The sequence below is a fragment of the Adiantum capillus-veneris genome, chromosome 29 (genome assembly GCF_014529385.1).
Source record: "Adiantum capillus-veneris isolate H3 chromosome 29, ASM1452938v2, whole genome shotgun sequence".
Classification (NCBI taxonomy): domain Eukaryota; kingdom Viridiplantae; phylum Streptophyta; class Polypodiopsida; order Polypodiales; family Pteridaceae; genus Adiantum; species Adiantum capillus-veneris.
In genome coordinates this window covers 2,902,688-2,974,776 of record NC_140959.1, presented here as the reverse complement: position 1 = coordinate 2,974,776, position 72,089 = coordinate 2,902,688, and the positions used below count along the sequence as shown (strand labels likewise).

The window sequence follows — 72,089 nt, the reverse complement described above, 5'->3', positions numbered from 1 at the left end:
ACAGCCGCGGGCCCCCGGTGCCTCCCCAGACAATTTTATGAAAAATTGGTTTTAGGCTAAAACGGGTCATGCGAGTCGGATTTTGATTCCATAAATTGCTATACTGAGCTCTAACTAAGGCGTACTGGACTAAGTACCTGCCATATTTAGCAGTCCCACCGAGGTCCGAAATTGCATTTTTTCAAATTCAGGGTACGGGTGCAGTTTTTCGAGACGGTCAAAACTAGACGGGTCGGGCGACCAAAAACTTTCTATTTCTGGAATTTTTTTACAAAAATTATTTTAATTCACATTTCGAAGCTTTAAAACATTCTGAACATCATGGCACTGACAGAATTTGGAAAACTCCTAAAAATAGTAACTTTTTCCATTATGTTCATTTCATGGTACAATGGTGCTCTTTTGATCGGGGTCAGAGACCTTACACCTTGGTTCACGATCCTCCTCCACCTCTTCTTTGTTATCTGTCTCCTCAGTCACAACATCTTTTCCTTTTAGGGAACGTAGGTTCTTACCCTGGAAAAATTAATTTCACGTGTTGCAGTTAAATCCTCACATGACTTGAAAATAGTTTAACTATGGTTTTGTACGCTTTTACCTCTTCTTGCTGTCTTTTAACTCTACCGGTCTCTGCCTCCTTGAACTGCTCCCGCTCATTGGGGGGAAATGTGTCCTTCGCAAAGTCAATGAAAAGAGGACACTCAACATAAACTTTTTTGGGCCACAATGCTGCACGTTGTTCTTCCGTATACATGCATGCAATGTGCTTCACATTGAGCCACTCTTTTGTAACTGGAACTTTATCTGTCCAATCCATGATCCGCACCCATCTGGTATATGTTTGCCAAATTATACTTATTGTCATCCACTCAAATTTTTTAAGATTTAGAAATCAAGTAGGACAAGATTACATACCTGTAAAATGCCCGTTTGGCGGCCATGTTAGTACCCTCCTTCTGTTTCTTCTTATTAGCTTTGAGTCCACCTTTCAATCTCTCGCACTCCACTTCATACAATGTGCCATTGTACCTTGATTGCCACTCCCTTATAGTTGTCACTAGGGTGTCGTTTTCAGGGAGGCGGCACGATTTCTTCAGCAACGCATACTGTCTTGTAGATACCTGTGGGGGATCCAATAGACCAAGATGAAGAAACAAGAGAAGAACAACAAGGACCATCCACCTCCACTGTGGATAAGAGGCCTTTACCACTCACGGAGAAACCTCATCAAGAAAAGCTAGATGATGCTCAAAGACACCTATCTCCCATAAGAAGAAAAAAGCAGCAATGGGCAGATAAAAGAATCCTATGGGATTGAGGATGTCCTCCACGAGATATGTATGTATGTATGTATGTACTTCATGAGAAAGTAAGTGTAACGATTCTAAAGTCATGAGATAAAAAGTTCATCATCGAGATTACCACAAGCATGTAAATATAGTCTAAACCAAAGGTTATTGTCAGTGAAGATCAGATCATCACCGAGATGACCATGAGCAAGTAACTGTAATAATTCTAAAGTCGTGAGATAAAAAGTTCATCATCGAGATTACCACAAGCATGTAAAATAATTATTCAAATAATATGATGACTCGTAATAACAATAATTTTCCAAATATGAGATCTTGAACATTGGATCTTGCATACACTGACATAACAAGAAAGTTAGAAGCATTATTCAAGTAATTATTCAAACACTAGATCTTGGATCTCAAACTTTAGATTTTTGCATACTGAAGACTAGATCCAATGTAAACTTGCATGATGAAGACCAACAAATATGATTAGTGACGATCACAATCTTTTAGAGAAAATTGATTTGTACGAGTGACCGAACATTAAGTATTTGTACCACTGACGGAGTAAGAATGTCAACAAATAAAATAGGTATTATTCTTCAAAATATACATGTAGAATAGGAACATAGGCCACTAAAATTAGAATACCACTCTCATACATAAACAGATGCTCTGTCTCAAGTGATTCTATGTCTATCATTGCTGGAAGCTAGCACAAACCATTTCCTAAACTATATGTAAAAGTAGTTATCACACAAGAAAGATTAGGATACATGTGATGCAAGAAAGAAAAATAATACTTAGCTTAAAAAATCAGCAAAATAAAATTGCATACTCCTGATTGTGTTGCTATACATAATCTTTTATATTAAACCTTTCAACTAATTTGACAAAGCACTCATGATTCCATAAGAAAATATCCACAAGTCTTGTGGCTACAAGAAGTGATGAAAAGAGAAAGAGTGCAAAATACATGACTTCTTTGGAAGGTGCCTATGGCTTTGGTATTATTGAGCATGTGAAAAGTCTCCTAAAGCTAGTCATCTGGGAGATAGCATTGTTACACCCCGCTCTTCTACTCTTAACTTATAGGTGAAGCTCTTACCGCGGGTGTGGGGTATCCTAAGACTCTTATTGAATCTAGAATCATGGCTGAAAATCAAGAGATTGATTTGAATGCTTGGCAAAAGCTATATTTACTATAAGATGAAGCAAGTATGAAGGCATGAGAGCAATCCGCTACTTTGGTCATAAGCTACACAAAGCGCAAAGCAATCCGCATTTGTGAGTAGCCGTGCAAGCTCAACTACGCAGCAACAACTTGGTTCCTTCCTCTCAAGAAGAGAGAACTCGTTCTCTAGAGAACCAGGAATCACTAGCTAAAGGTGGAATAAATTCTACCTACAAAGAGCTAAGGTCTCCAATGCAATGAGTTGGGAGAACAAGTGCTGATCCTAGCAATGGTTATGAAGATCCCAAAGATGGGAGTGGTGCGGACCATTGTAGGCGCTCCGACCAAGAGATGCCACCAAGAGGATGCGTCCACAATGCTCTCCTATTCGCTCAACAATTCGAGGTCGTGCTAGCTCTCGCTACATCACTTCCTCTTCTAGAGATGGGAGTAGTGAAAGAAGGAATCTAAGACAACAAAGAAGGAGATCCCCTTCTCCTCCTTCTTCTTCACCAAATTCTTCTAGCTACTATGCGAGTGCACAAGAAGCTAGCTCCTCTCCACCATCCCGAAAGGGAAGAGGGCATAGACATACGCATCCAGCGTGGAAAAGGTCTCGCCATCTCCAAAAGTTCAAGGAAGGAGGAAAAAGCATTACTTTCCTTTCCTTTGATGGGACATATGGTGATACAAATGAAGTACTACACTTTGTTCAACAATTTGATGCAGCTTTTGGAGGAGAGCACTTCATGGAAGGCTCTAAGCTCCGCCATGTGGCAATGCATTTGCAAAAGTCAGCTAGGAATTGGTGGGCTACTCTAAGAGCTCAACACCTAGCGCCAAGGACTTGGAAGGAATGCCGAGTTGCCATCATGAATCAATTTCTCCCAGAAGGCACTAAAGATGAAGTCTTAACCGCATGGAGAAGATTCAACCATCCATAAGTGCATTGACAAGTTTTGGGATTTACATCTCAAAGCCACGTTCTTTAGTAAGATGCAATTCTCCAAACAAAAGCAACAATATTGCGTTGGATTTTCAGATGATTTGAGAGCATATGATAATGCTCAAAGCCCTAAAATGATCTCCGCTGTGATACATCACTCTATTGTAGCTGTTAAGATCTTTCCTACAGCTACTACAAAGATGGTGGTGAGATCCAACGAGTGTAGAGAAAGGCCACCGAATGGGGAGAGACCTCCCAACAATAATCGGGCCAAAGGGGAAAAGAAGAAAGATAAAGGCCTTTACAAAGGCAAGCAACGTATTTCTCCCGAAGAGATGGAGTGGTACCGCAAAGAAAACCGATGCTACAAGTGTGGAGAACAAGGTCATGCATATAGAGCTTGTCCTTCACGGACAACTAAGAATGACAACCCATAAGCATCTTTGGTTACGACAAAAGATAAGAAAAAGGAAGAAGATGAATCACACCAATGCTATGCATGGGGCAAAGTGCGTGATCAAGTAAATGAGCTAATGGAAAAAGAGATGGTGCGTCCAAGCTTATCTCCATTTTGCTCACCCGTGTTATTAGTCCAAAAGAAGGACGGTTCATACCGCATGTGTGTGGACTATCGTGCACTAAACACAATTAAGAATCGTTTTCCGGTTCCAAGGATAGAAGATTTGTTTGATAAGCTTCAAGGATCTTCCTACTTTAGTAGGATAGATCTCAAGAGCGGTTATCATCAAATACGTATTGTACCGGAAGATATTCACAAGACCGCATTCCGCACTACCTTCGGTCTTTACTAGTTTATTGTGATGCCTTTTGGACTCACAAATGCACCGGCCACATTCAATCGAATGATGGACCGCGTCTTTCATAGGGGTCGTACTTACACGGGAGTATTCTTTGATGATATCATAATCTACTTCAAAAGCTTAGAAGAACACAAGTCTCATCTTAAGGCAGTTTTTCAAGAACTACGAGACAATAAGCTTTATATCAATGCTAAAAAGAGGGTTCTTTTTAGAAGAGATTCACTATTTAGGCCATATATCTCCAAAGAGGGTATCCGCATGGATCCTGATAAGTTGAAGATAATAGAAGAATGGCCTTAACCAAGGAATCGTCATGAACTCAGAAGCTTCATTGGAATGTGCTCTTACTATAGGAGATTCATTGAAAAGTTCTCCATTATAACAAGACCACTTCATGATTTGACTAAGAAAAAGATCAAATTCCAATGGACGGCTAAAGAAAATAAAGCTTTCTTAGCGCTTAAAGAAAAGAAGGACATGCCATAGCATATGAAAGTCGCCATTTAAATGAGCAAGAAAGAGTGCTAGGAATCTATGAAAAGGAATTACTTGTGGTAGTTCATGCCTTAGATTCATGGAAGCACTATTTGATTGGTAATCCTTTTATCACAAGGAAAAACCATCAAAGCATCAAGTACTTCATGACACAAACAAAGCTTTCGGATAACAGTTCAAGAAATGGAAAGGACAAATCCATTCTTAAGGGATATTTCATTGCACTGGTGGCACTCTTTAAGCCGTAGTAACCTGTTACTATTATTACCTCGCCCTTCTGTAGTCTAAGCGGAACCTCGTCAAATCGATCTATTGGCATATCTTATCCACCTCCTTTTAAGGGATCCACCGGGGTGGGTATTCATAAAGCACATCGTAGTTTGGAGTTGGCAACATCCTTGTAGGGGGGGGGGGGGGGGGGGGGGGGTAGTTCTTAGTAATTGCTTAGCGGGCTTCTACTTAATCTTTTGACGATCCCGTTCTCTCCTAAATTGCCCTTTAGTTATATAGATCACGCGCCCGCGAGGCGTTCCATCGTAAGAAGCAGAGACAGCCACCCCAGGTGTGCCTCGCACTTGACTGTCGTACAATAGGTATACCAGAAAAAGCACAAGTAGGATAAGCAATAATAAGGCCCCTATTTGCAAAAGAGCCGTCTGATCAAGGCAATCAAATTGCCCCACGCGGATGAGTGCCCAAGTGCTTTTGGTCCTAGGATGCACTGGTCGGGGTGCTTGTAGTATTTAATGGGCTAGTAACTTGTGTGTATTGGAAAATAGCATGAACATAGTGAGCATTTCATTAGAATATCTTCCTAATGAGAATAACAAGAGTGCTTAGGTGGAGAGAGCAACAAAAATTATAACACCTAGTTAGATAGCATGAAAAATACTTCAAAAGAGAGAGAAATTAAGCAATTGACAACCGTTGAGGACCAGATTTGCATTGAGCCGGTCCCCCCTCCAAAAGGCTTTGTATTATGGTTTCTCCCATCAAGAGAGACATTTTACAATCCAATTCTTTGTGTTCCTTCAATACTAGCTAGTGCAATGAAGATGGAAACTTCATGCACTAAGCAAAACACTTATCAAACACAACATCAATCCCCTCACGGTCTCAGACCCAAGACCTCACACACCTTCAAAGATGGTGAGAGCTAGCGGGGTATGAGAGTAGATTGAGAGGAAGAAGGAGTATTCTTACGAGAAAGATGTACATCTCCTCATATAATCACTCATATTAGCATAGCTTAGCTTAGTAATTAGCATGGTAGAGGAGATTAGCATGCATTGAATCTTGGATCTTGGTTGGATTTGCATCACAAAGCCAAGAGTTGTTGGTGTAGGCCTCCCTTCTCACAAGCTTGGAGTAGGTGGTAAGCTTTCCGTTAAAGCTTGAGAAGGAGATTGAGTCTTCTTTGCTTCACACATGAGATTGTGTGAGTGTGTGTGTGAAAATGCCTTGCAAAAATCAGCCCCCTCTCTCTCTTGGTCGACCCCTCTTGCTATTTGCTCATACTCACACCTCATTGGACCTCCCTAGCCCTAGCCAATGGAAATTAAGCAGCATACGTGATAGTCTTCTGACATGTGTCCCCCTTTTTCCTTTTGTGAGAGCTTTAGGTAATTACATAATTCAACTAACTCTCCTTTGCCTCTGGCCAATAGGAATCAAGCAATCCATTGGGTTGTTGAATGCTCATTGGACCTCTTGGAAGACTGTCCAATAGTCTTCTAGAGAGATTAATTCTTATTGGTTCTTTTATTAAGTGTTTTTAAATTAATTAAACTAGATTTACTCTAGCCTAATTCTCATTGGTCCACCTCCAAGGCCATCCAATAGGAATTGAGTACACCTTGTAGGCATCTGTGCTAGGGAGCTGGCATGTGTCCCTCATTCCCTTTGTATAAAGGGATCTTGTGTGTGTATGTGTGAGTTTCTCTCTCATCTCCTACTTCTAGAGCTTGCCCCCTCCTATGTAGGGATGGTTGAAGACTTTTGCGACACACACAAAGCATCCAATTTCCCTAGGCTTTTGACCTTTGGACAGAACCTTCGAATTTTGGAACCTTAGCATTTTGGAAGTCTTAATGGGCTGAACCTTAGGGTCTTTTAAGCCCATTGGTGCACATTGCTCTTTTGCAGATGGCCCGCCTTTTGGATCCCTATTTTCTCCCTTTGGATCCCTATTGTGGCCAGTCTGCTAGCTTAAAGAATATTCTAGCTTTTTCTCCCATGGCACTTCCCCATATTAAATGAACAATTTAACACGAGAAAATCATTTAGGAGAATTAGATACTGATTATTATGACATTACCTCTCTCTTGAAATCATAGTCGTCCTCTACTATGGGGTAGAGAAGATAAAGCATATTCATTAGTCCTTTCTCCTAGCGAGTAGAGGATCCCTATGTTACCTACGACATTGTTTCTGAATGGATGACTAGTCCATTTGGCGCTTGAGAGCCTAAGCTGTCGCAAGCATGTCTGCACATTAGTCCTATCAATCTTCCATAGTAGAGTGACAAGCTCTACTTGGTGTTCGGGAGACGTCGTCTCCCCAAACTTGATCTAGGCATGCATACCACTTCACATTTGTGCACAATAAAGAAAAAGAGAGTTTTATAAGACAAAAACTTTGTTCATTTTTAACATTTGTACATTTGCTAACTCTAGGGAAGCATTGTAAGCATTGACAAGGTTTAGGTTATCCTTTAATTGTATTCCTTGCATTCATCTAGCATCTTCAAAAGGATAATTCTTAAACTTAATAAGATATCGTCGGATACTCTTAACGCCTCTTAGTACCTTGTCTTCATGTCGAAGAATGGACTCGGGCTGCTGGACTCGGGCTGCAGCACCTCTTCTTGGTCCTCGATCTTCGATGGGTCTTCAATAGTTGGTTCTTGAGGTGGCTCTCCTTTGTAAGGATTTAGTAGGCTCACATGGAAAGCATTGTGTATGAGCTAATGGTTGGGCAACTTGAATTGATAGGGACTTAGCATAGTACTTTTGGTGTCCTGTAGGATTCTTGCCCGTCATGTGCCTTAATCGAGCCTTGGGAAATTTGAGTAAGATCCAATCATTTTCTTTAAAGGCTTGGGCTCTTTTGTGCTTGTCAGCAGCAGCAGCAGCCTTTTGCCTTTGCTATGAGATAGAGATAACATCCTTAATATTTTAGAAAGATTCTTGTAGGTCTTGGCTATACTCATCTCCAGCGAAGATCTTCCCGTGCACCTTAAGTAGCAAGGGACTTTTTTAATTTTCCCTCAATTACATCAATAGGTGCTTTTCCCGTGGAAGTATGTGCAGTGTTATTGTAGGCATACTCCATTGAGGGTAAGTACTTCTCCCATTGGGATCTTTGATCTACTTCCGTTACATAGGCTTTTAGTAGATTGAGAATTGTTAGGTTGGCTATTTCACTTTGGCCATCCGTTTGCGGGTGATAGGCCAAAGAGAAGGTAGCCTTGTCCCTAAATTCTCAAAGAGACCCTTCCAAAAATTACTGGTCATTCTAGGATCTCTATCCAACACTATGGACATTGGCAAGCCATGGTACCTGAAAATTTTTGAAATGAAGAGGGTTGCCATTTGATTGGCTTTGATAGTCTTTTTGACAAGTATAAAATGATCTTGTTTACTGAACCTGTCTACTATCGTCCATATTCCTGTATTCCCATGGATAGACTTAGGAAATCCAAAGATAAAATCCATGGATATGCTCTCCCATGGTGAATTAGGGATTGGCAAAGGTTGAAGCAATCCAGGTTGCCCCTCTATCAAACTTCGTCTTTTGGCATACCACACATTTAGAAACATACTCTTGTATGTTTGCTTTCATGGTAGGCCAATAGAAATATGTTTCAATCCCCTTTAGGGTAGACTGAATCCCTCTATGCCCTGCATAAGGAGAAGCATGAGATTCATACATTACTTTCTCATGTAGTAAGCTAGTAACACATAGTCTATTTCCATAGAGAAGATAACCATCTTGTAAAGTAAATGGCTCCTCTTTCTTCCCTAGTGCAAGGACTGAAATCACATCTCTAAAATCGGGATCAATAGCATACTCATCTATCATAGAAGATAGATCATTGTGAGCTGCTATGAAAACCGCATTCACTCTCGATTGCCTTGAGAGTGCATCAACTACTTGCCAGCAATGTGAGCAATATGAAAATGAAATTGTGAAAGAAAGTTTGCCCACCCCCACCTCATTTGTTTGTTGGAGAGCTTGGTCTGCGTCATGAAGTACTTAAGACTTTGGTGATCCGTTCGCAGAATGAAAGGAGTCCCCAATAAATAGTGCTTCCATGAGTCTAAGGCATGTAGAACTGCGAGGAGTTCCTTTTCATATATGCCTAGAGCTTGCTCAACAGGGTCGAGCCTTCGACTTTCATAGCCTATGGGGTGCCCTTCTTGAAGCAAAACAGCTCCAAGGCAATCACCACAAGCATCACATTGGACCTCAAATGGCTTTGAGAGATCCGGTAGTGTGAGCACATGTTGAGAGATAAGTTTTTCAAAAGCATTGTTCTCCTTGGCTGACCATGTGTACCTAACGTTTTTCTTTGTTAGGTCATGTAATGGTCCTGCTATTAGTGAGAACTTTTCTATGAAGTGTCTATAGCATGCGCACATACCTACAAAGCTTCTTAATTCATGAAGATTCCTTGGTTTAGGCCATCCTTTTATTACCTCTAACTTTGATGGATCCATTTGGATGCCATCTTGAGAGATAATGTGAACTAAGTACTGAATATCTTATAAGAAAAATTTACTTTTCTTTCGATTAACATAAAGTTTATTCTCTCTTAGAACTTGAAATATTACCTGGAGGTGTTGCTTGTGTTCGTCTAATAAATTAGAGTAGATGATGATATCATCAAAGAACACTCCGGTAAAGGTTCGGTGAGGCCTAAATAGCTTCTCCATCAAGCGGTTGAATGTGGCTGGTGCATTGGTCAAGCCAAAAGGCATGACAATGTATTCGTAAAGACCAAACGTAGTGTGAAATGCGGTCTTTACAATGTCTTGATCAACTATCCTTATTTGATGATAGACACTTTTTAGGTCAATCCTACTGAAGTAGGTGGATCCTTGTAGCTTATCAAATAGGTCTTCTACCCATGGAACGGGAAACCTATTCTTGATAGTGATCCTATTTAGTGCTCTAGAGTTGACACACATACAATATGTGCCGTCTTTCTTTTGCACTAGTAGCACAGGAGCTCATGCACTTGCCGCATAATCTCCTCTTGTTGATCTTGAGAAACTTTATAAGGAGGTTTGTTAGGCAGTGAACTTTTCAGAAGAAGTTCAATTGCATGGTCATCACTGCCTCGTTTAGGAGGTATCTCACAAGGGATGTCGTCAATAAAGACATCTTGGAACCCCTTGAGAAAATTGGATAACTCTAATTCCTTTTGATTGTGTATATTTTTTTTTGCTAAAACATTAGGTCCATTTTGAGAATCTTTAACAAAAATCATGTACACGAAAATAGGGCTCTTTATTGACTTGTTGGAAGCTTGTGTATGTACAATGGGTATAGTGTTACCCATTTCCTTAGCATCTATATACATATCTTTTTTCCTAAACTTAAAGGAGATTCTCATTTCAGGGAATTTAACATTGGCAGCCATGCGATCAAACCATGGTGCCCCTAGGATTACATCCTCATGCTTGAGGGGAGAGATAAAGAATTACTCTTTGTCCACATAGCTTTGGACATGGAGCCTCAATTTCCCGATTAAGGGAGTAACTGAAGCTTCTTGCCCCTTGAAAGCACCATCTGCGGGTAGGACATCTCCCATCTCGTAGGCTTGTATGCCTAGCTTGGTGGCCAACTCTATAGATATGAAATTGTGAGTAGAACCAGGGTCAAAGAGAATAAAAGCATCATGTTCTCTTACCTTTCCCCAAGCATGGCATAAAGGAGATCCTTTGTGGTGAATTTCCTCCTCTTGGATTTTGACCAAGGTAGCTCTAGGAGGTTCATGGCGGGTGTTCTTTTGGGGACAAGCGCGGTATGCATGCCCTTGCTCACCGCACTTGAAACATCGGTTATCCTTCCAATACATTAGGAAAATTTTGAACTCATTTTTGGGCCTTTTAAGAGTGCCACATCGTCAAATTTGTACAAAAGAAAGCAACCCGGTAGACCCCTCTAAATATTGCTTAGAACCCCATGATATGACCTATCATTGGAAAGTTCTTGAAAAATGGATTCTAAAGAGCCAAGGTCCGAAAAGTTTGGATGACTTCTATGAAAGTTATGCCATTTTTTTTCAATTAGTCAAGTTTTGTTACCGTTACGGTAATCTAAAATCACCTTTTTCTAGATCTACATGAAGGCAATGTCCGATACATGCATGCTATATATCAATAGATACAGTTACCTGGTTCAGTCCGCGATAATCTATGCATAGCCTTAAGGTTCCATCCTTATTCTTCTGAAAAAGAACTGTTGCACCCCAAGGAGAAGTATTGGGTCGAATGAATCCTTGCTCAATGAGTTGCCTAAGTTGTTCCTTGAGTTCGATGGCCTCTGGAAATGACATTTTATAAGGTCTTTTTGAGATAGGTTCACATCCAGGGATAGTCTCAATCTCATGATCTACCTCTCTATGTGGCGCAAGATTCGTAAGGTCTTCTGGGAATACATAATCATACTCCCTCAACCAGTTTGGTCGAAGTGAGGTATTTGATTGGTCCACCTTGTTGAGTTTTACCGCATAAATTTGCTGCCCCTTTCTCAGTCCCTTCAAGAGTCTGTTGGCCTTAACTAGAGTAGCCCCAGGCCTTCCATTTTCCCCCTGGATTAAGGCTTCATTACCCAAGTTATCTGTAAAGGTAAAGTTCCCCTGTGCACAATGGATGTGGGCCTTATTTTGCTTTAACCAGTCCATCCCTAGTATCCCATCAAAGAATCCTAAGGGTAGGGTTCGAAATTGGGCAAAGGTTGGGTGTCCCCCTAAATCAAAGTCGATTTTTCCTGCAGAGTGCTGAGATACTACTTCCTTGCCATTTGCTAACTCTACAACTAGCTTGCTTGTTGGATACTTATCTAGCTTTAGCTTCCTCATGCATCTGGGTGAAAGAAATGAAAGAGTACTACCACAATCTATAAGGAAGTTAACTTGTTCACCTCTCAGAGACCCTAGCGTATGAATGACCGCGTATTTCTCGCAACCATTGGGGTTGTCAATTGTAGCATGCAAGGTTGCTCTCTCCACTGCTTCATCACCCACAATTGGTTGTACCACTGCGGCATTAACTCTGGCGGTAGCTCCACGCCCTCTGTTCATCCTTCCACGTCCTCCTCTTCCATTAGGTTGGCCACACCCATGGGCATTCAAGGGTATGGCATTGGCGCTGGTTGCCTGAGTGTTCTTGGGGCACTTGGATCTGTAATGTCCAAACTCACCGCAACCATAGCATCGAGCATCTGGGAACTCCATGGTTGTGGTGGTAGCCACAATAGGGCGCTGGTCGTATGCTTGGTTGGCTGGTTTGTTATTCCAAACATTTGTCCTTGCCTTCTTTGCCCAATGATTCCTCCTAGTCTGATTAACTTTTTTCACTTCAAGAGCTAAAGGTTTGGTCCTCAGCAAGGCATCATGTAGTGTTGTCGGCCTGAGAGCTTCCAACCGAGTATTCAAAGGGTCGATTAGCCCTTGGCAAAACCTCGCTACCTGTTGTTCCAAGGTCATCTTTGGAGCATATCTCCGAAGAGTGACAAACTTTGCATAATACTCTTCGACATATGAAGTCAGCTGCCGAAGTGAAAAGAACTCGTTCATCTTCAAGGTTTTATAGGCGGGTGGTAAATAACGTCCCATTATTGCAGCTTTGATGTCTTCCTAGGATTGGGAAGATCCCTTAATATCCAAGTCCCTGCAATGTTGCTTCCACCATATCTTGGCATCGCCAGACAAGAGGAACATCGCAAGCATGGTCTGATTCACGGGTTAGGTTCCCGTAGCTTCAAAGTAGTCATCCATTGCTTCCATCCACACTTTCGCATCTCTCTCCACATTTGCCCCCTTGCCCTTAAAGATTGGAGGTTGGGCTTGTTTGAGGAGGAGCTTCTTCTCTTGCGCTGCCGAGTAGAGAGCAGCAGGCAGTGCCTACATGGGTTATATGAGATTCTTGATACCATTACTTGGATTTCAAAATAGACACGAGACTTTAAATAAAATTCAAGATCCCACTTTATCAAGAGACAGAGATTCAGAGACAAAAAAGCACTTTATTGATGAAAATTTATTACAGTCGACACCCCTTAAGGTTTAGGGTACTTCGTGATCACTTTATTACATGGATTTTTGGATTCTTTGGATTGTGTATAAGATACGCCTAGCAGATTGTGTTCACATGATACTCTAATTTATTCGTGAAGTAGTTTCTATACTCATCCTTGAGAGGATAGTAAACTATGGTGCCAAGTCGGGATTCTTCTTTTGGTACTCCAAAAGTCCTAACTCTTTGCTGGGATTACATTGGTGACCTTCTCCAAAAGCCACTCGTTGAGGGTTTGATTGGTGTCGCTAGAGACTGTCTGGTCCAATCGTGTAGGCAACAAGTAGAATATCTCCACCATCCTCAACTCTTCTCCCCAACGTATCTTCTTCAAATCGGTAACCAGGCATCCTAGCTTCTGAGCATTGATGTAGTAAACCCCTCGTGCAAGTGTCCAATCAAGCCCTATCCTCTATCAATGCGAGTGGAGTGTGGCGTATGAGCCTTGATCAGTATCTCCATGACATCTCGCCTGAATTGGTAAACTAGGGATCGTCGAGCTTGTTCGTAAATAAGCTCAAACACTTGGAACTTCCGATATTCTAGCACGGGGTCTTCCTGCAACAACAATGCAAGGAGTTCGGAATAGCTACCTATATACTTTTAGTTCCTTTTTAAATATTCAAACAATACGACTTTATTTCTCAGCCTAACCTTGGCTCTGATACCAGGTGTGAGATCCCCACCCCGCCGTCTCAAACGGCGGATCTGATGGTAAACCTGGTGGCCACTATATCTATAGCGAAAGCAAACAAAGTGGTTCAGGGTTCAACTAGCGGACGATCTCTCATCACAAAGTGAGTCGAGTTCGAGCCTACTAACAATGAGATCTAGCTCCACCTCGCAAGGGAAGCGTACTTAACCTATCTAACAATCCTAAGACCCACCTTCCAAGAGGAGAGAAATCCCGAGTGCCTTTTTCCCCATGTTTCTGAGGCACGTACACTTGAGACTTCGCCGCTCTAGGGGCAATGAGTATTACTAGTGTCGATTTAAACACTATGGGGACGGAGAGTTCCCGACCAATCGGAACCATCCTTCTCATAGGCATTGGCAACCTGAGCCAAGCCCCCACTTTCCACCCCCACACTCACACTTCCTTGTGTGTCCTAATTACTACCACAATGGTTGTTCAACATCAAAATTCCTTGATTAGATTCTGATTCAGAAGGTTCGTTAAGACAGCCCTTCAACCAGTTTTGCAAAGCGCCACCAAGACAAAAATTCTAGTAAAAATTCTACTCAAACTTATTCATTAAAATTCCAATGTTTTGGAGGTACAACATCCCCCCTCCAACGAGAGTTTACTCCCGTTGTCGCCTAGCTGCCTATACAACTAGGTATGTCCACCGCATAGAAAGCACGACATGGACATTCCCACCGCATATAAAGCAAAACGTGGGTTCCCACCGCATAGAAAGCAAGTCGTGGGTAAGGGCCCTAAGCTAGTAACTCTAGCTACTGCAAAATCGTCGCGAGCCGTCCCCTGTGATCAGTAGGGGGATCAGAACTAATTCAACATTGGAAATAGAATAAATATGTCGAGCTAAATTTTCCCTAGCAGACATTCTTTCCTATTGCAAACAATATATCTGTCAACCATTTCCTTCCTACTTTAGACTTTAATATACAATGAAGTCAAGTGCCGAGGTTTCCGTCGGATTTCTCCAACATGTTTGGGGATATGTTCTCTCCTAGCTAAACGTGTGCAATGTTAAATTAAACATCTTGAATAAAATTGTGACCTACCTCTTCCATTTCTTCGTCAATGGCCCGTGAGATGGCCGGTGCTTGTTCGTCCATGGGAGCTTTTCCTTTTCCATTCACATTACTCGTTCCCGCCTCGCGGTCGTGGGCACCACCGAAGCGAGTTCTCTTAACCGGGGCCATTTTATACTCACTTCTTTAAATGATAAACTTGAAGAAAAGAGCTAAGGTCCGAGAGCATCATCACAATCCAAATGATAGATTAGAATCATTGAACAATCCCCCTTATACGAGAGGGTTAGATTTTCCTTCGAGACATAGTAATTTTATGGATAATACTTTACTTGTCCTATGGGAACCGGCTCTAAAGTTAATTACTTGGCTTAGATGATTAAGAATTTCATAATTTTACTGATTAAATTACTAGAAAGATGAATTAAACAGGCTCAATCACCTTCCTAATGCAATTAGAAGATGCAGAACTACCGCATGCATAGGTGAGAGAAAATTCTCTTCTTAGTGGCTTAATGATGGATTAATTTTCCCTTAATCACATCTTAATGTATGAGAAAATTGAATCTAACTTAGCTACACCAATATTGTGTGGTAAAAGAATGAATTTGAGCAAATCTACATCATTACCGGCTTGACAATTAATTACTATGCTTTCTAGAGAGAAAATTCTGTTCTAATCATGTATTAATCATTGATTAAGAGTGATGAATGGCTGCATAATTAGCTATTGGATGATGATTATGTAATGGAATATAGATATGGAGAATTAGAGAGCAGCTATTGGGAATTATAGCTAGGATTAAGCATAGTAGATGAGGAATTGAGAGAATGATGAAGAGGATTAAGAAGAACATAAATTAAATCATGATTACTGTGATTAGGGGCTAAAATCCTCTCGATTTTTTTATCCAAATGAGTTCCCAAGACGAGAATCCCGTAGTGCTTCCCTCCTTTGCTTCTCCTCCAAAAATTGTGTGTGCCGGCAGCACCTTCCCAAGGTGTGTGTGTACTGAGTGGGTGTGTGAGTATGTGTGTGTGTGTGAGCACACTCTTAAATAGGCTCCTCCAAGCTGAAAATCGACCAGGCTTTCTATTTGCATCTGAGTGAGCACTCACATCATGCATGGCAAGTCTAGTTACACCCCTAGCAAGTGTCCAGTTAGCTAGTCTAACTAACTCTCACACTCTCTCTCAAGCTTGGCAACTCTCCCACAACTCCCATAAGACAAGAGGGCGCCTTCTAGCTGCTAAAGCTGGCTCTGAGTGGCTTGGAACCTGTTCCTACACAGCCTCGAGCCTCGGTGCCTCTCCGCACAACTTTAGGAAAAATTGGTTTTAGGCTAAACGGGCTAGACGAGTCTGAATTTAATGCCGTAAATTGCTATACTTAGCACTAATTAAGGCATACTGATGCGAGTACCTGCCATATTTAGCAGCCCTCGGGGTCCGAAAATGCATTTTTTTCAAATTCGGAATACGAGTGCAGTTTTTCGAGATGGTCAAAACTGGACGGATCGGGTGACCAAAAACTTACTACTTTTGAATTTTTTTTTACAAAAATTATTTTAATTCACATTTCAAAGCTTTAAAACATTCTAAACATCATGGCACTGACAGAATTTAAAAAACTGCTAAAAATAATAAGTTTTTCCATTATGTTCATTCCATGGTACAAGGGTGCTCTTTTTGGTCGGGGTCAGAGACCTTACACCCTCTCTCTCTCTTGGTCAACCCCTCTTGCTATTTGCTCATCCTCACACCTCATTGGACCTCCCCAGGCCTAGCCAATGGAAGTTAAGCAGCATAAGTGATAGTCTTCTAACATATGTCCCCCTTTCCCCTTTTGTGAGAGCTTTTAGGTAATTACTTAATTCAACTAAACTCTCATTGGACCCCTTTGCCTCCTGGCCAATAGGAATCAGGCAAGCCATTGGGCTGCTGAATGCTCATTGGACCCCTTGGGAGACTGTCCAATAGTCTTCTAGAGAGCTTAATTCTTATTGATTCTTTTATTAAGTGTTTTTAAATTAATTAAACTAGATTTACTCTAAGCTAATTCTCATTCGTCCACATCCAAGGCCATCCAATAGGAATTGAGTACACCTTGTAGGCATCTGGCATAGGGAGCTGACATGTGTCCCTCATTCCCTTTGTGTAAAGGGAGCTTGTGTGTGTGTGTGAGAGAGAGAGTTTCTCTCTCATCTCCTACCTCAAGGACTCACCCCCTCCTATGAAGGGACGGTTGAAGACTTTTGGGACACACACAAAGCATCCAATTTCCCTAGGCTTTTGACCTTTGGACAGAACCTTTGAATTTTGGAACCTTAGCATTTTGGAAGTCTTAATGGGTTGAACCTTAGGGTCTTTTAAACCCATTGGTGCACATTGCTCTTTTGTAGATGGCCCCCCTTTTGGATACCTATTTTCCCTCCTTTGGATCCCTAGTTCGGCCAGTCTTCTAGCTTAACCAATATTCTAGCTTTTTCTCCCTTGGCACTTCCCCATATTAAATTATCAGTTTAACATGAGAAAATCATTAGGAGAATTGGATGTTGATTATTATGACAGCGCGCTTCCGTTCCACCATCGTTCAAACCATCCGGAAACGGAACTACATCGTGTTTCTAAGTTCTTTCAGGAATGGGGAGAGGGTGTAAAGGCCAAGTTTCTTACATGTGTATGATTTCACCTTTTGAAAAATTAAACGTTTTGACATAAATTCCTTAACATCCTATTTTAAATAAGGTCAAAAGAAATTACAACAAACGTCCTTGTATGGTGACAACAATCCCTCGATGACCTCCATATTGTGGTTTATGTAATTCGTTGAGAATGTTGGGGCAAAAAGTCTAAGTCATACATTTGAAATAAAGAAAATTATCACGAATGGTGTAGTCAGCTATATCATGTGAGTTATGATCATTTAGGTGAAACCATGCATCCTTAAAGTCTTCATCATCTGTGTAAGTGTCAAGCTTCAGAGCAAATGAAATACCTTCAATCACAGACATGTCATGAAATTGGGGTCTTCTACTCAAAGCATCAGTAACTACACTCTCTTTTACGAGGGTCTTATTGGAGAATAGGCTGGAAGTTTTCAATAAAAGTCAACCACTTAATGTGATAATTAAAAATCAAAGGCTATGAAAGCAAATACCTAATACTTTGTTGATTAGTCTTGAAAACAAACTTAAAACCCATAAGATAATGTTTCCAAACTTGGACAGCATGAACCACAGAAGAAATTTTTTTATTATATACGCTAAACTTCTACTCACTTAAACCTATGACTTTCAAACTCCAAAGGATGATTATCCTACATTAAAAAAACTTTTAAACCTTTTCCACTAGCATCAGTAATAACAACAATAAATAATGGTCTCTTAAATTCAATAAATTGTAACACTAGTGCATATGTCAAAGAATATTCAAGTGCTTGAAAAGTGCATTCTTGCAAATTAGTCCAAACAATATGGTATGGCCTTCTTCAAAAGTAACGTGAGAGAGTGAACTTTGTAAGAAAAATGAAGAAAAAACTTGTCGTAGTAGCTGCACAATCCCAAAAATGACTTCAATTTATGAAAATTGTTAGATATAGGCCAAGACGTAATAGCTTCTATCTTCTTAGGATTTCTTCCAAGGGAACAATATGGCCTAGGTATTCAATTTGACTATTAAAGAAAGTGCTCTTCTTAGGATTGAGATAAAGCCGATTCTTTCAAAGTAAATTGAAAATTGTATCCAAGTGTGAGTAGTGTTCTTCTTTTGAAGTACAATGGTATATTCAGTATGCATGTGGTGTGTTAGTGGCTAGATTGGTCCAACAAAGTCGATATCCCACTTAGCAAATACTCGAACTGCCATGATTGGTCGTAATGGCATGTTATCACTTGTGATTGGTGGCTTTGTCCTTTGACATTCATCACACCTCTTCACATACTCGTTTACATTGTTAAAAACTGTTGGCCACCAAAGTCTTGACCATAAGATGAGTTTGGCTTTGGTATCTCAAGAGAAGTGTCCACCTCCAACTCCCGCATGTGCATTTGTCAGAACGTTAAGGTAGTCTGATTCCCATACACGGGTTCTTAAGTTGCCATCCTTTCCTCTTTTGTAAAGTTGGCCTTGGATTAGCTGATAGCTTGAAGCTTCAACCTCAACGGCTTTCTTTCTGTGAGCTGGAAGTTTCTTATCTAAGTGACCATGTGTCAAATAGCTCTCGATGTAAGAGCTCCATTTCGGTGTTGGGGAGATGTGGAATAGTGTAGCGTATGCAATTGGTGTGCTCAGAGAGAAAACTCTACATTTACGTACATACTCTTCCGCATCTTCTCGTAAGGTTGGCCACCAATAGCCATCTAGCAGTACTCTTCGAACTATCTCCTTGCTTGAAACGTGAAATCCTCCTACACGAATGTGCATATATTCCAATATATCTTTGTACTGATCCAGGTTAGGACATATACGTAGTACTCCTTCAGAACCTAGCTTGTATAAGCGTCCCAAGAACATCACATATTGTGCACATTGTGCTAAATCCTCAATACCCTCCGTGGTCAATCCCCCTTGACTTGTAAAGCTAGTTGTAAGCACTCCTATTATTTTCTCAGCCCATCTAGGTGTTGTTTCAATTTGAAAAAGAGTTGCATCAGGAATATCATCGTCTACACCACTAGGAGCTTCTTCACAAGTGATTCTAGAAAGATGGTCAGCTCTCTGATGGGTGCATCCTTTCTTCATTGCAACCTCAAAATCAAACTCAAGTAGAATAACAAACCATCTAATGATCCGTCCTGTTGCGTATGGCTTGTTAACAAGGTATACTAAAGCCTGATGATCTACGAAGAAGATAAATTTATTGGCCAAAAGGTAATGCCTAAACTTCTTAACCGCATAGATCATTGCTAAACCTTCTCGCGCTGTGGTAATGTAATTCTTTTCAGCACTATTCATCCGGCGAATAGCATAAGACACAGGAAAGTCCATATTCCATCTCTCCCTCACCAGGTTGTGCAAGAAAAACCTATTGCAAAAGAAAATGCATCAATATGTATATGGAAAATTGTGTTCCAATCTGGTGCTCTAAGAATAGGTGCTGACACCAATGCTTGCTTAAGCTTTTCAAACGCATTCTCATAGTCATCTGTCTACTCAAATACAATAAGTAGAGCATACATGGGTCTGGCTATCTCAACGTACATGTAGATAAATCTACAATAGTAGCCGCAATGGCCCATAAATATTTGAACTCCTTTGGCATTGTATGGTCTTGGCAATTCAACAATGACTGCAATCTTTTCTGCATCAGTGGATATGCCGTTCTGAGACACTATGTGGCCCAATATCTTGCCTTGCCTAACCATAAATTTTCATTTATCATGGTTAAGGCAAATGCGATATACTTGATCCTCTACCATCAATATGAGCTTGTGAAAGTAATCTTGGAGAGAAACTGACTGATGAAGAAGTTGATGAAATGATTCGTGAAGCGGATGTTGATGGTGATGGGCAGGTGAATTATGGCGAGTTTGTACAGATGATGTAACAGACTTGGACACTCCAAGTCAAGAATCTACCACGACAGCACCAAATAACCACTTCAAAACAGTTTACAGTTCACAATTTATTCGACATTGGCCCGGCGGAGTTCCGTGCCTAGAGATATTGGCCCCAAAGACTGGCGCCCCTTTTGGTATTTCTTTTTATATTAATCTGTGTTCAAAGTACAAGAGTGCTGGCAGGCACTCACACTTAGACTCTGCGTCCAGATGCTCTGAGTTGTGAGAGGCTTGCTCACATATTTAAAGTTAAAAAGCTGAAAATCAAAAGCCCATAAATAAAGCAAAGGCTCTTTCTCTCTTGTTTAATCCAATAAAGCAAAGAGGCTTTCTATATTAAACAAAAGTGCTCTCTCTCTCTCTCTCTCTCTCTCTCTCTCTCTCTCTCTCTCTCTCTCTCTCTCGCTCTCTGCTTTTCCCAGTGTAGAATAAAGCAAAAAGCCTAGCTGCTTTTTTCGTGAAACACGAGGATCTATACAGCTCGGCCACGTGTCAGCACACCACGTCAGCAAATCAGGGTTAGGGTTAGGGCAGAATTAGGGTTTTTGATTTTAGGGTTAGAATTTTAGCAGAATTAGCGTTTTAGGTAGAATTAGGGGTTTTGATTTTAGGATTAGGGTTTTAGCAGAATTAGGGTTTTGGGCAAAATTAGGGTTTTTGATATTCCAGCAGAGAGGGCAACCACGTCATCACTTTGTGACATACCTTCCACTTGAAAGCATTGTAATCAGCCTCGATTCGCCTGCCAAACAGATAGAGGCCATAAACTGTCTTAGAATACACTGACTGTTAGTACCTACGTACTAGGAGCACACATCTAGCACATGTACCAATAACAGTAACATCACATGACATTCAACATTCATTCGGATCTTAGACCATGATTTGTCGGCAATGTAGCTAGCAATCGCATCTAGATGCGGTCGGGACCTCATAGATGCCCGATTGACTAACCCATATTGCAACCATGTCTACTTGAGATCATTTAGATCGAAATGCTGCAGTCATTTCGTCTATCAGTTCCTGCACTTAAAAACAAGTCAAGAACAAATCAGTTTCATATTCAGGAATTCCATTTCATAAAGTCATCCAGCAGAATACTGTCAGCTCTCAGTATCCCTGAAGCTCAAAGAGACATCAGTGACTCTAGTATTCGAAAAATCGAGAGGTCTTCCTCCTCCATTCGCTTCGCGTCCATTGCAAAGTAGGTCTTAAATTTAACCAAGAACCGTCAATTCGTTTTACCTTTCTTTCTTTCTGTGCCAACTTCTGTTCTAAAACGAGCATTTTCTCGTTTTCGTCCAATTCGAGTTGTTCATCATCAGACACATCGCCTTCAAAAGGCTTCAAGAGGCTCACATGAAATGCATTGTGAATCCTCCAAGTGTTAGGCAGTTTCAGTCGGAAGGAGACATCATTGATCTTTTTGGAGATTTGGAAAGGTCCGTAGTATCGCATACTAAGCTTTGGAAAAAGCCTCTCCTTTCCCTTTTTCTTTCTCAGGCGTGCCTTCTCAAAACGTAAGAGCACCCAATCATTCTCCTTCAATTTCAAATCGCGACGATGGCGTTTTGCTGCCTTTTTTCTGTCTTTCCTGAGATTTCTGCAAAGCCTTCCAGGTGAAGTCCCTCGTGAACTGGTCGGTTTTAAAGAAAAATCTTATCTTTCGCGTTAAGGAAGACTAAAACCTTCGTAGCAAATTCAAAAATCTCAAATGGCATTTTCCCCATCAAAGAGTCAAACGTGTTTCACTCAATTAGCAATCTCTGATTGCCCGTCAGTCTGCGTGGAACGATGACGAGAACTGCAACCGCTTGCCTATGTTCTCCCAAATAGCCGTACAAAACCAACTCGTGAACCTGGGGTCCCTGTGGGAGACAATTGTCTGAGGCATGCCATTGTAATCTAAAGACCTGGGCAATAAACAATCATGCCCACTCTGTGTTCTCGGGAGATGAAATCCTTTGCAATACTTTCCTAGGGGCGGGTGGGTATGGGCAAAGGCTGTAACAATCCCCGTGCTTTATGCCTGTCAAACTTGACCTTATGGCATACCAAGCAACTTCACACAAACTCCTCCACATCCTTCTTGAGTCTCGGCCAAAAGAAGTATCTCTCTACCCCTTTCAAGGTGGTAACAATGCTACAGTGACCCGTAAAAGGCGGACAATGGCATTCGGTTAGAACCTTTTTCCTCAATGGTTGTGTAACTTACAACATGGTTTTCTTCATCAAGTAGCCATCCCGAATGGAATAGTCCGCTACTATCTCCCCTTTCTGTATTCAATTGGATACATCTGCAAAATCTGTTCGTGGAGTATTGACCGACCATATCCGCAAAGTTCCTATGATGTATCGCAGGAATAGCCAGAACCAACGGCTTTCGGGACAAAGTATTTCCCACCAATTTCTTTTGTCCCTGCACATGGACAATCCGGAAGTAAACCGTGACAAGATGTTTGCCCACCGCATCTGCTTTTTTTTCCATAGCTGCTTCCATGACAAGAAGTAGCGTAAACTCCCATCATCTATGGAAACTATAAAATCGGCTTCGAGTAGGTAATGTCGCCACTGAATAAGAGCATGGATAGCCGTCAAAAGCTCTTTCCCACAAATCTGAGTTGTGAATTCCGGCCTTGAGAACAATCCGCTCTCGTAGGCAATGACATTGGCCTTCTTGCATTAAGACCGCATCCAGACTACGACCACAAGTATCACGATATACTTCAAACAACTTCTGCAAGTCCGGCAAAGAAAAAACTGGTTCTGTAGTCAATTTCTCTTTCAAAGTCTGAAAGGAGTCACCTCTGTGGGTCCTCACGAGAAAGGGACTCCTTTATGTGTCAAGATATGCAAAGGGGAAGCAACCTCTGCAAACTTTCTAACGAACCGCCTATAGTACGAATACAGTCCCAAGAAGCTTCTAACTTCATGGACATTCTTCAAATCGGACCAATCACAGATAGTCTCTATCTTGGCCAGATCCATTTTCACTCTTGTTGCTGACACAATGTGTCTCAAAAAGTGTATCTCTGGTAGGAAAGTGTTCTTTTTCACTCTCTTTGTCTTTCTCTACCTCCTTCTCAGAATCGTTCTTTTTCTCCTTTCAGATCTAGAGCATGCAGTTTCCTTGAATGGTTCTTGCTGTATTCTTTCTTGTTCGATCGCTTTTTCCTGTGTGACTTGAGTTTGCTTCGTTTGTTGAGTATCGTCCTTAACCAATGAGCTTGTGGCTACTTCTCTCATCTCCTCATCCATGTTTAACCCTTGATCTCTTTGTGGTTCTCTTGGTGGATCGGGTAATGCTGCATCATGCACATTTTCTTCCTGTCCCTCTTCTTGAATTGGTATTTCCTCTTGGTGTTGTTGCTCTTGTGTCTCTTCTTCATTCCTTTGCCTCCTTTCTGTGGCCGTGGGCTAGGTGTCTCCTGCTCCCACTGTTTTCTTTTGTTAAGTCTGACTTCGATACGATGTTGTTGTCTTTGTGCGATCATCCTTCTTTCCTCTAATTCCTTCATCCTCTCTTGTCTCAATCTCTCTACCGCAGGGTCTTCTCTTGGCCTGGGAGCTGCAAGAGGCCTTAGAGTACTTGTTCCTGCCTCTCCTTTGTTTAGATCTCTTCTCATCTTCCCTTGCTCTATCCCATCTGTCCCATTGTTCAGATTGAGTTGGATGCTCCTTGAAAGGATCTTCCTCCCCTTCTGATTCGGTCTTTTTTGAGTCTTCAGATTGTTATGACTTCGATGAGGTAGTTTCTTCCTGCCGGGTATGTTCTGGTTCTTGGGCTGCAATCCTTGTTGTCCTTCTTGTGCTTATGCCAGTAACTCTTGGAGCCCTTATCATTCTTGTTGTTGGGAGCTGACTTTTTGCAGTCCATTCCTCCATAGAACCAGCCGGTGGTAGCTCATCTATCATTCCCACTGCAAAGTAAGCCAACCTTGTTAATGCTAATCGGCAATTCATATGCATGGTGTTGGGTGCTTTCTTCCTCTTTGCAAAAGCCTTTAACTCTGTCAATATAAGCTCTATGAGATTTAGTGACCACATCTTTCTGTTTTTGGTATGTGGGCTACCCTCCTCTGTGGTCTATTATACCTTGTGCTAAGTGAATCTGTGTGATCTCAAATGGCTCCATCTCTTCAAGCTGTTGCTTGTTGCTTTTGTACCTGGTCTTTCGTTGTTGGGGTTGAGATGCCATTTCTGGACATCACTGTGCACATGAGCAAAGCTTTAAACATGAATTTTGGTTATTTTGTTTTGGTCATGCTGTCCAAACCTTAGCATCAGCAGTCACACAACTTGACTGGAAGTGTCGCCATTTGAACAACATGAAGTATTGTTTTTTAGGCATTGTTGGTATCTGTGCCTGGACATCAGTCTTATAGCTTGGCTAGATTTTTTGTTGCACAATAATAAACGTGCCTTTGTGGTTGAGGCTCAACCAATTTGTGTCGTTGGTTCCAAATGTTTGCAACTTAGCATGTACTGCATATCATGGCAGGCAATATTATGGATGAGAATAGATTGAAGCAAAGATCCATTTCCTTGAGACTGTTGTTGAGGGATATCAGCTCAAGGCATATCCCCTCTACCTCTGTTACATCGTGATCCAAGGTTTCCTGAGACATACTAAGCAAAGTAGGAACAAAGAATGAGGTTGCTTATATGGGTTTTCTCACAACTCTATTAACCTAGTGCAAAACTCAAAGTAGGTTTGTTGAGGTGGTGGGGAGCTGACTACTTTGAAGTGCACAAATTGCAAAGAGCATTGTTTGGTATAGAAACTCAACCTGATCTACAACTGGTTGTTGCAAGCCTCTAGTGGAAAAAACTGCCAAACACAAGTAAGAAAGGTAGATGGCAACAATAGATAGTACAAAATTGCTCACTTTTGACATTATTTATAGAGCATTGAGCATATAAGGTGGAGCCTACCTAGACATTGCACCTGTTACGTTGCAAGCGGCGCCTAATACGACTCTTGGCTTGGACTTGGTTGGAGCACACAAGGGCCAATGAGTTTATAGAAAATGTTTCCCACTAGAGCAAAGCTTTAAACATGAATTTTGGTTATTTTGTTTGGACGCTAAGTTCTGAGTTTGACGCATATAAGGTGTGGACACAAAATTGATGCGGCTTGACCCATTGGGTTTGTAAACACCTAGGCTAACTATATGCAAGAGCTGATGGGAATGTGTGACGAACAGCAAGAGATCACGATATCTTACCTGATGCAATATAGTGGTATGTTTTATCATCATTGTTGAGAGTGTGTAGGATGCATTGAGAAGGACAAGAATGGTTCTGAACTTCAAGATGACCTTGCTTTAGCCATTTTCAGTGATGTAGACTCTAAAATGAGTAGATTTGACTTCTGATGAGCATTTGATGGTTTGACTTGACCCTAGACCTACTCATAGCTTAGTACAAGTGATATGGAACACAATGGTGCCATCTGCATGTGTCCTTCAGTAGACCAGTAAGAGATCACGATCTCTTACCTAATTCACAGTGATATGTTTTGAAGATATGATGATGTTGTGCACATTGATATGACCCTAGTGAGTGTGTTTTCATGCAAAGTTTGGTTAGCTGTACTCCAATAAGATCTGTGCAATGTTTTTTGATGTCTTTTGCGGTCTTGAAGTATTTTTTTTTGTGTTTTGATGCACTTATGCTAAATTTCAGAGCATCTTAGTTGTTCCCCACCGCTGCTCTAATGATCTTTGATTGTCATATGGTTATCTGCTTGGCCTGAATAGGCTGATAAGCATTAGATGCTTTGACCAAATCCGCTCTTGGGACTACCAATGTTCCCAATACTCTATGAGGAGTATTTTGAGTGGTCCCTAAGCAAACATTGATCCTTTATGCCACTTTAAGGTCCTTTTGGTGTGTTCTTATTATTCTGGCTTGAATAGGCCTTCTTTGCTTCTAGTCTGGAAATTTTTCCACCTTTGCCTGCACTTGTTGGTTAGTGGTTAGTCCCCACACCCTATTAGTACCTACCCAGTTAGTACCTGAGCACCTCTTTGAAGCTCAATAATGCAGTAAAAGATCATGTTAATGTCCTTGCCGCTACTTCCATCATTAACTTGGACTTTTGGGGCATCCTTTGTAATCTTTTAGGGATGTGATTAGATAGTGTTCTCTGAAGCCAACCATGCAAACAGTGCACTGTTTCAAGAAGGATGGTAAGAGATTGCGATCTCTTACATGCTTCACAGTCATGTATTCTGATTTGACAAGTTTGTTGTATATGTTCTTGTCACCCTTTTGTGGATGTTTTGGGCCCAAGTGGAGCTCACTTGGCAGGATTATGACCATTTAGTCACTTTTTCACTCCAACATTAGCCATTTACTGTTTGACAAGTTTTTCAAGGTCCATTTGACGCCATACTTCATCCATGAGACGGTAAGGATGTATACAACCCAGCCATGATGTCAAATATGTGCATCATGAAGGATGGTAAGAGATCACGATCTCTTACCTGATTCACAGTGGCATGTTTTGACTTCACCATCATGTTATACATGCTCTATAGATGTGTTTAGATATGTTGGGCATCAAAATTGGACTATTTTGATTACGTTATGCATCTTTTTAGTTTAGGGTTTCCATTTCCCGACATTGCCCCCTATGAGTGATATGCAATTTTTTTCATGCAAACACATATATAAACATGTTCTAGCATATGTCTAGAAATTACCTGTAAGATGGTATAGAGTCTGGATGTGCGTGTCGCACATACAGAATCTCAGAAGTAAATTTCATTCCTATATATTTCACTAGGGCTTGAAAGAAGTGACAAATTCACTTGTTTAATCTAGAGAGATAGTGTATCTTTCAAAGTTAGATCCAATAAGATCTTAAGTGCTTATTAAGTACAATTTAATTACAATCCTAACTTTGAAGATTTGGATCTTGATAGTTCAATAAGCAAAAATTTGCTCACATCATAGTTCTTTCCTTCCTAACACTTTTTACTTAGCCGAGATGGCCCCGAAACCAACTCGTACTGGGACGCAAGCTGGAGCAATCCAGATCTCCGTTGTGAGGGTCGAAGAACCCTCGGTGACAATGGTGGAAGAACCTCTCTAGGTTGGCTTTCTCTTAAGAATAAAAAAAATCATTTTTAAGTTATCATTGCACACCTGACCAGGTTGGCTTTCCCCTTTAAAAATTTTTCTTTGAAATGGTAGACGAAAATAAATGATGTGTTCCATTGATTCATTGTTGGGGAATTAAAGTAAAAGAACCCATTTTTTTTAATTGTAATAACAATGTGGTAGTAATTAGTTAAGTTATGGGAGTGTGGGGTCGAAAGTAGGGGATTTGGTTGTCCTTGTTATGACACTACTTCCATAGTGCCGGGTGGACCCAATAAGTCAGGTGCTTTCCAACATTAGAGTCTAGAACTTCTTTAGGTCTTCTCTAATAGTTTAAGTCCTTCATTGTAATGGAAAGTATGGCGACTATGCCCATTAAATATTGGGAAAAAAGTTTCATACCATGAACCAAGGGTAGTGTATCTCCACTTTACCACCTCATCTTGGAGTGCAATTAAGAGCGTCGATGGGAATCAGTTTGGCTAACTAGAGGACTATGCTTCCATACGCGAGATAGAGCTAGGTTAGGCACCTTTGGTTTGTATCCCATGGATTTGGTACAATTCTGAATGTCATCCATTGGAAATTCCTTGTAAACCTAGCCAATTATCAAAAGGGTTGTCCTCCAGCACACGTTTGTGCGATCGGGTAAGGACGCCCACCTCACAAGTAAATGCACCTTGTTTTTTGAACCTCATGCAAAAAGAGAAATACTAGAGCCATAATAGTAGATAGAGTATATGCATTGTTTTTTGGACCCGACAAAAAGATAGATTTAGTCATAGCTTGATAGTGACATTTTTGCCTTGATTTTAGTGAATTTCGGCTAAATTATTGAAAAATTGATGTTTTGAACTTAGAAATAGACCCAAAAACTACAAGATAGAGAAGACAACAATGTCATATTTTTGTACACATAGCAATATGTTATTTATTAATTCCTTAATAAAGAGATTAGTAATGGGCCCAAAAATTAGCATTTTTGGCCCTAATGCATACTCACACTACTAAAAGCACACAAAGAATGTGCTTCCCATACATGACAAAAAACCAAACCTCTTGCACTAACTCTTTCTTGGCTCCATATTTGGATAAGTAGCAACCACTTATTGATTTTATCTAGAGAGGGGATAACCCAAAATTTCATGAGGCCTTCATTGCACTGGATCCCCTATGCGATACTGAATGCAATGTAGATAGGCTTCTTGCACTGTGTAAGTGTAAACTCAAAACCTAAGCTTCTTGCATGGTTTTGTCTACCGTGTGTGCTCTTCCGAAAGAGCATTCTTGTTAAGTCTTGATTATGGATACCCTCTCTCTCTCTCTCTCTCTATATATATATATATATATATATATATGTATATATATATATATATATATATATATATATATATATATATATATATATATATATATATATATATATATATATATATATATATATATATATATATATAGTTGGCATCATGGGCCAAAATGCCCATGCATCGGTGCAAGGGCATTTTGGTCCATGGTGCCAACTATAGAGATACTCTCTCTATGATTTGGCACCATGGACCAAAATTCCCATGCGTCGGCATGCACCAGTGCATGGGCCCGTGGTGCCAACAATACACACACACACACACACACACACACACACACACACATATATATATATATATATATATATATATATATATATATATATATATATATATATATATATATATATATGTATATATGTATGTACATACATATATAAATATATATATATACACACACACACATATATATACACATACATACATACATACATACATATATATATATATATATATATATATATATATATATATATATATATATATATATTTATATATATACTAGAGAGGGGATAACCCAAAATTTCATGAGGCCTTCATTGCTCACATCCTTGGCAAGCACAATTCGGTGGCAAATGCTCTCTCAAGACGACCAAGAGCAAATGCTGTTTCAGTAGCATACCACAATGATCTATCTAGCATGGCAGATGCGTATGCTATGGATCCAGATTTTGCTAACGTCATGTCCGCTTTGAGTATGGGGAAGATACAAGATCCATATGAGGTCAAAGATGGATTTCTTCTCTATGGCTCTAAGCTATGTGTTACCAAAGAATTGAGAGAAAAGATTATGCTAGAATCCCGTGCTCCTCCTTATGCGGGACATCGGGGCATACAAGCCACTATAAATGCTATTGAGACATACTTTTACTGGCCATCAATAAAATAAGACATAAAAGCTTATCTTTCCCAATGTATGATGTGCCAAAAGGTAAAGTATGATAAAGGTAAACAAGCGGGGTTATTGCAACCATTACCCATCCCAAATGCACCTTGGGAAAGTATCTCCATGGGTTTCATTTTTGGTTTACCAAAATCATTCCACAGAAATACGAGCATATGGACGATAGTTGACAAGTTTAGTAAACAAGCACATTTCATACTTGTCAAGAAGACTATCAAACCTCATCATATGGCTAACCTCTTTGTTTCTCAAATCTTCAAGTACCATGGCTTGCCAAAGTCTATAGACTCAGATAGATATCCTCACATGATGAGTCTCTTCTGGAAAGGACTATTTGAGAATATGGGCAGAAGGTTGAACTTCTCCTCTGCCTATTATCCTCAAACGGATGGGCAAAGTGATATTGTCAACTCCACCATACTAGATGTACTGAAGAGTTATGCTACTAATATAGGTCAACGAAATCAATGGGAATGGTACCATTCTCGGATACGATAGCTAGTATTCATTGCTCGTATTTCATTGTCAGAGTTGAAATTCTTGGATTTATGAAAGACGAACTATTGCGAAAGCATTTGCCAAGGATGTTTTCATTAATCAAGAACGAAAGTTGGGGGCTCAAAGACGATCAGGTACCGTCGTAGTCTCAACCATAAACGATGTCGACTATTGGTAGATGTTACTTCGATGACTCCGCCATCACCTTATGAGAAATCAAAGTTTTTGGGTTCCGGGGGAAGTGTGGTGGCAAGGCTGAACCTTAAGAAAATTGACAGAAGAGAACCAGCCGGAGTGGAGCCTGCGGCTTAATTTGACTCAACATGGGGAAACTTACCAGGTCTAGACATAGTAAGGATTGACAGATTGAGAGCTCTTTCTTGATTCTATGGGTGGTGGTGCATGGCCGTTCTTAATTGGTGGAGTGATTTCTCTAGTTAATTCTGTTAACGAACGAGACCTCAGCCTGCTAACTAGTTACACGAAGGATCCTCTTCGTGGCCAACTTCTTAGAGGGACTATGGTTGTCTAGGCCATGGAAGTTTGAGGCAATTACATGTTTGTAATTCCCTTAGATGTTCTGGGCCGCACGCACGCTACACTAATGAATTCAACGAGTTTACCACCTGGGCCGATAGGCCCGAGTAATCTTTTGAAATTTCATCGTGATGGGGATAGATCATTGCAATTATTGGTCTTCAACGAGGAATTCCTAGTAAGCGCGAGTCATGCGCTCGCGTTCACTACGTCCTTGCCCTTTGTACACACCGCCCATCGCTCCTACCGATTGAATGGTCCGGTGGAGTTTTCGGATCGCGGCGACGCTGGCGGTTCGCCGCTGGTGATGTTGTGAGAAGTTCACTAAGCCTTATCATTTAGAGGAAGGAGAAGTCGTAGCAAGGTTTTCAAACCTGCGGAAGGATCATTGACACACATCCACCGAACACCACGAATTGTGGACGTACCGCGAGGGGCCACGCCCGAAGCCGCGGTCGCCCATGCCTCGCCCCAGTTGCTTGAGCCGAGAGATAGTGGGCGAGATGCCGGCGGTGCCGGGGCGCCTGTCAGTCGTGCGACGAGGTGCGGGAAGAGGGGCGCCTCCCCCCCACCCTCTGTCGTGAGTGCGTCCCCCCTCCTCCGTGCCGCAAGGCACGGGGCCGCTTGATAAACCTTCCCCTCCCCCTGGGGGGGGGTGCGCGAGGCGCACACATAACAACCACGTCGAACTGAGATGCCTCCCTCCGGGAGGATTAAAATACATAGCAACGACTCTCAGCAACGACTATCTTGGCTCTTGCAACGATGAAGAACGCAACAAAATGTGATACGTAGTGTGATTTGCAAAATTCCATGAATCATCGAGTCTTTGAATGCAACTTGCACCCGCGGCTTGTCCAAGGGCATGTCTGCCTGAGCGTTCGCACGACCCCCATGCCAAGGCCCCCTCCTCCTCCCGTGCCGCAGAGCGAGGGGCTCGCACAGCGGAGGTGGCCGTCCAAGTGCACGTCCCTCTCCCCGCCTCCCACTCGTGTGCGGCATCAACGGGGCAATCGTGCCGCCGCGGTCGACTGAAATGCATCAATGGCACCGTGCGACGACCAGCCGCAAGGGTGATCAACGGTCCCCTCCCCGCTCTCGAGTGGGGAACGGCTTCTGCGCTCCGTGGTTTCGGCATGTCGAGAAAGGGCATTGCAAGAGGGAGGGGAGCGGGACACATGCCCCTCCCTGATCGAAATCGAACGCACGGACCTGAGATCAGGCAAGGCCACCCATGCTAATTCTAAGCATATCACTGAGTGGAGGAAAAGAAACTAACGAGAATTTCCCTAGTAGCGGTGAGCGAACCAGAAAGAGCCCAACTTGAAAATTGTGCGGCCTCTTCGTACGAATTGTAGTCTGGAGAGGCGTTCCCTCTGCGACTAACCGGGCCCACATCCCTTGGAAAGGGGCGTCAGAGAGGGTGAGAGACCCTTCGAGCTTGGACCCTGTCCCTCCAAGAGGTGTCGTCGACGAGTCTGGATGTTTGGGAATGCAACCCTAAGTAGGTGGTAGATTACATCCAAGGCTGAAAACGGGCAAGAGATCGATAGCGAATAAGTACCACAAGGGAAAGATGAAAAGGAATTTGAAAAGAGAGTTAAAAAGTGCTTGAAATTGCTAGGAGGGAGCACCTCGGTTGGATGTGGAACGACGTGAGCTGGTCCGCCGCTCGACGCGGGGCACTGGTTAGCGTGGGCTCGCGCGGCGGGACAAGAGCGGGTTGTAGTTGGCCCACCGATGCCATCGTGCCAGTCGAGGAACAAAGCGTGCGCTACTCAATGGCATGCATTTTTGCACCTGTGTGCTCGAGACGTTGGTGCTCTTGGCTTTCCATCCGACCCGTCTTGAAACACGGACCAAGGAGTCTAACATGTACGCGAGACGGTGGGTGGCAAACCCACAGAGGTGCAAGTAACCTGACAGGTGCGATCCCCCTCGCGGGGTGCACCATCAACCGACCGTGATCTTCTGTGAAAGGTTTGAGTGGGATCGTACCTGCTGGGACCCAAAAGATGGTGAACTATGCCTGAGTAGGGATACTGACATGAAAGAGGCTCGTAGCGATACTGACATGCAAATCGTTCGTCAGACTTGGGTATAGGGGTGAAAGACTAATCGAACCATCTAGTAGTTGGTTCCCTCCAAAGTTTCCCTTAGGATAGCTAGAGCTCGTCGTAGTTTTATCAGGTAAAGCGAATGATTAGAGGCATCGGGTGTGAAACACCCTTGACCAAACTTTAAATAGGGAAGCAACCAAGGTAGCTCTGCTCAACCCCGGTGAGGAATGGGAGCTCCAAGTAGGCCATTTTTTATAAGCAGCAGTGGCGATGCGGGATGAACCGAAAGTTGGGTTACGGTGCCGAATTGCACGCTAACCTAGATCGCACAAAGCGTGTTGATTGATTAAGATAGCAGGACGGTGGTCATGGAAGTCAAAATTCGCTAAGGAGTGTGTAACAACTCACCTGCCAAATCAACTAGCCCCGAAAATGGATGGTGCTAAAGCGCGCGACCTATACCCGGCCATCCGGGCAAGTGCGAGGCCCCAATGAGTAGGAGGGGTGTGGGGGTCGTGGCGCAGCTCTGGGCGTGAGCCCGAGTGAAATGGCCCCCAGTGCAGATCTTGGTGGTAGTAGCAAATATTCAAATGAGACCTTTGAAGACCGAAGTGGAGAAAGGTTCTATGTGAACGGCAATTGGACATGGGTTAGTCGATCCTAAGAGATCAGGCAATCCTGTGTCAAGGGCGCAATGTGCACCGTGCATCGAAAGGGAATCCGGTTAATATTCCCAAACCGGGACGTGGCGGTGGACGGCAACGTGACCGAATTTGGAGATGCTGGCGGGCCCCCGAGAAGAGTTCTCTTTTCTTTTTAACAGCCCACCCACCCTAAAACCGGATCACCCGGAGATAGGGTCCAACGGTTGGTAAAGCACTGCACATCTCGAAGTGTCCGGTGCGCCCCCGATGGCCCGTGAAAATCTGGAGGAGCGAATGCCGATCACGCCCGGTCGTACTCATAAACGCACCATGTCTCCAAGGTGAACAACCTCTAGTCGATAGAACAATGTAGGTAAGGGAAGTTGGCAGAACGGATCCGTAACTTTGGGAAAAGGATTGGCTCTGAGGGCTGGGTCTAGGGGTCTATGGTCTAACACCGGAGGTTGTCGAGGGTCTGCTCGAGCTGCCCCAACAGCGAGGGCGGGTCTCCGCGTGCCCACCGGGCGATGGCCATAGAACGTCGCTCCTTGCTAGTATTAACAAAATTCTGTAATTAGGCCATACTCCCCTTTTCCCCTGATAGGACGCTCCCCAACTGGAGTAGGGGTATGTGTATGGTAATAGATCATAAGTGTGCACTGCCAGTATATATTAAATAGTAACATGAGTCAAGAGGAGGCTATAACTATTAGGGTGAGGGCCCCACTGGTTTATCAAAAAGTTGATAAGAGAAGAGAAGGATGAGGAAGCTGACCGATTGGAAGATCGAGACACCTATGAGAAACTGAGCAACAATGAGAATTAGGGGGTTATAAGGTATGGAAAAGCTCAGTTTACCCCCACCAAACATGATTCGTTTCATGATATGCCCTGAGTGGTCAGGCGCGTCGGAATAATAGTCGTCGTCACTAGAAACTTTAACGAACTCGACCTCCCGGACAAGGATATGATAGCAAGGCATGCGGGAAGAAGGAAGCTCCACATACCCTGAACAACGAGCTGGCGGGTCCTTTCTCAAGTGGTAGACGCCTGGGCATTATCTTCACCCAAAGCCCACTTATAGGACGCGACAATTGGAATGGAGGCCCATTTAAAAATTATGATAAGGCCCTTCGGGACAGCTTGTGTGGCCCACCATTCAACGGGTGCAACATCCAGGCGACCCACAACCCGGCTCCACACCTTGTTACCCATGTCAATGATGAGCTTGTGGCACTCTATATCATTAAGGGAGGCAAGCCCACCTTTCTTATTCTTACTGACCTCGTTTAGGACAACAAGCATTTGATGAACAATGTTGATAGCGGCCTGGTCCATACTATACTTAAAGACACCAAGTAACCCAAAGAGCTGGACCATTGACTGAAAGAAAGAAACCATATGAGAGATCCCTCCATTAATAGATTGAACAAGACGACCAAGATACGATTGGGGACGATGAACCCACGTGATAGTTGGTGGCGCTTGGCGTGGGATGTTCTAGATGAGGTACGGATAGAAGAGAAAGACAACAGCGAGTAAAGAAGGTGGCATCTCGTCTGGTACTTTTAAGCCCATACAAAAGTTAAATATAAGGTTGTTAAAGGGGGGGGGGGGGGGGGGGGGGGGGGGGGGGTTTATAGTGTCGATAGTGCCGATAGCCTTAAGCATTTCAAGAGCCCTTTAGGGGGGTGAGTGAGGCTTTGCGTTCTAACAGATTTTGAGCCCTAGAAAGCGCAACTGGTTTGTCTGAGCAAAGCGTCCAGCAAATGGAGGGCAAAAAGACAGCTGGAACGTCGAGTAAGGTAGACCAACATGTCGTTCTCTAGGCTTATGGGGATTCCCAAGCGAGATTCTACCAAGTTAAAAACAAATGCATGAGAAGAACGACTTCATGGGAGGCAAGTAACCTGTTGTGGTATAGGCTGCGTGGTTTCCCTTGTAGAGACTCCTCTTCTGGCCTTCCGTAGTACGACTTTGTTTGGGAGGGAAGATAGACCAGGCTCCTTGAACCCACCATATTGTGAAAAAGGGCGAGTTCTTGTAGTATTGGGTGCCCCAATACCCTCCTCTGAAATCCAGTGAGGTTAGTGGACGGGGACATCTGGTGTGACTCCTTAATGCTCAATGAGATGGCACCCGTCTGACTAGTCAAGCTGGCCCCATTTAGGCCAGAGTAGAGGATTCATTTTAGGAGGGGCTTGGGGCACTCGTCTCCCCACTTGTCCATGACAAAGGACTAGAAGGACCCGGATTAGTACGCCTCCCACGTATTAGGTGCCTTAGTCTACCCCATGAGGCCCGCATAGATGCTAGTGTGGCACGTCACCATGTCGTTTTCCTCCAAGGTAAGCTCACTGGGGAGAACTAACTGGTCAATTACCCGCCGAATGACCCTCTTAATGTTGCATCTTAGGTTGGCTAGGGTGGATGCACCAAAGCCATTCTTTGGCACGAGTGGCAAGTAACTGGGAAGCTCTGCATATGAGGTGGCAAAGAGGTGTTGCACGAGGCATTTACGATTGAAATAGGGGCTATTTTCTGGGCTAAATAAGCGGATTAGTAGGTAACATGTGCTGGTTATAGCCTTGCTCTCCTGATTGAGAAGATTAACGAGCTCTTCGTATCAAGAGGGGGTGGCATCCAACCTCGATAACCAAGAGCCCAATCGGCCCGATAGAGGATAAGGCAGGCCATTCAAGGTAGGCAACCCGTAACCTGTTTGCACGGGGGCCTTCTCCGCCTATAAATAGATCCCCCCCACCTGTTCCTTTAGACCCTCCCTTACCTTGATGCGAGACACTGCCCACTGAACCATCTGGTCCTCCGTCCATATCTCCATTTTGCAATAGGCTTCCCTAAGCTCCGGATACTGTCTTAAGAATTACAGGGTCCTCTCCACTTCGGGGGGGGTTTAGTTGAGGTAGAGGCTTGCCCTCATTCACTCCCCCGGCGGGTCCTTCTTCCAGGATCGGCCCCCTACGTTGGATAGAAGGCATCCTCCTCTTTCGGGCTCATCCTCCTTTCCCTCTACATATTCCCCGCTTGATAAAATATTAACACTATCGACATCGTCCATGCCTTCAACGTGGTTGATTTTCTCGTAGTCTCCTTGTTTCCATCCTTCCTTGTCCTCCTTAAACCCAAGCCAAGGATCAGTCTTCATCAGGTACCGCATTGAACTCGTTATTTTGTTCTTCCTTATGGGTTCCCCATAACCGAGCCATAGCCCTTGCACTACTCTCCCTGTAGATCTCCTCCTAATAACAACGTCACGGTATCCTTGCAACCGTACAATTTCGTCTAACACATCCCCAAATTGGTTAAATGGGATCGTTTCTATCCCATTCGCATCTACATAGAGGATATAATCCTCGTAGAGAGACCCGAGAATTGGCACCTTCTTTGCTCCTAGTGGAATTTCGGCCCCTAGGTCATACATCACTTTTTTTGTCACCCACTCTATCAGCCCTGAGCAATCCACCCCGCCTCCAATTAACTTGTTAAGGGCTTCTACACTATGACCTATCCGGGTCTTGTCGGGCGGCATTCCCAAGGCCCAGTTAACTAGCCCGCTGGCACCCCCCTTGAGCGTTTTAATAAGAAAGGGATTGCGGCGTGTCACCGTTTTGGGTGTTTGTATAAAGAGGAAGCGTCTCCTCCCCCCGCTAGATCGGTCCACGTCGGCACCACACCCGTCAACCTCTCTCCTCCAATCCCCCCTCCCATGCCTCATCACACAGTATCTTGTCTCTTGTGCGATCTCCTCTCTCTCTCTCTCTCTCTCTCTCTCTCTCTTCCAATTGGCCGTAAATAAAGAGTGGGTGCTAGGCTTAACCGACATAGCGGGCCTCTCTTTAGCCTCCACTGTTACCCTCTCGTTGGAGAGCAACCTTTTTAATATGCTGGCGGCCGCATTACTCGATTGTCGAGTAACATCTGGAAAGAGCAGCAAGTTCTTTCCTTCTACAAGTGTCAGCTGAAATCGATTGGCTATCTGCCTCACGTCCAAGCTCTCGAACCTCTCCCGTAGGATGTACTCCAAGAACTCCATTAGGGTCGACTTCCCCATGGCCCCGGGCCCCCACAAAAAGAGACTAAATTGCTCTCGGGTATCTAATGTAAAGACTAGCTTGAAAGCAGACTTAAATAGATTGCTCTCGGGTATCTAATGTAAAGACTAGCTTGAAAGAAGACTTAAATAGATGAGATGGTATCCAAGTGCTTGTCATAGTGGGGAGCATGGTCTACAAGCTTGTGAAGATGGTTTGTCTTTTGGATGTGTGAGATGAGAGTTATGTTTTCATAAGCTGGAGCACTTTTGAAGGTCTGTAGGAGGTTCAAATTTTTTCTAAGTGCTTGAAGCAGGAAGGAAATGGTCACTTTTGATTGCATTGGACGAAGGGATTATAAGTGCAATAATGATGCACAGAGGATATAGAATGAGGTTGGGTATATAGGCTATAAGCCTATCAAAATGGTTTCTCATTTGGAGATGCAGGCGTGAAATGGTAACAGGATCAAAGTGGGCAATTGGCGAAGTGCCACTTGAATGTTTTTTGAAGTTGGAATATTGAGTTGTGCTCACTTTTGACATGAATTTTGGAGTATCAATTAATGGGATCATGTAGAAGCAATGTTCATGGAGACTAGCTGAAAGTGTGCTAATGATGACCATAGGGCTTTGTTGCCCATCAGTATCCCCCATAACAAGTAGTAGAGAGAGGGAAATGACCCCTGGGCAATGTTTTTTTAAAAGGGAAAATTAAGTTTTTCTATTGTTTAGAGTTGGAGCTCTCTAACGGATGACATGTGGCAGTTGGGCCTCGCAAAAAAGTCCCATATGGGATAGTAAGCTTCAAGGAGTGAGTGGTATAAATTTATAAGTGTGGCCGTTCATAGGTATCTCTCGATAGAGAGAGAGCTCTTGAGCTTTCATGAGTTTGGCTATGGATATGGCGATGGCTGTTGCTATGTGCGATGATGACGATGTTGAAGGTGACACCCCTTATGTCGAATGACAGAGAGGAGATCGTGCCACTGACATGCTGCAGGTGGACGGCAACAGCCATCGATCAACAGGAGCTGGAAGAGATGAAGAGCTTGGAGGTGGCAATGGAGAGGTGCAGAGAACTCGTAGAAGAAGAAGGAAGGGGGGTCGGTGATTTCGCTGACTCCTCCTACCAGTTGAAGATGGTTCACATGCAAGAGGAATGCCCAAGTTAGGGGTCCCCTTTGTGGCTTAAGAGAGTGCTAAGAGGGGGTTCCCACCCCCCCCTATTTAGTCAAAGGAGAGAAGAAGCAAAGGGCTTGTAGGCCTTGTTCTCGCAAAGCATACAAACACTTAGGCCCAACGAGCAAGAAAAAATATACCGTCTCATCTAGAGAGGTGCCCACACAAAAAAAACATATGTATATAAGTATGAGTTGTGTGTGTGTGTGTGTGTGTGTGTGTGTGTGTGTGTGTGTGTGTGTGTGTGTGTGTGTGTGTGTGTGTGTGTGTGTGTGTGTGTGTGTGTGTGAGAGAGAGAGAGAGAGAGAGAGAGAGAGAGAGAGAGAGATAAGAAAGAGAGGGATTAAAAATAGGAAAATAATATAATAATAAATATACAAATAGGAAAAGAGGGGAAAAGGAGAGGAGAAAAGGTGTGGATGAGAAGAAAAGGAGGAAGAAAACACATGCAAGGGGACACTTGTCAGATCTTGGCTATTTCCCACCATTTTCATGCAACCTACCCGCCTCCCCATCTATTAAAAAGCCTTGTACATCATTTTCAAGTAGCTAAACCTTGCCAATGGACAAAAGGTTACGTTTGAGTGACTAGTGCCTTGCCAACTAACAAAAGGCCATGGTTGGAGTCTTGCCAATGGATAAAAGACTCTTTTAATGAAGATGTGAATTGTTGTGTCATTTTGATATCTGAGGCGGTTGAGGCCATGTTCGTTGGTGTTTGGGATATTGATGGTGTTGTGCGAGGCTTGTGAGCATGTGTGTGTACCTCTCTCATTATCTTTCTTCTTAATTCAATTTGCTTATAGCTATTTAGCCTATTTACGAAGGGTACTAATCCCATATACACATATACATCAATTGATTAACTCTTGTAGTTGTTGATGTGCCCGGTTCTTGGGTTTTCCGTCGTGTGTGTGTGTATTGTGGGGTGGATATAGGTATTTGAATGAGTTTTGTGTGGATTTGTGAGGTGTTTTGAGGAATTGTGTCCATCTCACATATAGTTGGTGGTGCCCCATGAGCATTGTGTATGTGTTGATTCCAAGGTGGGAGTGGTCATATAGAGGGAGATTCATTGATTGTTCCCATTCTTACAGCGTTACAAAAACTTTGAATTCAAAGTAATGTCTTTTGGGTTGACAAATGCACCTCCTACTTTTAATCGATTGATGCAAGACATCTTCAGACCATTTATTGACAATTTTGTTTTAATCTTCTTTGATGATATTTTAGTTTATTCCAAGATTGAAGAGGAACATGAAGAACATGTGAGAAAGATACTTCAGATCTTGCATGAACACTAGCTTTATGTGAAGAGAAGCAAATGCACTTTCTGCACCAAGAAAATTGAGTATTTGGGCTTTATCATTTCAAAAGAGGGTATCTCTATGGACTCTACTAAAGTCAAGGACATCGTAGGATGGCCTCAACCAACGTCAATCAGTGAAACCAAAGGATTTTTAAAAATTACTAGATGGTAGAGAACCTTTATAAGGGATAATGTGCTTATAGCGGCACCTCTCTTAAATTTATTGAAAAAGGACAATAGGATAAACTATGAGCCTCTTCATCAGAAGAACTTCAAGGAGCTAAAGAGATATGTTACATCAACACCCTGTCTCAAACTCCTAGATTCCTCCAAACCTTTTGACGTGACTACTGATGTAAGCGGAATTGTAATAGGTGGAGTATTAGCAAAAGAGGGCAGACATGTGGCTTTCACTTCACGGAATCTTGATGGGAATTATCCAACTCATGACCTTGAGTTGCTAGTTATCATTTATGCTCTAAATTTGTGGAGGCATTATCTTTTGGATGTGAGTTTCAGCTTATCACAGATCATAAGAGCTTAAAATGGATCTTTAGACAACAGACACTCAATATGCGGCAACAAAGATGGGTCAAGATATTGCAAGAATACGACTTTAGCATTTTATATCGACCAGGGAAAGAAAATATGGTAGTTGATACCTAGTCGAAAGGCATTTCTTAGTGCTATTTCAACACTAGATAACCCTATCATCTATAAAATCAAAGAGGTTTATGTAAATGATCCTTTGTAACTATATCACCTTAACTGGATTCTATGCGGTAAAGATATTTCAAACCCAAACTTCCCTTGTGAAGATGCATGCATTTACTTCAAGGGTAGATTGCATATTCCAAAGGATTCCACTCTGAAGAGAGCAATTCTATTTGAGGGTCATGATAGGCCCAACTTTAGGACACCCATGTTAGTAGATCACCATGACAGACATTCTTAAGTATAGATTTTCAGCACTAACATACCAAATCAATGCTAAGGAGCGACCCGATTAGTGCACGAAGGCATCATAGGCTTGTCGAGCACTATAGAGTCTAAGAAAGACACAATGAAAGTATCACCTAACCAATCAGACAAGGAATAAAGCTAATATGCACAAACACATTACTCTTTCCTACTTGCATACACATGACAAATCAATGAGCAAACATCATCTAAATGGCATGAAACTCATCAAGCATACTCACATAGCATACAAGAACATAACCAAATACTCAAACCTGATGCGTACAAAAATCATAATCTCTTACTCACCAAGGTAGAAAAATAGTGTTTTGGAGTTACAATCGCACTAGCTATATATGGAGACACTTTTTGAAGTATATTTGCAAGAAAACGGAACACAATTAAGACCCTAAATCACTTGATTAAGCTTGCTAAATAAGAAGATAAAGAGAGCTTTAATCTATAGAAATTAGACATTAAACATAGATAAGCATTGAATGAACACTTACACTTCATCAAAGATGCAATGGCAAGCAAGGTTTATGCTCAAATAGCTCTATAACTCCTTCACCAAGTGGAATGTATAGCTTTCACACAACGTGTTGCTCCCCTTCTTCACTTACAAAAGGATATCTCTCCAAAAGAGGGTTTTTTGACTGTTCTTCTCGCGTCACGTCACGTGTGCCAAGAGTGTGTGTTATGTGTTATATGTAAACCCAATATACGGGCTCAATATATTGGAAACTTGTAAGTGATATCCTTTTGTATGTATGTATGTATGTACATATATATATGTATGTATATGTAGATATACACACACACACACATATATATATATATGTATGTGTGTGTGTGTGTATCTATGTATGTATGTATCTATCTATCTATCTAGATATATATATATATAGATATATATATATATCTAGATAGATAGATAGATACATACATACATAGATACACACACACACACACACATACATATATATATATATATATATATATATATATATATATATATATATATATATATATACACATACATATATTTATATATATATATATATATATATATATATAGAGAGAGAGAGAGAGAGAGAGAGAACTGAGAGTCTTGGTGGTAAAAGTAGGAGAGGTAGAGAGAGAGAGAGAGAAAATTATATATATAAAAGATAGAGTGGTCATGAACGATAGAGAGAGAGAGAGAGAGAGAGAGAGAGAGGGAGAGAGAGGGAGAGGAAGCGACAACATTGTTGCACCTAGTAGCGAATGGTCTCTTAAAGCTAGCGCATTTTGAAAAGGAATATTTTTAAAATCTACTCACCATATTCCCAAAGTGGCTCACCAAATGATATCCCCTTCTATGGGGACTATTATATACTGTACGTGTGTGTTTTCAACAAGGTTTTATGAACCCTACAAAATCAATGCGCCACTTAGCAAAATCTCTAATGTGTCACAAATTCATCCGCATATCAAAAAGAGTTGCCACCATATCTCAATGATAAGATCTTTTTAGCTGTAGTTTTTCTAGAGAAGTGGCCTCTTACTATACCCACATTGGCTTGATCTAGGATTTCAAGCTACTCCTTCTCACAGACACATGGTCTGAGAACATCATCTTTGCCATGTCTATAGAGTTTGTTTCCAATAAATGTATAATCTCCAACTTCTACCTTGAGTGCCTTGTTTATGGCTTATGACACTTTTGGGTCAATATGCCCATTTTCCCTATATTCAATTATTTTATCACTTTAGTTGGTAATCATACTTATACCATGGACTTCCATTTTGTAAGAGTATTGAACCCAAAACCGCTTCAGCCTAATATTTAAGTGAAAAAAGCCTTAATTTGTAAGAATGTTTTTATAAGGTGAAGAAGAGCATGTATTACAGAGCTATCCATATCCTCTTGTGTGAGCATTTCTTGAGCTCAAGGAGCCATGCCATTGTAACCTATTGCAATTCCAATCAAGTGAAAATGTTACCGGATTAGGATGATAGATTTAGGACCACCTCTGGAGGTGGAGGGGCTTGGTAAGCTTGACTAGGCAACGTTCCAAGAATCAGACGAAGAAACAATAAGGCAAAGGCAAGGCCCAACAACAACAACATTCAATGGATGGAGGGAAGTTGCTTCTAAGAAGGACAAGTCGTGTTTCAATTCTGATGAGCCTAGTCACATTCGATGATATTGCCCAAAGAAATCTATTGCTAGGATCATAAGTGATTCTTTAGGTTGCTTGTACACCTGCATTTGTGCACATTGATTTACAGGATAATGATGAGACATCCTCATTCGATGAGGTAGGGCTCCAAGTGTCAATAGCATGCAATTGGATTGTGGATCGTGGTGCTTCTAAGAACATGATGTTGTCCAAATAAGGTCTTTAGATGTATAATGTTTGGCAAGATCTATATGGGTGACAAATCCACTGTTCCCATTCATGGCATCGGCAATCTGCAATTTCTTTTGGACAGTAAGGGAGGCTCTTTTACCTCTAAGGTACTCTATGTTCCTAATGTCAATTTTCACCTTCTTCCACTATGGGAGCTTTGTGTGCTTGGGTTGTTGGTGGAATTTTTCAAAGATCAATTTTGGGTAAGAGATCAACATACATGGACTTTGATTTGCGAAGGCTTTGAAGAGTATAAGCTATAGGATTCTAGGGCTCTAACTCCCTGCCTTCCTCCTTTGACCATCAATGATTTGTGGCATGCTAGGTATGGCTATCTCAATCATAATTATTTGTAGCAGGCTTTCAAGAACGGAATGGTGTTACGACTACTAGATATTGGGATGCACAACTGAATTTATAGCTCTTACATCCAAGGGAAGTAGCATTGAGAGCCTTTTCAAAAAAAGGCATCAGGAAGGCAAGCCAGCCTTTAGAATTTGTACACATCGCTTTGTGCGGGCCAATGTAGAACACTTCCCTTAGTGGCAATGAGTACTTCATGCTCATTGTCAATGATTTCAACTGACTAACTTGGGTTTTATTTTTGAAACACAAGAGTGAAACTTTTCGTAGCTTCAAGGAATGGTTAGTCATACTACATAAAGAATATAGAAACTTCGTCAAGATAGTCAGAGCTAACAAAGGTGGGGAGTTCACATCAAGAGACATGCATTGGTTATGTGTAGAGAAAGGCATCAAGCAAGAGTTTGCTAGTACATGAACACCATACAAGAATGGTATAGTTGAAGGGAATAATAAGACAATCATGGTACATATAGGAAATTCTTTAAGCCTTTAATATAAGCCCCTTTCTACTCCGATGGACCCAAATCAGAAGTTGTCAGCTCATGATGATATAGAGTTGGTTAATGATTCTTTGTATCAAAAGCTTATTAGTCATGTGATCTAGTTACTAAACATTAGATTGTACATTAGCTTCTCAGTGGGGCTCTTAACAGGGTTTATGAGTTAGCCTAAGAAAACTAATTGGTAGGCTAACTTTTGCGGTACCTTAAAGCCACCCTAGATCATGGCATATTTAGATTGGGCTGATAACATTGATACTAGAAGGTGTCTTGGCTATTGCTTTATGCTCAACTCATGAGCAATTTCTTAGAGTAGTAAGGAGTAGCCTACAATTACTTTGTCATCCATGGAAGTTGATATATAAGACAGCTTGTGCAAGCACTTGTGAAGTTGTATGGCTTCAAACTTGGTTTTCCTCAATGGAAGGGTTTACCCATATTGTGTGATAACCACAGCTATCTAGCTATTGCTTGAAACCTAGAATTCCATGCCAGAACCAAGCACATTGAGATACACTATCACTTTGTTCAAGAGAAGATTCTGCATGGGACTATCACATTAAATTATTGCAAGATGGAGGATAATGTGGTACATTTTTTCACGAATGCTCTTCAAGAGACCTTGGTTTGGATGCGCACCAGATCCCTTGGATTGCTTCCACATCATGGATTTGAGGGAGTATGTTAATGTTCGTTATGTCCAAATGTATCAGTGTCATTATTAGATAGTAGTTGGCCCTTGATTATGGGTTGGCCTCCACTAGAAGTCAAACTATGATATTATTTGGTCCATTATTATTTTTAGGCCATTATTATTTTTGGAGATCGTGCAGGATTTTTCCCACCAACCTATGAATTAGGAGCATATAAATATGCTCCTTCCCCTCCTCATTTGTCATCAGTTCATTGTGCAAAGCCCACACTTACGGGTTGCCCCTTTTGTGGGTCTCTCTCTTGTATGCAGTATTCTTGGAGCAATGATTCTTGAGTTCATCTTCATTCTGTGTGTGTGTGTGTGTGTGTGTGTGTTGCCATTGTATGTAGACTTGTTTTCTTCCGGTACCATTCTTCGCGTATATATGCTAGCGTTTTCTAATTAGTTTGTAGCAAATAAATTGAGTTTCATGCTCAAAAATTAATTTGAATGTGCCAAAACTTGATGCCATCATTTTGCTATCTTTTGATTGCCTTGAGGGTAATTACTTGTATTTTTTACTATTTTTTGTTATTCCCTTTATTTTTCTCTAATTTTTGTTAGAAATTACTTCATAAATAAAATGGCAGGCAAACAACATCAAAAAAAAATTCTGACTACTACAAATGTTTGATATTTCTGCCATATGGATACCCAAGATGGTCCATCAAGCACAGAAAGGATAAAGGTAGATATGTGTCCCAAAAGGCACATGTTCGCAAAGAAAACAAAAAAGTTCACCCGAGGCGTAGAAAAGAGAACCATAGATCAAGAAAAGAAATACAAGGGCTGTGTAGGCACATGACAACCACCCACAAAACCCCCAAACTTGGTTTTTGTCTTATCCAATAAAGATGTCAACATAAGACTAATTTAGCAACCTAAGGTGGACAAGACGGAAGGGTCAACACCAAGAATCAAGAGACTACTGAGCTGCCCACAAAATCAACAACTAACGTACTTAAGAGAGAAACCTCTCTAGAAAAAGGCAAATGGGTGCCCACAATGGTGACAATCATAAAAGAAACCATAGCACAACACTATTCACAACCTTGCCATCCACAACTATGGCAACTGTTACTACAAGAATGATGGCATGAGAGGAAACACAAAAACAGGCCATGAACCTCAATATAACCCAAACTTGGTTCTCTCTTATCCAATAAAGATGGCAACATAAGGCTAATTTGGCAACCTAAGGCCAGACAAGATGAAAGGGTCAACACCAAGAATCAAGAGACTACTGAGCTGCCCACAAAATCAACAGGTAAAGTACTTAAGAGAGCAACCTCTCTAGAAAAAGGCAAATGGGTTCCCACAATGGTGACAATCATGAAAGAAACCACAACACAATACTATTCACAACCTTGCCATCCACAACTATGGCAACCGTTACCACAAGAACGATGGCATGAGAGGAAACACAAAAACAGGCCATGAACCCAATATAACCCAATGCTCACCAACTTACTCGCACGCTAATGTATTTTAATTGAAAAAAGATGGAAGAACACTGGCACAAACATTGGGCAAACAAGGAACCCAAAGGCAACTACAGGTAATACACCAGCTTTGACAACAAAATCCCTTGGACCACAATTGCTCCAAGACCCTTCTCTTACACATCATAAATCTTCTCCGATGCATTGATTGTGGATACCATTCTAGGGACACATTACAAGGCCATGCATTAGGCACAACCTCTTGTCACCCATGCACTGACACACCTCGACCACTTTGAGTCAAGATGACTTAGAACAGGTGGGGGGAGGCATGACAATTGCATATGAACAAAAGCACTAGGGACACAAAAAAAGGTAGAAACTACAAAATAGAGCTCAAAATAATATCAAAACACACAAAGCACATTTAAAAGAGTAGGCCAAAATAAGCCCATAGGTGTGAGTTAGAGCAAAAAATAGCCTAAAATTAGCACTCCAACTTTAGTTCGTAATTATAACTTAAGATTTTGGGCCAGAAACCATTTCGAGCCCAAAAACTTAAGACCTACAACCCATTTTGTGTTGATTTCATTTTGTATTTAATATGGAAAATTATGGTAATTTTCTAGTGGGAGTTTGGTATTTTTTTCTAATTTCTGCTATTTTTACTATTTTCCCTATTTTTGCTCAAAATTTAATAAAGGCAAGGAAAGAGTATTCCGATTACCAACGGACAACCTACAAGCCGCAATGTACAAGTGGTGCATGCTGGGATTCCATATGACAAACTTCAAAATGTTCAATTACGACCAAGCTCATAATTTTGCCAAACAAGGCTACCAAGGTCTTCGGGACTCCGATTGATGCATTGTCAGATCCAAGATATAAGTATAGGAGGTATTACATACATTGGGATGCATAAATATCATAGGTTAGTTGGCCGGGTCGGGGGGTATAAACACTTAGGCACTCAAAATCAAATTATTTGTGTTTTCACTTATGTGTGCGATAGACAGAGAGCTTTTGGTGACTTAGAGAGAGCGATTCTTTCACACTTCCATACAAATGCACCAACACACATCACACCAAGCCATGCGGGGTAGGCCTTCTAGGCACATTAAAGTTGATGTCTATATATGCTTTGTATGTGTTTGCATCACATACAGGTTAGGAAAGATGAAACACGTGTCGCACCACACCACACACAAACATGCTTGCATGATGCACACAAACACATCATTTGGGGTCACAAATTCACCAGTAAGTCCACCACACATGACACATCCAGAGAAAGAGGTTCGGTCTTCAATCAGGCATGGAAGCTCCAAACACATGTGTCTAGACAAAGTCACCCCTCTGGCCCATTTTTCCACCAAATCAACTTCATTGTTGGTTCCCCACATCTAACTCATGCCTTGCATCATGTTTGCATCAAGATCACATCATCATACACATAGAAAAACCCAGAAACACATCAAAGTATCCAAAACTCACCAAAATTGCATATGTGCTCTCATTACTCACCCCACACGCATTCCAAGCACACACATTATGAGCAAGACACCCTCTACACAAATATCTAATTGCATGTCAGTTTGGACAAAAATGCTACAGACACGTGTGTTTGGACAATTCAAGCATATCATCATGTTCCTCAACATGCCTACATCACATGTGCATCATTGCCCCATTATGCATGCATACAAATTTCCCTAAACAGGAGAAAGATTGGGTTTTAGAGTTAATCTGACAAATTTGGCACTTTGGCATACCATCAAGGCACAAGTCAAGGGTATATCTAAGGTACCCAAGCATAAGAGAAGGCAGCTAGCTCATCATGTTCCTCAACATGCCTACATCACAAGTGTATCATTGCCCCATTATGCATGCATTCAAATTTCCCTAAATAGGAGAAAGATAGGGTTTCAGAGTTAGTCCGACAAATCTGGCACTTTGGCATACCAACAGGGGTTCAAGGTATAAGTCAAGGACATGTCTAAGGTACCCAAGCATAAGAGAAGGTAGCCAGCTCATCAAACATAAAAAATGCAACCAAGTCTCCAAATATGCATGTTTGGAGCATCTTGGGCAGTATAAGGAATTTGAACATCTGAACCATAGGGGTAGCTTGCTTACACATCAAATAAGCCCTAAATTGACATAAGTACCTCATGCACAATTAGAAACAATAGGAAAAAGGTCTGCAAAAGGGTAGAAATGGATCTAACAAGTACAATTCAAGGGAATCTACCCTAGATTCATCACCAAGACATCAAGTAGAATCCAACCATAACCTCCAGTAGGTAGTCTATAGGGGCTTCATGCTAGAAGATGCTCCAAACACGTGTGTTTAGAGAAAACTTGTCAAAAGAAGAATCTAGGGCGATATTCTTACTTCATACGCTAACGGGAACTCAAATATGTGCTTACATGCTGATTGGACAAGTACAAAAGAACCTAGGGCCAAAAACAACATTTAGAGAGCAACAAACACTAAAGTCGACAATTCTAGCAAGAAACAAGTTCAAATCATTGGTAAACATTACTAGGAAGGATGGCCACAATGAAGGGGGGGTGGTTATCGAGCGAGCTTTAGAGCGAGCTTTCCCCCCCCCCCACCACCACCACCTCTATCTCCCATTTCCGCCCCTTACCGCCCATGACAACCAACACCCTAGTCCACCACTAGTGGTTGGTGGTGTTAGCTCACTACCACTATCTGCCACTCCTCCTCCTACCACCACTGCCCATTGCCGCCGGTTCTCCTCCCACTCTTCCTTCTAGTGGGCTACTCAAGGACCTCCTCTCTCTCTCTCTCTCTCTCTCACTCACACACACACACACACACACACATACAATGTGCTTCGGAATTAAAAACAAGGAATGTTTATGTTGAACAACCTTTGTGGTAGTAATTAGGTCACACAAGGAAGTGTGAGTGTGGGGGTGGAAAGTGGGGGCTTGGCTCAGGTTGCCAATGCCTACGAGATGGGTGGTCCCGATTGGTCGAGAACTCTCTGTCCCCATAGTGCTTAATTCGATATTAGTAATACTCATTTCCCCTAGAGCGGTGAAATCTCAAGAGTACGTGCCTCTGAAACATGAGGAAAAAGGCGCTCGGGGTTTTTCTCCTCTTGGAAGGTGGGTCTTAGGATCGCTAGATAGTTTAAGTACGCTTCCCCTGCGAGGTGGAGCTAGATCTCCCTGCTAGTAGGCTCGAACTCGACTCACCTTGTGATGAGAGATCGTCCGCTAGTCGAACCCTGAACCATTTTGTTTGCTTCCGCAATAGATCTAGTGGCCACCAGGTTCACCATCAAATCTGCTGGTTGATACGGCTGGGTGGGGACCTCACACCTGGTATCAGAGCTAAGCCTAGGTTAGGCTGGGAAATAAAGTCGTACTGTTTGAATATTTAAATAATAAACTGAAAGTATATAGGTAGTTGATCCGAATTTCTTGGATTGGTGTTGCAGGAAGACCCTGTGCTCGAATATCGGAAGTTCCAAGTGTTTGAGCTTATTTATGAGCAAGCTCGAAGATCCCCAGTTTACCAGTTCAGGCGAGATGTCATGGAGATACTGATGAAGGCTCATACGCCACACTCCACTCGCATTGATAAAGGATGGGAACTTGATTGGACATTTCTAGGAGGGGTTTACTACGTCAACGCTCGGAAGCTAGGATGCCTGGCTACCGATTTGAAGAAGATACGTTGGGGAGAAGAGTTGAGGGTGGTGGAGATATTCTACTTGGTGCCTACACGATTGGACCTGACTGTCTCAGGCGACACCAATCAAAACCTCAAGGATTGGCTCTTGGAGAAGGACACCAATGTGATCCCAGCAAACAGAGTCAAAACCTTTGGAGTACCAAAAGAGGAATTCCGGCTTGATATCTTAGTTTATTATCCACTCAAGAATGAGTACAGGAACTATTTCACGAACGAAGTAGTGCATCATGTGAATACCATCTCCTAGGCGTATGTCATACGCAATCCATGAAGCCATGTAATAAGCTGATCATTAGTTATCCTAAACCTTGAGGGGTTTCGATTGTAATAAATTTTCATCAATAAAGTGCTTTTTGTCTCTGAATCTTTGCCTCTTGATAAAGTGGAATTTTGAAATTTTTTTAAGTCTCGTCTCTATTTTTAAATCCAAGTAATGGTATCAAGAAATTCATATAACACATGTAGGCACCACCTGTTGCTCTGTACTCGGCAGCGCAAGAGAAGAATCTCCTCCTTAAGCAAGCCCAACCTCCGATATTTAAGGGCGAGGGGGCAAATGTGGAGAGAGATGCGGAAGTGTGGATGGAAGCCATGGACGACTATTTTGAGGCTGCGGGGACGCAACCCGTAAATCAGACAATGCTTGCGATGTTCCGCTTGACTGGCGATGCCAAGATATGGTGGAAGCAACATTGTAGGGATATGCATATTAAGGGATCTTCCCAGTCCTAGGAAGACATCAAAGCTGCGATAATGGGGCGTTATTTACCGCCTGCCTATAGAACCTTGAGGATGAATGAATTCTTTTCACTTCGACAGCTGAATTCATCTGTCGAAGAATATTATGCAAAGTTTGTCACTCTCCGGAGATATGCTCCTAAGATGACCTTGGAACAACAGGTGGCGAGATTCTGCCAAGGACTAATCGATCCTTTGAATACTCGGTTGGAAGCTCTCAGGCCGACAACACTACAGGATGCCTTGTTGAGGGCCAAACCTCTAGCTCTTGAAGTACAAAAGGTTAATCAGAACAGGAGGAATCATTGGGCAAAGAGGGCAAGGACAACTGCTTTGAATAGCAGACCAGACAACCAAGCATATGAACAGCGCCCTATTGTGGCTACCACCACAACCGTGGAGTTCCTTGATGTTCGATGCTATGGTTGTGGCAAGCATGGACATTAAAGATCCAATTGTCCCAGGAACATTCAGGCAACTAACGCCAATGCCATACCCTTGAATACCCGTGGGTGTGGCCAAGCTAACGGAAGAGGAGGACGAGGAAGGATGAACAGAGGGCGAGGGCGTGGAGCTACCGCCAGAGTGAATGCCGCAGTGGTACAACCAACTGTGGGAGACGAAGCAGTGGAAAGAGCAACCCTGCATGATGCAATTGACAACCCCAATGGTTGCGAGCAATACGCGGTCATCCATACGCCAGGATCTCTCAGAGGTGAACAAGTTAACTTCCTTATAGATTGTGGTAGTACTCTTTCATTTCTTTCGCCCAGATACATGAGGAAGCTTAAGCTAGATAAGTACCCAACAAGCAAGCTAGTTGTAGAGTTAGCAAACGGCAAGGAAGTAGTATCTCAACATTCTGCAGGAAAAATCGACTTTGATTTAGGGGGACACCCAATTTCGAACCCTACCCTTAGGATTCTTTGATGGGATACTAGGGATGGACTGGCTAAAGCAAAATAGGGCCCACATACATTGTGCACAAGGGAATTTTACCTTTACAGATAACTTGGGTAATGAAGCCTTAATCCAGGGGGAAAATGGGAGACCTAGGGCTACTCTAGTTAAGGCCAACAAACTTTTGAAGGGACTAAGGAAGGGTCAGCAAATTTATGCAGTAAAACTCAACAAGGTGGACCAATCAGATACCTCACTTCGACCAAACTGGTTGAGAGAGTATGATGATGTATTCCCTGGAGACCTTACGAATCTTCCGCCACATAGAGAGGTAGACCATGAGATTGAGACTATCCCTGGATGTGAACCTATCTCAAAAAGACCTTATAAAATGTCACTTCCAGAGGCCATCGAACTCAAGGAACAACTTAGGCAACTCATTGAGCAAGGATTCATTCGACCCAGTACTTCTCCTTTGGGTGCTCCAGTTCTTTTTCAGAAGAAGAAGGATGGAACCTTAAGGCTATGCATAGATTACCGTGGACTGAACCAGGTAACTGTCAAGAACAAGTATCCAATTCCAAGGATTGACAAACTCTTGGACAGGCTCCACGGCGCCAAAATTTTTACAAAGATTGATCTAAGGTCATTATATTACCAAATCAGGATCAAGGAATCAGATATTATAAAGACAGCTTTCAATACTAGGTATGGACACTACGAATTCACAGTAATGTCTTTTGGTCTAACAAATGCCCCTGCAAGCTTCAATCGACTTATGCAGGATATTTTCAGACCTTATCTAGATGACTTTGTCTTGGTTTTCTTTGATGACATTCTGATCTATTCTAAGAACGAGGCAGACCATGAAGAACATGTTCGCAAAGTACTTGATCTTCTTCGGGAACATCAACTTTACGCTAAAGAGAGCAAGTGCACTTTTTGCTCACCAAAGGTCAACTATCTTGGATTTGTCATATCGGCTGAAGGGATTTCAGTGGACCCATACAAAGTCAAGGATATATTTGATTGGCCTCAACCATCCACTGTCAGCGAAGTAAGAGGATTTCTTGGGATAATGGGATGGTACAGGATTTTTGTCAAGGACTATGCATGTATTGTTGCACCTTTGACGGAACTCCTGAAGAAAGGAATGAGGATCGAATGGAAGGCCGAGCACGAATCTAGCTTTGCTAAGCTAAAAGAGTTCTTGGTCTTAGCTCCTATTTTAAACCTTCCAGATTTCAGCAAGGAATTTGAAGTAGCGACCGACGCTAGCAAATTTTCTCTAGGCGGGGTTCTTACTCAAGAAGGAAGACCAGTGGCGTATACTTCGCAAAAGCTGAGAGATCATGAGAAGAATTATCCTACTCATGATTTGAAACTTTTAGCAGTTATTCATGCGCTGAAGTTATGGAGACATTATCTTCTTGGGCGCAAGATTCAGCTGGTTACAGACCACAAAGCTTAAAATGGATTTTTACCCAACCTATTCTCAATATGCGACAACGACGATGGATAGAGCTATTACAGGAATATGACCTTGACATAAAGTATAGACCAAGAAAGGAAAATGCAGTTGCAGATGGTCTTAGCCAAAAATCCTTTCTCGGAGCAATCTCTATTCCAAATAACCCTATCTGGGATAGAATCAAAGAAGCATCCTTGGTAGATCCAAAGTACCAGCATATAGTATCTCTAGTCCAACAGAATAAGATGCCTGAAGCTAAAGATTACTCTCTTATGGAAGGATGTCTTTACTACATACATAGACTCTGTGTACCCAGAGACCCAGCTCTAAAGAAGGCTATTCTGTATGAAGCACACGATAGCCCTACATCCGGACATCCAGGCTATGCTAAGACTCTTCATGCTGTCAGAAGGAGTTATTTTTGGTCTGGAATGAAAGGAGACATACTTCGCTATGTGAGGTAATGTCTTTCTTGTCAGCGGATAAAAGCCGAAAGAATCAAGTTACCAGGGCAACTTCAACCTCTTGACATACCCCAGATGAAATGGGAATGCATCAGTATGGATTTTGTTACAGGATTACCTTCTACAGGAGGTTATGATTCTGTTTTCGTGGTTGTTGATATGCTCACAAAAGTGGCTCATCTAATACCTATAAAGACAACCTTTACTGCTTCGGATATTAGTCGGGTATTCATCAAGGAGATTTTTAGGTTACATGGTCTGCCCAAGCGTATCGTTAGTGATAGGGATGCCAAGTTTACATCAAAATTTTGGACTTCTCTTTTCCAATCTATTGGGTCACAATTAGCTTTCAGTGAAGCGTATCATCCACAGACAGATGGGCAAACTGAAAGAGTTAATCAAGTCATTGAGGACATTCTCAGAGCCTATTGTTCGCAAGAGCCAAAGAAGTGGTTACAATATCTACCTTTGGTGGAGTATTCTTACAACTCTTCCGAGCACAGAAGCATTGGAATGTCACCTTTCAAAGCTCTTTATGGACAAGACTGTTTAGCACCACTGAACTTCTCAGATCCAACCATGAGGGTAGAAGCATCTAGGAAGATGTTAGAAGATATGGAAGCTCAGACTAGAGCTATTCACCAGGACATTCAGGCCGATAAGAGAATTGGCGTGGCCGATAAGAGAATTGGTAATGAGACCTCTTAATTTTATTTATTCTTACATGATCTCTTTTGCAAGAAACATCGAACATTTTGTGTCCAGGAAAAAGGACAACGAACTGTATCCTCTGGAGGCAAAGGTTCAGTCCCTGTCACACGAAGATCCACTAGCATAGCATCGGGTGCTATGCCCAAACCAAGCGTTTCAAAGCCTCCTCCAAAGATTCTTGCTGTAGAGGTAATCCACTGGAGTTTATTGCACTATTTACTCATGAAATTAATCGTTGTTTGCCAGTAACCTAAGCTAATTATTATTTTCCTATGGCCAAGTAGTCGACGGGTGTCAAGAAAAGAAGTGCAGATCAAGCAAGTGAAGTCATTGAAAGCAAGAAGGTCACACGAGCACAGAAAGAAGAGGACCCTAGCTGGGAGCTCCCAAAGAAAAAGGGTAGAATTCCTTTGAAAAAGGAAGGTGCTAGCACAAAGAAAGAAGTCACCAAAGCGAAAGTAGTGCAAAAGCCAGTGAAAGCCAATGCAGAGGGCACTACACAATCCGAGGTACCAACGCCATCAAAAGACAAGGTCCCTATTGCGAAGTACTCAAGTGAAGAAGATGACGAAAGAGAGGATGCGGGGGATGAAGATCGCAGTCTTTTTACTATTATCGAGAAATCCATGCTGAAATGGGATTTGCTCGACGACACTTTGCACCGCCTTTAGGTTGGTAATTTCTAAAATGGTATGCTCCTCTAACATTTCCTGTTTCAAACTACAAGATCAAAAGCTATTCAAGTACGGTTATACAGGATACTTGCAAAGTACCACTGCCACTAGTGCCATTGTGCCGCTTGTTACCACATCCAACGGTACGGCCAGTGCAAGATCGTGTGCACAATCTAGCTTTGGATTTCTCTAGAAATGGATATGTTCCACATCGTGCCAGGTTCATGCTTTCAATAAGGGCTCCAGATCTAGATTCAGTAGAAGTTAGTCATGCTATTCGAAAAACCTGGGATCCAATCTGGATGCAACTTAATGAGGATTTTGAGAAACAATTGCATAAATCCGGGTGGAGGGACGTGAAAGGAAAAATGTTGTACACATGGGATGGGAATCACCGTCTTCGGGCATGGAATGCACAAATTGATACAGGTAGATTACTTTATACACTTCTGTTTCTGACTCAATATCAAGATGAGATGAATTTTGTGAAACTATGCAAGGTAATTTTGCTCTGCAGCTCACAAAGAGGAGCCTAAGTATCATTGTTGTGTGGAAGCTTGCATGGTTAAGGTCACTAAAGAGAACGAGGGAGAAGTTCTCACTGTGGTGGCACGCTTGAATCGGTAAGCTTAGCTATAACATAATTAACGCATCCTTGTCGAATCGATAAGCTTAGCCATAGCATGAGTATTGCTTCTTAGTCAATTTGATAAGCTTAGCTATAGCATGGTTATCGCTTCCTAGTCTTTTAATGGTGTAAGTTTTGTTGCCATAGCATTAATGACAAAGGCTACGTAAAAACTTCCTTCATAGATATGCTATGTACGGTAAGAGCAATGGGCACGGCCAACATCGATACATTGCTTAAGGGTTTGGAGGAAGATGTTCCAGGATGGTTGCAACGAGAATTAGATGTTGAAATGAATAAGCGTGGGGGATTGCAAAGACGTTGGTACAAGGTCCCTCTTATCGTGCTATCCCAACTTCTATATCTGGTAAGTTTCATTGTCCTTTACGTTATTCTCACCGTGATAATGTAGTGGATCAAACAAAGAATGAACTAATGTCACGATTCAAGAAAAGTATACAAAGGCTTTGCAATCTGTGAGTAATAAGCGAAATGAGCTCTCAACGGAGGATTTCGCTACCCATTACCGTAATGCATTCTATATGGCTGACAAGAAAGCCCAAAAAAATACGCAACGGGCATCCGCAATTGCAGATCCTAAATTAGGAGACGAGTGGTGGAGGTAAGATTAATAGGGGTTTCTTTCAAATGGAGTTAAGTTTACATTCACGTGCTGCTTAAAAAATTTTAACATTTGTTTCTAGATTGCTTATGGACATAGATTGTAGTGGGAGACCAAAGTGGTTGACAGATGATCGAATATACAGTCTTGCATGCGCCGATCTACCAGTCGATCATCGTAGCAATGTGCTAAAGGCCTTGGTTAGCGATGATCCAACCACATTATATCCAAGCCTAAAATCAGCGCTAAGTAAGGTCATTTTTTGATAAATGTTTCAAATAAAAAGAGTATAGTAAACAATAACGTAGTTGTGTAATAATGTAGATGACCACTCCATATTTCTCACTTGGTTACGTCTAGAGACAAGGTGGAATCGACTTGTGAACTATCTCCTTAATATCTCTAAGCTGGTTTCAAGAAGCACGCAACTCCTTTAGGGAACATGTTATTGGATCGCAGCAGTAAGGAATGGAAGCCAAAAGGTAAAGGATCCTTGTAAGCAGTAGTGCGTTGTAGAGTACCAGTTGCTTCTGCTTTAGGCCATCAATAAGGCTTGTGTAAACATATTGAAAACTGGGCTTTTCTTCCATGACAATAGCTAAGACTAACATGGTAGACATGATCCACAAGTGTCCATGTAGTCAGAAAGTCAAAGCCTTACAGCTTGATTGCCAGCTCCTTGTCAAAAAGCTCATTGTATTTGAAGCCCTTCTTGTCCCCTTTCGGAATGATCCTTTTTGTCTTTAATGCAGTAAGCGATATTGAGGCAACCTTTTCTATTAGATCCATCTGCAATGCATCAACTACCAATTGTTGTGTTATCTAAACTTAGATCTCTAACCCATTATGGCTTGTAAAGATGCCAATCAGGGAGCTTGCATCATAAGTGGCTATGAAATCAGCACAAGCTTGAATATCCACTCCAAGTGGAAGCAAATCTAGCAATCTTCCCAAGCCCATGGTAGCTAGGGTGCGTCGGTACTTCTCTTCCTTTAGGATGTTGTAAGTGGGTGTGGTAAAGACACAAATCGAGACCATCTCCCCTGAGGTTAATAACTTTTCCTAAGAGGAATTTACCTCCCACAGCCTCCATGTATTCAAGGGGTAGGACAGTGTAAATTACGTGTTCTAGCCATTTTTCTGCAAAAGAGTTAGGTGAGATATCGTGCATGATTGGTGCATGAAATGTAATTGCATAAAATCCTCCAAAGTGAAGTGATAAACCACATTAAGAAAGAAAAGAAAATGACAAACTATATACACAGGATATTACCCAACGATTATTTTAGAAGATTCATGCCTTTTTGGGTTTTCATGAATCTTCTCCTTGTGCGTGTCTGGAATTCATATGTTCATGCATCAAGAACTGATCAGGCCCTAGTAGGATTTTCGTCACCAATTTATTTTTATTTTGTTTTTAATTTATTTCTATTTTTATTTTTCTATTCTTCTTCCCTGTCCATCTTTGAGTGCTTGTGAAGAAGGTTAAAAAGTGATTAATTAGTTTATTTAAGCACCATTCTTTGCTTGTTTGTGCTTGTGGGTTTGCTTATGAAATGACATAGATTGTGTAGTGGGTAATGAGTCAGTTGGAGTAGTGTGTGTGTATGTCTCAAACTATAGGTCATCTACCGAGTGACAAGACAAAATCTCATTTCCATTAGCTAACTCTACCCTCATTCTTACAGCAGATTTCTGTTTCAAGTGTAACTTTCTCAAGCATCATGGTGATAGAAAAGAATGTGTGCTACCACAATCTATAAGAAGCTGGAAAGACTCACCCCCTTGAGTAGTCGACACTTGGATAACCATGTATTGTTGCTCCGTTGTGGGATCATCAATTGTGGCGAAGAGGGTAGCCCTTTGCACTTCATAGCCTCCAAGAGTAGGCTCAGAATATGCAGCATTTACTCGGGCAGCTTCATCACGTCCTCTTCCTCTTCCTCCATTTCCTTTGCGGCCTCTATTTCCATCTCGTCCTCCATTTCCATTTCTCCCTCCATTTCTGTTTCTTTTGCCTCATCCTCCTCTAGCTCCATTTGCTCCACTTCTACCATGTTGAGCTTGGGGTGCTTGTCCTCCATTTAACTTGGGACAAATCTTCTAGAAATGACCCATCTCTCCACACTCATAGCATGCTCTAGGATGTGCCCTAGCTATGTTTTCTGAATAGACACAAGGTTTGTAAGGTGTCGGGGCAGAATATGTTTATTGCTGACATTTCGGGTTGGGACCTTGGTTCATCGAAACAAAGTTCCTCTTAGTGGGCGTATAAGTAATGCCTTTGGAAAGTGATTTATCCCACTCTAGAGCATCTTGAAGTGAGGTTGGCTTCATGGCTTCTAAAAAATTTTCCAAAGGTTTGTTGAGGGAGTCACAGAATCTAGCCACCTATTGTGTTGGGTTCAAGCCCATGTTTGTTAGCCCATGAGAACATGGCTCAAAGCATACAGCTATAGGCCATCAAATAAGTTCAGTTTGCATGAAGAGAAAGGAGTGGTTGCTATCATCTTTCAAAAGCTATGTAAAGACCCTTTCATTAATAGAAAAGAGCATAGCGTGTTCTTTTGCTTTGGCTTGTGTCGAATCTCTCTCTCTTTCCATATCTCGTCCTCTGCAGCACCACACAGCTCCTCGCCATGGCCCTTAGGCGGCATCCTCCCTAGCTCCTATCCCAACAACTGGTATCAGAGCTTGGTGGCGCTGGAAATTCAAGGCGAGTGGGCATCTCTCAAGACGCTGCAGGCGATTCGACTTCTCAAAACCGTGGTGAGCCGATGTCCTTGGCAAGCTTTAGAGAAGGTTCGATGGGTCGTTGGTAAGCATTCGTGAGCATTTTGCAATACTGTCTGCACGCGCATGCTCGAAGCAAGGCTCAGTGAAATGCTAAGCAAATTTTCTCAGCACAGTTGCATGCGTAGTCTGCAATAGTTTCCGCCTTCTCAGCCTGCTGCCAACGATAGCTCTCTGTTGCCTGCTATAGTCATTCAGGGGTGCATGCAAGGATTAAACCACAGAAGCGGTTACTCTTGGATATTTCCGCGCTTCATAGCCTCCCAAGCCGCGTGCTGTGTCTGCAGATCGTTATTTCTTATAAACAAAAAACATAAAGTGTTCATTAAAATCTCCTATGAAGAGGCAACTCTCACACCCACAGCTCTGGCAGTATCGGCAATCAAGCATGGATCCATTACATGCACTTCGGATCAATATTAATCCTTTGCAGTTTTTTAATAACATTCAGCCTATTGAGGTTATGTTGGTCTTATTGCCTACACATATTGGTAAGTATGGAAACTTTCATTGTTCAAGAATTACGAGACATCGATGCTCACAACAACCAAGACACATTTCCTTTGAGATGAATTTACATTGATTTGTTTGGTTTTTCGAAACCGATTATCATCATCATTATTTGTTTTGTCCTATTTTATGTCAGTTTTTCTACAGTCTATTGTCAAAAACAATCATATATTTCCTGTCAAAAGCCTTGCAGTCGGTTATTGTCATGCTTTTTCACTATCATGCCAAATTTTGTACGGGTTATAGACACTGCCACTCATAAGTGGTAAGACCTCCCAATTTATCAGTTTTTTGTTCTCAAGTACCATTTTGTCCGCTCCTCATGAGGTTACTGGGTACACCTTAAACCCAAGGTTTGGCAGTGAACCAAAAACTCCACTTTTGGTAGCTAATGTTTTGACCTACACCCTATCTGTTCAAGGGGGGGTTACTGACCTAGCACCAGGTTATGGATAAACCAAAAATCCTTGGTTGTGAGAAAACCTAAAACTCATTGTTGACGAGTATACCAAAAACTCGAGGTATCATGAGTTGCTTGTCCAGTTCGGGCTTGAGGGGGGGATTGTTGGGTTCAAGCCCATGTTTGTTAGCCCATGAGAACATGGCTCAAAGCATACAGCTATAGGCCATCAAATAAGTTCAATTTGCATGAAGAGAAAGGAGTGGTTGCTATCATCTTTCAAAAGCTATGTAAAGACCCTTTCATTAATAGAAAAGAGCATAGCGTGTTCTTTTGCTTTGGCTTGTGTCGAATCTCTCTCTCTTTCCATATCTCGTCCTCTGCAGCACCACACAGCTCCTCGCCATGGCCCTTAGGCGGCATCCTCCCTAGCTCCTATCCCAACATATTGTTTGTTAGTCAAGGCAGGAGCATACCTCTGAAGAGTAACAAACATGGAGAAAAACTCCTCCAAGGTGATATTTTCCTACCTCAAGATAAAAAACTCATTCATCTTGATTGCCTCATGTGTAGGAGGTAAGTATCTCCCTTTAACTACTCCTTTGACATTCTCCCAAGTTTGGGAGCCTTCCAAAACACCCTTATCTTTACACCACTGTTTTCACTAGAGTTTGGTATCTCCAGTGAGACAAAACCTGGCCAGTATAGATTGGTTTGTGGGTGTGGTTCCAATAGCAGAAAAGTAATTCAACATGGCCTCAATCCAAACTTCTGCATCCTGCTCTACTTTTGAACCTTCCCCATTAAACGAGGGTGGTTGGGCCTACTTCAATAATAGTTTCTTCTCTTGAACCTCCGTGTAAACACTAGTGAAAATAATAGGAGTCACACTCTCACATCGGATGGGATTTGAATTGTAGCATGCCCCAACATAATAGAACACTTCTATATCAACAGTTGACCGTTCAGCAAGGGTCGAGGGGGTCCCAAGTAGAAAAGCTAGGTTTTTAGCAGATGCTAGACTTGGATTCTGACTCCACAGACAGATTGCACACGAGGTTTATACACAATGTATATGATTGGTTTCATAAAATCAATCAAGCCAAGCCCTCGAAAATAAAAAAACGGCTCGAAGGCTACAAAGCGTCAAATTCGACAAACGAGGTCAAACTAACTCCAAATGGACCAAAATTGGATGAGTTGCTTCACGACTATGTTGCAGACAAGTCCATAGCCTCAAAGTGACTAACCAACTCTACAGGCCATGTAGTCACAAAAATCAGTGATTTCATAGTCAACAAAGCACAAAGTGATGCCGGCAAGACCAAACTTTACCAAATTCAATTTAGGACTTGTTTTAGGTGTATAGAATGTGTTTAGGTCAAAATTTCAAATTTTGCAAGAAAAAGTTGACTGCTATAAATAATCACGATTATTTACTTTTATAATATTTTGGCTTAAAATTTGTTAAAATCTCAAAATTTCTTTACATCTACTGTTTCAGAGACCTAAAGCCTAAATCTGGCACCATTCTCATCCTGTGCACCCAAATGAGCCCATATTTCACTTAGAGTATGCATTTGGTATATACTTCAAGCCTATAATATCAAGTTTGCAAAAAGTTGAAAAAATTACTCAGCTGTAAATAATCACCATTATTTACTTTTGTTGCAATTTTTTTCTTTTGACTTCATAATTTTGATCTTTATATGATTTTATGCATCTATGCATGTTCAAAAATTGATTTGAAGAAAATTGGACTCAATTTGTCAGAAATTCAGAGTGAAGGACACTTCTGAGAAGAATCTGCCAAATTTGCTAATTTTGACACTCTATTCACTTAACAAGAGCCATGCAAGCTGCAGAGAAGGCCAAGAAGAAGCTCTCGCAAAAGGAGTAGCTGCAAGAGCTACCACCATACCAATTGGACCCTAGTTCAATAAAAACTACCAAAGCGATCTATTTGTCAAGAGAACAGTTGGAAGAGAACAACACCATGCTGTTCACAGGTAGATTCAAAAGTGAAGAAGAACATCAGGTAGAACTGCAATTTCTACCAAAAGAAGTATATGATGTCGCCACAAAGCCCGAAACTAAAGAAGCCAACAAAGGGCTGGGGTTCAGAGAGTTTTACAAACAAGAGCCATGTTGAGTGTATTTCCAAAAGGCTTATGAGCTCTTGTCCACGATCAAAGAAGATGGAACCGCCCAAATCTCTGACTAGCAAGGGAACAAAGTCAAAGTGGTGATTACAAAAGAGATAGTGGCAGAAGCTCTCAAACCGCCAACAGAAGGAATGACAATGAGGGCAAGAGATAGAAAGACTGCAGGAACCTTCACCAAGGAAACCGCCGCTGTGACATTTGCTGATCTCATCCAGAAACAGGTGGAAGAACCTGCAAGATTGTACCAAAAACACTTACTTCCTCGCCAAGAGACCTCCAAGGTACACGACACCCAATCATGCAGTTGCGACCACCTTTACACAAGTTCTCAAGTCGACACAACCAGGCAACCAATCGACCACACCCAGTAGGTGTTGTCCACATTGAAGGGGACAAAGAAAGAGGAAAAAATAACATATCTGGGAGCACCAGAGGTACTCACAAGAATTTCCTACCATGCTATCGGTATGGCAGACAACTTGCCACCTGCCCCAGATCAGAACACTTGGATCGTGTCTACACAACCTTCCCCTCAAGCCACAAGATCTACCAAAAGAACATACAAATCTGATGATGAATCTGTCGAGAGCTCACCAGAACGGCATAGCAGTGAAATCTCTGATAATGAGAAAAAAGAGTTCGAAGGGAAGAGATAAAAAGAAAAGCCGTGGCAGCACATCGGAGGAGCCGCAATAGAAACAGGCCAGGTTTGAAAGAGAAAAGCACTCCTATGAACACAGCCGCCAAGATCAAGGCAAGGACCCTACAAAACTCAAGGCAAGGACCAAGAACAAAGCACCATCCGAGGAAACATGCCGAAGATCCCACAGAGTTATTAGAAAGAATGTATCAGGAGACCAAAGCATTGAAACTGAAAGAAGCCCAAAAAGCAGAACGGAAAGCTAAAGAGACGCAAGAGCAACAAGAACAAGAAGAAGCAACCGCACAAGGAGAAGACCATCAGAACAAGGTGACATGTCTCCTCGACCTTCTTCACCTGCTCCAGAATAGCATGGTCACCCCACGCCAAGACCACCATCATCACCAACAGATAAAGCCACAAAAGAAACAGAGCATGAACAAAGAGAAGCAACCGAATCTGCACAACAAGCAGCCACTACACAAGAGCAACACAAAGAACAAGAACCAGAGCCGGAAAGGGCAGCGAGTCCTGCACCAGAGGAGACCACAAAGTTTGAGCAAACACAAAAACATGGAACAGAGGAAACCCCTTCTACCTTCACACAGCATGAAACGGACGAGGCGTCCACGAAGCCTCAAGATGACAAAGAAGAAGAAGGCCAGCCACCACAGCCTCAAGGTCAAGAACAACCAACCACCACGATGCAGCCAAAAGAGACACAAGAGACTGCTGAGACATTTAGGCAACTAGCAAGAAATGAAGATTGGCAATCAAATGATGAGGCAATCCTGCAAGTCAACGAATATGCAAGGCAAATGCAAGACATGATAGAAAGACTCCAATCAACAGCACTTAGCCACAACACAAAGGCTAAAGAACTACAGAGATGGTGATTGACGTTCGCCAAGGAGAGTTAGAAGACAAATTAAATGTCATCATCGATCCACAAAAGCAATTGCAGGAATTGAAAGCTGAAGCTGAACAACATCAGCTAGCACGGGATAAATAGCAAAATGAGATGGAGGAATTAGGTGACCTACTTACGAAGTTGTCAGATGCTGACGGGAGCAAAGCGAACCCCGAACCCCGACGGCCTCTAAAACACCGGGGACCGAATGGCGCGCCTCGAGCCTGTCACGGTAAAGCAAACAGGGGGCGCCACCTAGCTTCAGCGGCTAGGACGCAAACAACACACCACCATAACAAAGTTTTCATCCAAGAGAGATGGATGCTTGGGAGTAATGATGAAGAGGAAAGGGAATGAGATCAAGTGAGAGAGAGAGAGAGAGAGAGAGAGAGAGAGAGAGAGAGAGGGAGGGGGTATAGCGGCTTAGTACTTAGGCACCACAAAAGGATGGCGAATCCGCACACCCTTCACACATACACAAGCTCACTCCAAACACAAGATTAGGTGGCGATTCCGCACACCTCACATAGGCAAAACATTGCAAGAAAACATACTCACAAAACCTCAAGCTTTATTTAGAGAATAAGGCGATGAAATGGGGAGAATAGGGTAGGGGAATGAGAAGGGAGAGAGTGGTAGAGCACATGGCGGATAGGTGGGAGTTGATGGCGAAGACTCGCACGAGGGTTATGGCCATTATCCTTCATTTGGTTGCCCTTCATCTTCCATAGCCAAGGGTGTAGAGGTCATGCTCAAGACAAGCATGGTGATTGTGGTGATGGCGATGGTGTGGGTGTGTGTGTGTGCACTAGGCACACACAGTGCATAGTGTGTTCTTTGGTGATGTTGTGTGTGTGTTTAGTGTGATGGTGACCCCTCTTTATATAGGGGAGGAGGGGGGAGAAATTCTAGAATTTAGAAATGAAGAAATCATTATCTACACAGGCCATGTGACTGTGGGCCCCACTTGTCTGGCTGTGTGTATATGTGCCAGAACAGCAGTCTCATGAGAGAGAGATGGGTGAATGGAAAAAAGAGAGGTGACATGGAGAATAAAGTAACTACAAGAGGGGAGTGTGTTCAGAGGTGAATCTGTGTGCAGATGTGTGTGAACACAAGAAAATCAGGTAACCACTGGGTGGGAATGGGTCTGTGGGCACCTTTTTCAGTGAAACTGAGTGTGTGTGAGTGTGGGGGAGGCCATCTGGCTACAAGACAAGAGATATTTCGAATTTTAGAGAGAGGGGGGGGTATTTGGATCATGGGAGAGTGTAGGAGAGAGAAAAGGGGGGTGGGGTATACTGTTTTGGAAGATAGGAGAGGTGGCATGTAAGTTAGGGTGAATTATTGGTAAGGACAGGGGGTGGGGTAGCTTCAAGGGAGAGAGAAAGGAGAAAGGACAAGGGGAAGAGAGAGGGGGTTGACCTTTTGAGTGGAGGAGAGGAAAAGGGACACCCGGCGGGGCAACAGTGAAGAAAAAGGAGGCAAGGTGGGGAGGGGCTACCCCGCAGGCATGAGGTGGCCTATTTTACCTTTCTTATATATTTACATAATCATACTTAATTTTTTTTCTTACTTTTTCCAATGCCTTTTATCACTCCCTCCCTAAGAGGGGGTTTTCATGGGGTGGGGACGAGAGAAGAGGGGTATGGGAGCTTGGCTTGTGAAAAGTCCCCATCATTAGCCCTCCCCTTTTGGGTAGAGGCATTCATGTCTCTAGCTCATATGTTTCTTCTTCCGCTTAGCTTTAGGATCCGATATCGAGTTGCCTTCTGAACTAGCCATTCCATTTGGCCATTGGTGAGATTTCTGGGATATTCATGAATCTGTAACAGGTCGGAGTGATAACTTGTTCCTTGGAATAGTGTCAGTTGATTAAAGGGGAAGCCCATGGCTTCCAGAACTTTGTGCCAATGTCCTCCTGGATCCCAAGTGAAAAATAGGATCATTGTTTGCAGTGTCCAAACAATAAAATTTGCATGCCAAATTGGATCAAATTTGTAACCACCAGTAGCGAGAGGGGAATGAGCATCTTGGCTCCTGCAAAGACAGAACTGAAAATTATGATTCCCAAGAGTGTACCAAGAATCCACCATATATGGCCGCCTTGTTGGTGTGGTGAGCTCAAGTTGTCTTGAGAGTCCTGCTTACTGCCATTAGAAAAAACTGCAAGCATATCATGCTTCTTTTGGGTGTGCTCAAACATGTCAGCTTCCTTTACTGATGCTAATAGCATGCCACCTACCTTGCGGCTTAAATACAAGCGTAATCCACTTACCTTTCTCCAAAGAGAGGATGCACTATTTGTAAAAAATTGTACCAAATTGCGAATGAGGTCTTCATTCTTGCATTCTATCAGGCTTTTGTCTATCCATGGCTCCTTTGCTCTTATCTCCATGCTGATCTTCTCTCTATATGTTATAGCAGCTAGCCATAGCCATAGGTCTGATGCATCCCATGCAAACACAATGATGTGTTGTGGAGGAGTTTGGAACATCCTTAAAAGGTTGGCAACATATTGATCATCAAACTTACTATGAACATCCTCACATAAACTGGAGGCATTACCCATCTCCAAGTTTATAACACCCTTCAGTAGACTAGAGGCATTACCCATCTCTAAGTCTATAACACTACACAATAAAGTCTTGCTCGGCTGCCAAGCTTCTGGAGCAATATCCAACTCCAAACCTTCAGTCATACTTACCTCTTCGTTATGGTCCTCTGGTGAAACTGCCTTGATGCAAGATTCATTTAGCTTGCTACACTGTCCTGGGTCCATGGTGGTGCACAGACTTCCGTTTTCAAAGCCCTCCCCTTTGCTTGATATGTTGTCCATCTTCTGCAAAGTCTTGCTAGCAGATTGGTTTTCCTCTTCTCTTGTATCTTTCATGCCCTTTGCATTCCTCTTACTCTGACGAGGCCTAATCAACACTTTACACCTTCTTACGCTTATGGCCCAATGCTGTCGATTGATCGCTTTGGTGCCTATTTCATTCAAGGTTAAAGATGTACTCACATTCGTAACACAATTTTCTTGACTTACCTCCCCCACCTGGGTAGCATCTTTTGATTCTTTAACCTCTTGTTCCACTGCTTCCGTTCTTTGAATAGTCTTCTTACTTAATCCTTCTTCTGTTACACTCATCTTGACCTCTTCTGCAAGACCAATGATACTTGGTGTGCGGGTACCAATTGGTGGTGGGCGTAGGATGATTGTAAGTGGTGATTGTGGTGGTGGTTGCATTGGTGACTGGCGTCGAATTGGTGTGGCCAGCTGTGGTTGCACCGCTGGTGGTGTGATTTGAACAGGTGGGATTGGTTGCCTGAGTGGCGGTGGTCTTGCTCTTGGTGGAGAGATCTGATTTTGTCTCCCCCCTCTATTGAAATTCTGCCTCCTCGGGTGTGGGCAGTAGTACATTTCATGGCCATCTTCCCCGTAGTTGTAACAGTGGTACTCTGGGTTCTGCCTTCGTTGTCCTCTTCCTTGTTCTGGGTTCCTGCCAGGTGCATGCCCTTGCTGCACCAGATGCATAGATAAACTCTCTAGTTGGGTGGTGATACGACTCAGCAGGTCTTGCTCTTCTGATGCCTCCTGCGGTTGGACTCTATGATTGGCTGTTGCAGTCACTGGGGTTGGTTGTATCGAGCTTGTTTCCTCTGACTCGTTTACTCTTGCTTGCATGCGTAGCTTCTTGTCTTTAAGGCGGGCTACTTCGACTGCCAACTCATATGTTGCAGGAAACCTTCCCTTCACCTTCTCTCTAAGTGGCGACCATAGACCAGCAATGAAACGGTCCTTCTTTAGGAAATTAGGCGCTCCTTCACCTTCCTCCAGCGAGGCAACCCATCTCTCCCATAAGTCCACAAATTTGGACTCGTAGGTGGCATACTCCAGCAGGCCTCCCTGCTTTAATTCTGTCAGTAACTGCCATAGCCTCTCTGAGGTTGTGCCTCCACCAAACCTCTTTATAAAAGTAGCCATTAACACACCCCATGAATTCTTGGTGGCCTGGGGCAATGCATTATACCAGGACTTGGCCTCTACTTTCATCAGTAGAGGAAAAATTCTAAGTCGTGAAGCATCATCATCTTTGTTGGAGACGATACAAGCAATGTCGAAATCATCCAAAAAGTCGGTGGTGAGATCCTCTCCCTTCTTTCCACTGAACGTGGGGAAAGAAACACTTGCCATGACTCAGGAAATTACAAACCTCTTTTTTTCTTTTTTTCTTTTTTTTTTACATTACATTAACAGTGCGGCTCATAGCAGCTTTTTACAAGGGTGGGTGGATAGGTTAAAACAAGATAAAGATAGAAACATTAAAGGAATGATGGTAATCTAATATGGGGAGAATGATAGGGTTCGGGGAATTGAGGATTTCTCCTAGTACCGCCGCACCGAATAGGTGTACAATCTTCTGTTGGTAGAAGACTTTCCTATCTACATAGATATTCACATGCATATGCTGCAAGAATCTGAACGGGAATGCCGTTGGCCCGTTTTCCATCATGCACAGAGGATGAAATACTTACTTATACTCTTATCGTGCCAGTGTTGATGAGTCGGCACATCCACAAGAGGTCGTCGCCTTTCATGGGCTTTACCTTTCCTTCGTTGCTCAGCACGTACGGGGTGATGGCGACGCGTCTGACCACTCCCAGCCTCTTGGCTAACAACAATTGCAGGTAATTTACGTAGTCAGCGTGTTGCATGAATTCTACTCCATTCAGTTGCAACTCGTCCCCAGCCCACTGGGTTTCTCCCGTGGTAGAGAGCTTCTTCAAGATAAGTTGTACCGGGAGAGGAGGAAGATCCTCCACTCTCTTTCCAAAACAGCGAGAGCAGTAGCCGAACAACTCTTCTCTAGGACATGGGAATCTTCTTACCACTTCTTCTTCCGGATTGTCGAAGTGGATTGGTAGCACTCGCATGCGTTGTGCAAACCGGTAGGCGACCTTTCGCCGCTTAGCTTCGGATGACTTCCTCTTTGGCAAACTGGGTACAGCCCGGCTTTCTGAGCTTGAAGCACTTGCTTGGCCAGATGCTTCTCCCTTCGGGGTCATGTGTTTCCAGACTGGCTTATCTTCTCATTGCCTTTGGCTCGAGCAGCCCCTTTAGGCCACTTTGGAGTTATAACTTTGACTATAGTTTCTTTAGGGAAAAGAGGTCTCACCGTTTGCTTCCCTTCCTTGATGTGAATGACTTCTTTGCGATGAATGTCGATGTAGATGACTTCAGCCCTTTCGCTGCCTTCGTTGCTGGCACTCATTGACAGTGTGCCTTGGTTGACAACAGTGATGGCACTTCACCGACCTCCCACCTGATGCTCTCAATTTATAGTTAGAACGAGCGACACGAGATGGAGAATTTACCTCTTGAATGCTGACGACACTGCAGCCTGGCAGTAGCACCTCAATGAAGGCGGCTAGTGCCTCCTTCGTCTCTTCTTCTTCCATCTTCCAGTTAAAAAATTCCTTCAGCCATTCGTCCATGATTGATAGTGGGCGTCACTTTCAGCATTGTAAACTGAAGGGTCTTAGAAAGCCCTCCTCCATGGGGGCACCAAATGACGGGAGCAAAGCGAACCCCGAACCCCGACGGCCTCTAAAACATCGGGGACCGAATGGCGCGCCTCGAGCCTGTCACGGTAAAGCAAACAGGGGGCACCACCTAGCTTCAGCGGCTAGGACGCAAACAACACACCACCATAACAAAGTTTTCATCCAAGAGAGATGGATTCTTGGGAGTAATGATGAAGAGGAAAGGGAATGAGATCAAGTGAGAGAGAGAGAGAGAGAGAGAGAGAGAGAGAGAGAGAGAGTGAGGGAGGGGGTATAGCGGCTTAGTACTTAGGCACCACAAAAGGATGGCGAATCCGCACACCCTTCACACATACACAAGCTCACTCCAAACACAAGATTAGGTGGCGATTCCGCACACCTCACATAGGCAAAACATTGCAAGAAAACATACTCACAAAACCTCAAGCTTTATTTAGAGAATAAGGCGATGAAATGGGGAGAATAGGGTAGGGGAATGAGAAGGGAGAGAGTGGTAGAGCACATGGCGGATAGGTGGGAGTTGATGGCGAAGACTCGCACGAGGGTTATGGCCATTATCCTTCATTTGGTTGCCCTTCATCTTCCATAGCCAAGGGTGTAGAGGTCATGCTCAAGACAAGCATGGTGATTGTGGTGATGGCGATGGTGTGGGTGTGTGTGTGTGCACTAGGCACACACAGTGCATAGTGTGTTCTTTGGTGATGTTGTGTGTGTGTTTAGTGTGATGGTGACCCCTCTTTATATAGGGGAGGAGGGGGGAGAAATTCTAGAATTTAGAAATGAAGAAATCATTATCTACACAGGCCATGTGACTGTGGGCCCCACTTGTCTGGCTGTGTGTATATGTGCCAGAACAGCAGTCTCATGAGAGAGAGATGGGTGAATGGAAAAAAGAGAGGTGACATGGAGAATAAAGTAACTACAAGAGGGGAGTGTGTTCAGAGGTGAATCTGTGTGCAGATGTGTGTGAACACAAGAAAATCAGGTAACCACTGGGTGGGAATGGGTCTGTGGGCACCTTTTTCAGTGAAACTGAGTGTGTGTGAGTGTGGGGGAGGCCATCTGGCTACAAGACAAGAGATATTTCGAATTTTAGAGAGAGGGGGGGGTATTTGGATCATGGGAGAGTGTAGGAGAGAGAAAAGGGGGGTGGGGTATACTGTTTTGGAAGATAGGAGAGGTGGCATGTAAGTTAGGGTGAATTATTGGTAAGGACAGGGGGTGGGGTAGCTTCAAGGGAGAGAGAAAGGAGAAAGGACAAGGGGAAGAGAGAGGGGGTTGACCTTTTGAGTGGAGGAGAGGAAAAGGGACACCCGGCGGGGCAACAGTGAAGAAAAAGGAGGCAAGGTGGGGAGGGGCTACCCCGCAGGCATGAGGTGGCCTATTTTACCTTTCTTATATATTTACATAATCATACTTAATTTTTTTTCTTACTTTTTCCAATGCCTTTTATCACTCCCTCCCTAAGAGGGGGTTTTCATGGGGTGGGGACGAGAGAAGAGGGGTATGGGAGCTTGGCTTGTGAAAAGTCCCCATCATTAGCCCTCCCCTTTTGGGTAGAGGCATTCATGTCTCTAGCTCATATGTTTCTTCTTCCGCTTAGCTTTAGGATCCGATATCGAGTTGCCTTCTGAACTAGCCATTCCATTTGGCCATTGGTGAGATTTCTGGGATATTCATGAATCTGTAACAGGTCGGAGTGATAACTTGTTCCTTGGAATAGTGTCAGTTGATTAAAGGGGAAGCCCATGGCTTCCAGAACTTTGTGCCAATGTCCTCCTGGATCCCAAGTGAAAAATAGGATCATTGTTTGCAGTGTCCAAACAATAAAATTTGCATGCCAAATTGGATCAAATTTGTAACCACCAGTAGCGAGAGGGGAAATGAGCATCTTGGCTCCTGCAAAGACAGAACTGAAAATTATGATTCCCAAGAGTGTACCAAGAATCCACCATATATGGCCGCCTTGTTGGTGTGGTGAGCTCAAGTTGTCTTGAGAGTCCTGCTTACTGCCATTAGAAAAAACTGCAAGCATATCATGCTTCTTTTGGGTGTGCTCAAACATGTCAGCTTCCTTTACTGATGCTAATAGCATGCCACCTACCTTGCGGCTTAAATACAAGCGTAATCCACTTACCTTTCTCCAAAGAGAGGATGCACTATTTGTAAAAAATTGTACCAAATTGCGAATGAGGTCTTCATTCTTGCATTCTATCAGGCTTTTGTCTATCCATGGCTCCTTTGCTCTTATCTCCATGCTGATCTTCTCTCTATATGTTATAGCAGCTAGCCATAGCCATAGGTCTGATGCATCCCATGCAAACACAATGATGTGTTGTGGAGGAGTTTGGAACATCCTTAAAAGGTTGGCAACATATTGATCATCAAACTTACTATGAACATCCTCACATAAACTGGAGGCATTACCCATCTCCAAGTTTATAACACCCTTCAGTAGACTAGAGGCATTACCCATCTCTAAGTCTATAACACTACACAATAAAGTCTTGCTCGGCTGCCAAGCTTCTGGAGCAATATCCAACTCCAAACCTTCAGTCATACTTACCTCTTCGTTATGGTCCTCTGGTGAAACTGCCTTGATGCAAGATTCATTTAGCTTGCTACACTGTCCTGGGTCCATGGTGGTGCACAGACTTCCGTTTTCAAAGCCCTCCCCTTTGCTTGATATGTTGTCCATCTTCTGCAAAGTCTTGCTAGCAGATTGGTTTTCCTCTTCTCTTGTATCTTTCATGCCCTTTGCATTCCTCTTACTCTGACGAGGCCTAATCAACACTTTACACCTTCTTACGCTTATGGCCCAATGCTGTCGA

The 72,089-nt window shown here is 42.5% G+C and overlaps 1 protein-coding gene, 1 non-coding gene and 2 pseudogenes across 2 annotated transcripts; 3 read left to right on the top strand and 1 right to left on the bottom strand.

The window, feature by feature from the left end:
* The first annotated feature begins 29,912 nt into the window (after positions 1–29,912).
* Positions 29,913–31,114, top strand: LOC147418655 (18S ribosomal RNA; annotated as a pseudogene).
* A 346-nt stretch (positions 31,115–31,460) lies between these two features.
* On the top strand, positions 31,461–31,613 carry LOC147418654 (5.8S ribosomal RNA). Its single transcript, XR_015187212.1, has one exon. It is a non-coding gene; the product is annotated as a 5.8S ribosomal RNA (ribosomal RNA).
* Positions 31,614–31,960: 347 nt separating this feature from the next.
* On the top strand, positions 31,961–34,150 carry LOC147418653 (25S ribosomal RNA; annotated as a pseudogene).
* Positions 34,151–36,375: 2,225 nt separating this feature from the next.
* LOC147418652 (uncharacterized) lies at positions 36,376–36,984 on the bottom strand. The gene has a single exon (XM_086505317.1). The coding sequence runs from the start codon at positions 36,982–36,984 to the stop codon at positions 36,376–36,378; it is 609 nt and encodes a 202-aa protein (XP_086361443.1).
* Between the last annotated feature and the right edge of the window lie 35,105 nt (positions 36,985–72,089).

Coding starts and splice junctions, on each gene's coding strand:
- LOC147418652 (XM_086505317.1), bottom strand. CDS start 36,984: ATGCCGCCCGACAAGACCCGGATAGGTCATAGTGTAGAAGCCCTTAAC.